This window comes from Phragmites australis, chromosome 11, assembly GCF_958298935.1.
Source record: "Phragmites australis chromosome 11, lpPhrAust1.1, whole genome shotgun sequence".
Taxonomy (NCBI): Eukaryota; Viridiplantae; Streptophyta; class Magnoliopsida; order Poales; family Poaceae; genus Phragmites; species Phragmites australis.
The window spans coordinates 8152205-8223978 of record NC_084931.1 but is presented as its reverse complement, the minus strand read 5'-3'; the positions used below and the strand labels follow the sequence as shown (position 1 = coordinate 8223978).

At 44.0% G+C, this 71774-nt stretch overlaps 3 protein-coding genes across 11 annotated transcripts; 2 read left to right on the top strand and 1 right to left on the bottom strand.

The window, feature by feature from the left end:
* The first annotated feature begins 19048 nt into the window (after nt 1-19048).
* On the top strand, nt 19049-27871 carry LOC133884627 (rac-like GTP-binding protein 1). Of its 4 annotated transcripts, none has more exons than XM_062324106.1 (9): nt 19049-19933; nt 20185-20399; nt 20640-20727; nt 20850-20959; nt 25248-25311; nt 25429-25493; nt 25615-25680; nt 25820-25926; nt 27428-27871. In XM_062324106.1, the coding sequence occupies exons 2-9, from the start codon at nt 20280-20282 to the stop codon at nt 27459-27461; spliced, it is 654 nt and encodes a 217-aa protein (XP_062180090.1). In that variant the 5' UTR covers nt 19049-19933; nt 20185-20279; the 3' UTR covers nt 27462-27871. The 4 variants fall into 4 exon arrangements, with proteins under 4 accessions (XP_062180090.1, XP_062180088.1, XP_062180087.1 ...); XM_062324104.1 differs by having other exon boundaries at nt 20140-20399; XM_062324103.1 differs by having other exon boundaries at nt 19049-19950.
* A 517-nt stretch (nt 27872-28388) lies between these two features.
* On the bottom strand, nt 28389-33202 carry LOC133884629 (protein PEROXIN-4-like). The gene is made up of 6 exons (XM_062324107.1): nt 32911-33202; nt 31271-31331; nt 30486-30605; nt 30283-30411; nt 29974-30103; nt 28389-28665 (listed from the first exon to the last, which is right to left on the bottom strand). Exons 2-6 carry the CDS (start codon nt 31274-31276, stop codon nt 28577-28579), a joined length of 474 nt encoding a protein of 157 aa, XP_062180091.1. The 5' UTR covers nt 31277-31331; nt 32911-33202; the 3' UTR covers nt 28389-28576.
* A 12971-nt stretch (nt 33203-46173) lies between these two features.
* Nucleotides 46174-67350, top strand: LOC133883872 (DNA (cytosine-5)-methyltransferase CMT2-like). Of its 6 annotated transcripts, none has more exons than XM_062323259.1 (21): nt 46175-47855; nt 49168-49199; nt 49298-49391; nt 50660-50767; nt 50953-51072; nt 51169-51262; nt 58867-59030; nt 59113-59178; nt 59275-59511; nt 59854-59912; nt 59989-60055; nt 63866-64195; nt 64270-64338; nt 64587-64673; nt 65145-65232; nt 65875-65993; nt 66069-66173; nt 66274-66317; nt 66402-66471; nt 66549-66652; nt 66855-67350. In XM_062323259.1, exons 1-21 carry the CDS (start codon nt 46197-46199, stop codon nt 67051-67053), a joined length of 3915 nt encoding a protein of 1304 aa, XP_062179243.1. In that variant the 5' UTR covers nt 46175-46196; the 3' UTR covers nt 67054-67350. The 6 variants fall into 6 exon arrangements, 4 of the variants coding, with proteins under 4 accessions (XP_062179245.1, XP_062179244.1, XP_062179243.1 ...); XM_062323258.1 differs by having other exon boundaries at nt 66852-67350; XR_009903022.1 differs by lacking the exons at nt 65145-65232; nt 66274-66317; nt 66402-66471; nt 66549-66652; nt 66855-67350 and having other exon boundaries at nt 46174-47855.
* The last annotated feature ends 4424 nt before the right edge of the window (nt 67351-71774 follow it).

The following is a 71774-nucleotide window of genomic DNA, read 5'->3' as shown; positions in this document are numbered from 1 at the left end:
CGACCCAATCCAAGCCCAATTCGGCCTAACCAGTTACTATTCATATGGGTCCCATAAAGTCACTGTTCATGTGGGCTCAGGCTACTGTTCAGTGGGCCCCACATGTGGGCCCTACCTATGAACAATACCATTTCGTAATTTCCTAATTTAATTTCTGATTAAATCTTTTGGGAGCGATAACTTCTTCGTTCTGGCTCCGATTTTGGCGATTCTTTCGCTGAAATTCATCTAAAATCAAGATTTACTCATCTATCACATTGTGATATCTACTAGGGATCATTTGAATTTCTATTTGGTGTTATTTGATTCTTCTCTAGTATAGCTGTTATTGATCGTAGTCGCAATTACAGAGCAACAAGAGTTCTGCAAGTGCTGCGCAGGAAGTGTTAGGAGCGAGGACGATCCTGACTACAACCAAGAACTCGAAGAGAACTTCGAATTAGTCAAGTCCTATCCCCTTGATCATATTGAACCTATGTTTTCAAATAATCTACATGATAAACTTAAAACTGGACTTATATCGTATGTGCTATATTAGTTAATTCTATCAACACTTGCAATGCCATAAATACTATCATCCAAAACACATATCACCCTAGGATTACCTGTTGTTATCTATATTAATGACAGACGACCTCTTGATATCTAGCATGCTTATGATTGAATACGTCTCCTCGAAGACATTGCTTTTAAAACACTTCTCCTCGGAGATAAGACTTACTATTACCAATGATAACTCATATACCATGAATCCTTGATGGTTATGAATTCCGTGATGGTTGTGAAATCCTTAATGTCGTGTGGGATGGTGGGAGATGTGTAAAAATGGGGGAAAACTGCTTTGGCAGGGGTAGGTAGAGTAGTACTCTAGACGAGAATGCTCTTAGGGGCTTGAGTTACCTTTGTGGTATTCATTGCTGGAAGATATCTGGCCTGGCTGTTTATGGACCGAGTCATTTCGTAGCCATGCCTTAGCAACCCCCGTGCAACCATGCTTCATGAATGGGTAGGACTTGACTTCTCCTTCACCAGACTGGGTTGGGCATCATACTAGGAGGCTGGGAGCAGCGAGCAGTCAAGTAGCCATCTGTTCCTCTGTTTGGAGGTTGCTAGTACCGGCCTAAGCTTAAAAAGGGGACTGGCCTTTAGTACATGGACTCTGGTGCTTGGGGGTAAATCTCGTAGAAAAGCCTAGCAGGAAGGGTGTTTGGAGAGTCTCGGTATGATTTGCTCCTTGCTTACAACAATTGGAGGTTGAGCATATCGCTTGGGTAAAGCTGTACAACCTCTGCAGAGTGTAAATCTATTTGAATAGCCGTGTCCATAGTCATGGACATGCGAAGGCAGAACCTTTTTGACTAGACTCTGGTGCGTGTGTCTTGATGAGTGAGTGTGTGGACTAGATATCCGTGTGATGACGTTGCTAGCTGAATCTGCCAGGATCTGTGTGGTACTAGAGGTACACCAGATGTGATGAAAGGTACTACGGAGTGAGGTGTAGCCCCTCCCAGGACCGAGAAAACTCCAGATATAGTTTGTTACCTAGTTTTGAAATATTTAAACTATTTTAAAGTTAATCGTAGATGATACAATTGGATACTTACATAAACTACTTTACGCTTAAAACTAAACAATAAAGAGTTATCCTTGAATCACCCCTTTATGCATCTATCAAACACCTTGAAGTAGTATAGAACTTTCTGAGTACCTTCCGTACTCATTGTTGCTGTCATTCAGATGAGGAAGCCAATGATGACTTCGCCGGAGGTGAAGGAAAGAATGAAGAATAGTCTTAGAAGTCACGCCCGCACCCTAAGCTGCTTGTGGCTTGGGATTTTGCTTTCTGCTGTATTTTGTTGGCCTCTCAGCCAGGTTTATAATATACATTATGGTTTGTAAACCTTTGTACTCTGTAACCTTAATAATTATGTTCAAAGTTTGACTGTGATACTACAATTGTTATACTATGTGTATCAGCTAGTTAATCTAGTGGCTGATATTGGAGGCACAAAAGAACTCGGGTTTGGGGTCTTACATTTGCACTCTCCAACATTCGAGCACGAATCACCTCATTCTTAATTACCGATGTCGTCTCTTTGAAAGGCGGGTTCTATTGTAGGGAGGAAGGGCTTCAACTTATGTAATTTGTGGTTGCACTTTCAACTTATGTAATTTGTAACTATCTTAATGTGGACTTGTGCCATTGTACGTTTCAAGGACTTCTGATTATGTAATTTGTGGTTGCATATCTCGTGACTTGGTCCCTACAATGTGGGTATGGCATGAATGTGATGTGTCTTATTTGCAGGAGAAGACGGCTGTTGTCGGAGGATTAACTCCAGTCGCAGGGATCCCGAGGGACCCCTTTCCGGTACTGTTCATCTTGGGTCGTCGGGGGACTCGGGTGCTCGGGGGCTACTGTTCCCGGCCCCGAGCACCTTCTCCCGGTACTGTTGGCTTCGTGTCTTCGGGGAGCTCGGGTACCCGGGGGCCACACATCCGTGGCCCCGAGCACGCTGCCGCCCAGAACTGTCTTCCTCAGGTCCTCGGGGAACCGAGTGCTCGGGGGCCACTGCTCTTGGCCCCGAGCACTCTCTGCCAGTATTGTTCATGCCGGGTCGTCGGGGGACTCCGAGCACTCGGAGGCCGCTGACCCGGGCCCCGAGCACTCCTTCCCGGAACTTGGCTTCTCTTGCCATCGGGGAACCTGGGTGCTCGGGGGCCACTGTTCACAGCCCCGAGCACCATCTCCCGGAGCTTGTCTTCCTTGGGCCCTCAGGGACCTCCCGGGGAGGTGACCCGTAAGGCATGGCGCCACGTAGCACTGCTGCTGACCTGGCCCCGGGAATCGGGGAACCCCCGATCCTATTTCACCGACAGCTGTCAAATCCTGACATTGCTTCAGGATGCAGCCAAGAAACAGGTAAATCCCTTCGGGGGATGAGAATATTAGTGACTGATGGTAAATTCACCGGTCACAGATGACCGAGTCCCAGTGACGGGTAGCTTTCCAACCCGTCTCTGGAACAGTCATTAGAGACGGGTTGGAAAGATACCCATCACTAATGACTCATAACACGTCGCGGATGACTCAGTCTCCAGTGACGGGTTGTAGCTACCGTCACTGGTTCTAGATAATTAGTGATGGGTGGTAAATACACCCGTCATTAATGACCGAGTCCTAGAGACAGATTGGAAAGCTACTCATCACTGGGGATTAATAATTAGTGACGGGTGGTACATATACCCGTCACTAATGACGGTCATAGTGACGGGCAACAAGTCTGCTCAGGTCATAGGAGACGCATTTAGTGACGGGTCTCAATTATGATCTGTTACTGGTGATTGTCATTAGTAACGAGTCCCATCCTGTCACTAATGTTTTATCATTAGTAACACAATAAGAGTGACAGGTGTGGTAATCGTCACTAATGACGTTTATCACCCGTCACTAATATGTTGTTCTAGCGTAGTGATTGTGCATATCTCTCAGTTGATTTTTCTATATTGCAATAGGTATTATTGTACGTGCAACAGGTTTTTTATGTTGCAATAGTTCTTTATATTTTTGTATCTACTGTAATAGATTTTTTTTATGTTGCAATAGCTATTGTTGTATGTTGCAATAGTTATTTTTTAATGTTGCAATAGTTTTTCGTTTTTTATCTGCTGCAGTAGGTATTATTGTATGTTACAATAGCTATTTTTGTATCTTGCAAGAGTTCTTCTATTTTGTTGCACTAGTTATTTATATTTGTTACAATTTCTTCATCTTTGTTTCAATATTAGAGAAATGGATATATTTTATTATGTGTTGCAATAAGTATTTTTTTTATTTGTTGCAGTAGTTCTTCATAGATGTTGCAGCTTCTAAGAGAAGTGGCTGAGACAAGCAAAATCTTAGTCACCCCATGTGGAGATAGATCCTTACTTCATTGGACGTAACAGATCACCGGCTTGTACTACCTCACGTACAAGATCCATCCTTAAAAAAAAAAAAATCCATTTTACTACCCAAACAATTCAGTTTGTCCATCTAACCTCAAACAAAAAGTTGACCGATTTAATATCCCCATCTGTATACCAATCATTCATTTTACCCCATGATCCGGTTTTGCATGGCCGTTTGCCAACAAATTCAACCTGACTTTTTACCAACTCAGTGCCATGTCACACGGTTTAGAGCTGCATGGAAGCTGACATCATCTTTCTTCCTCCTCAAACCCCTCCCTCTCTCTTTTTCTCGCCTCTTCCTCTCTCTACTCTCGAGCCCGCCCCATCCAGTCGTGGCCCCTTTGCAGTGAGCCGCACCCCCGCCATCAGTGCTCTAGGCACGCGACACGCCCTCGTGCTACCGCTAGAAGGACCCACTCTTCGACCCTACCCAGCCATTGTCCTACGCCACCATGATGCTGACCAGACGCACGGAAAAAAGCAACTGCGAGCTTGGACGCGGGTGTCGCGTTGCAGCACCGACGTGCTGAGGCGAGTGAGTGCTCCTACTAGCCCAAGACGAGGGACGGCGAGGCTCCAGGCCAAATCGTCGTCGCATGGGAGGACAATGCAAGGGTGTCGGAGGAGCAGGTCTCCGGGCACTGGGCAACGCATGGCTTGCCACTGTTGGGACTCTTGGCAGTCCTCCGGGCTCCTCCCGATGGCGGCACCATCCATCGAGCACCTGCCTGTGGTGGATTCTATCTGGATCTCGATTTGTTGGATTTTGGGCTGCTTTGAGACTATTCGGGGATGAACTAATTCCATTTGGGCTGCATAAGTTTGATTTTGTTGGCTTTTCACCGGGATCGACACAATCAAAAGAACGTAAGAACGCCAAAAACGCGCTGCTTTTTTATTTTCTAACGGATACACACGTTATAACTCACAAACAAGATTCTTTTCTCCATGGCATATTTTGGGTACTTCCTACCTTTTATTATATATAGACTAAATACTAGACTCTAAATTCTACTCCGATACAATCCTATTTCTACTCAGACTTAGACTCTTACTCCTACTCTGACTCTCTACGTATTAAACTCTTATTAGGATACTACTTCAACTTTAACATAGACTCTTGTGCATGCCAAATCTAAACCTACTATAAAATAAGATTAACCCTAACAATCACCTCTTTAAACTTGTTTTCTTCACACTCTAATCTTCTGATTTATCTCGTACTTATTGACATAGCCGAGCAATCTATGACTTGTCTACCTCGCACTTTATTCAGGATAATGAACCGTTCTTCATCACCCCACACGTATTTGCACTTAGTTTAACATGGAGAACATATCTCTTCCACCTTGCACTCACTTGATTCAAGATAGCGAGAACACCTCTTCCACCCTGCACTTACTTGATTTAGGACGACTAACACTACTTCATCATTCTACACGCACTTGATTCAGGATGACGAACATTAGTTCATCATCCTGCACTCACACACATCTTGGATATGCATGGGCCCATCTATATGCATGACCATGACATCCACACGCACATATACGTATCACACCTACTCTGTGTCTGCCGCCATGACATCTCGCCATCACCACCTCACCATGGAGTCACATGCTCCACAACCGCTCCGCATCATAGCACAATCACGAAGAACACAAGAACACCAAACACACGCTGCTCTTTTATTTTCTCACACATGCACACATTACAACTCACGAACACGTCTTTTTTCTTCACGACATATTGTAGGGTGCGCCCACCCTTGATTATACATGGATCAAATATTAGATTCTGAATCATACTCTGATGTAATCCTGTTCTACTCAGACTGTTACTTCTACTCTGACTCTCTACACATTAAACTTCTATTAAGACACTACTTCGACTTTGATATAGACTCTCGTGCCTGTTAAACCTAAACCTACTATAAAATAAAATTAATTCTAACATATTTGAGGACTTTGAAAGGACTTGGTGCTTGATTAGATGGGGAGGAGGGGATGATGGGGAAACGAGAAAGGGCCTCGCCATGAGCGGCCTCGCCATGCTCATGATATGCTTCGTGGAGGGAAAAAGAAGAGCCATTAAAAGGAGAGAGGAGTGGAGGATGGAGAAATGAGGTGGCATGGACTGCACACATCAGTGAATACTGATTTGTGAGCCATGCTTTTCCCATTCCACGTCGTGCGAGCATTCATGGCAAAACCACTTCACGTCAGAAAAAAATGTCCACATCGGTAAAATAGCCATGCATAACCGGGTCCGCGGGTAAAATGTTCGGTATTGAATAGTTTGGACATTAAATGAGTCAAGTTTTTGTTTGAGTTAGATGGACAAACTAATTTGTTTGGTTAGTAAAATGGATTTTTTCTTTAAAATATTTAGTTAGGAAACATGAAATAAAATCAGATGAGCGCATTTCTCCTTCAAAATACTTTTATAATCTCATAAATTTATTGGATTTTGTAAATGTATTATTGTCAAAAATAGTAACTAAATGTAGACCGTGTCATGTTTAAAACGTCAAGTATTTTTTACTGAGCCAATAATGAGTTTTATTAATACCTCTTTTATGTGGATATGGAAAAGTGAATATTTTAAACTCAAATTTTAATATGGACCCACATGAAAAGTGTCAGTAGTGGAATTATCGTCCCATTGTTATTACGGATTCTACCTAAAAGCCGAAGCTAAAACAAACCACCTGATTGGAGCAATGTTTCCATGCATAACCGGGTCCGTGGGTACAATGTTCGATATTGAATAGTTTGGGCATTAAATGAATCAAGTTTTTGTTTGGGTTAGATGGACAAACTAATTTGTTTGGTTATTAAAATGGATTTTTTTCTTTAAAATATTTAGTTTGGAAAGATGAAAATCATATGAGCGCATTTCTCCTTGGAAAATACTTTTATAATCTCATAAATTTATTGGATTTTGTAAATATATTATTTTCAAAATAGTAGCTAAATGTAGACCGTGTCATGTTCAAAACGTCAAGTATTTTTTACTGGAGTGAATAATGAGTTTTATTAATGCCTCTTTTATGTGGATATGGAAAAGTGAATATTTTTTAATTCAAATTTTAATATGGACCCACATGAAAAATGTCCGTAGTGGAATTATTGACCCACTTGTTATTACGGATTCTACCCAAAAGCTGAAGCTAAAACAAACCACCTGATTTGAGCAATGGTTCTTAGAATCCAAAACCACCTCTACCATCAGAATCCAAAATGTGGCCTGATAGAGCTTATTCTAAGAGAACCTTTACAGTACACCATGATACTAAATGGTGGAGAGTATCATTGTTGTGATCCAACCGTCCATTTTAGTAGGTATTATTGTAATTATCTTGGTACCCTTAGGGGTAATTACGTCATTGACTGACCGAACTTCGGACCTTCGTCACCCATACCAGCCGACGGAGGGTGAAAACCCTAATAAATGAAATGAACAGAACAAGTGAAAGCTTATTCGAGGAATAAACTAATATTTTGACATTCCCTAATTAAACATATAATTTACAAGTTTATTATGGGTTTTTTTTTCCAATCCTACCCTTATGATACCCATGATACTCTTTAACGATACTCATAATACTAGTGAGCGATAGAGTATCATTGGGTCAATCTAAACCACCAGATGAAGAAAATAGACGGCATGCACTCATTTAGGTGTACCGTAAAAGTCTTCTATTCTAATGGATGATGTTTTGAGATTGCCACCAGTGGTATCACAAATATTAGGCACTACCTTCTCACTGAAATCCAATCCAAAAACTACCATGCCAAAGAGGCGTGTATTTGGAGAATTTGTTACAATCAGCTTGTTAATGAAGAATCAGCTTTTGGGGAATCCAAAGAAACAAAAAATCCATTAATAAAGAAGTTGTTACTAGTTATGAACTCCTCAATATATACAACGCAATCGAGCATTTAGCCACTAGGGTTAATGGTATCCATATGTAACGATGAATTGTTGTATGACCGAGTAGGTGATTGAAGATGATTGAATATGAGCTGATAGAAATTTAACCTAACATGCCTCTCTTTTAACTTGGTTATAGTCATAATGGACCAAAGCGGAAGCAAAGGAAACCCAAGCTAGGAAACCCAAGAACCAAAGCGGAAGCAACGAGCGAAAGAATGGAAGCAAATGGCACCAAAAGCTACTGACTGGACCACCCACCGAATCAACTATTGGAACCAGTGAAAAACCATGCACACACCGGAGCAACAACCGAACCAGCCATCGGACCATAATATTGGAACTAGGAAACTATTTCAACCATACCGGACCGATGAATTGAACTTACCATCCACTGGACGAACTATCGGAACTAGAGAGCACAAGAGCTGCACGAATAAAAAAAATGGAACAAAAATTTCAAATTGGAGTAGCTCAACCTCTGCAGTTGACCTTGTTGCAGCGTCAGGGAGCATGGCAGCCAGCTAGTATGACAGCCGGGAGGCCATCGGCAGGCGGAAAGTGCAAGGGGAGAGATGCGCCGAGCCGACGCCACAATGGGGACTTGCGGCGGTGCCAGGGAGTGCCTCTGTCGACGTGCCGGCAAGTGAGCACAACGAAGAGGCGACCAGGCTGGGTGCCGGGCGGTCCGGCGGAGGGCGCCGATTCTGCGGTCCCTTCCGCCACTGCTCTGTATTTCTGGGAAGCGCTCGCGTCGAGCCGCCGTGTGGTATTGGACTTGGTCGTCACTCGTGGCTTGCGAATTCGCGATGGACGATGTGGGTAGGTTTTGCTTTCTAGTTGCAGCGGCCTATAGATTGTAAGCTTTGGGCTTTGCCCTTTTACTGCTTTCGTGCTTCGGTCTTCACCTCTTGGGCTAGTCAGCTAAAGCTCTATGTAGGTTGCCTAGTACAGCTGGGGGCGAACCTAGGATTTTGGAATAGGAGGGGGCAAGTAGACGGACATAGAAGATTTTTTTCGAATGACCCAAACATAGAAGAAAGTTACATGTGAATTAATTTAAATTTACTCACTCCTTTCAGTTGTATCAGTATGTAAACACATTTGTTAGATAGAATTTTTAGCAGTAGGCTTGTAGCTTGAAACAACCATCTTCAAAAAACGATCAATAACTATTTTATTCCTCGCTGGATGCCTCTTGGAGTCCTGCTCGATGGGCAACTAAAAATAGGCCCACATGGTTGGGCTTCAACTTCTTGGGCCTACGTATTAGCCAGGAATTCTTGAGGGAGGTCAAAATACAGTTAATACAAAGTGATTATGGGTGATTAAAGGGTCAACCGAATTGTTATGGGGGCCAGGCCCATTCCCACCCCTGCTTGGGTTCTCATAAATTTTTATTGGGCAAAGCGGGGCCGGAGACCACTTCGGTCTCCACTTGGCTCCGCCCTAGCTCATGAGATGGATTGACACTAAGATGGTGTTTGGTTCGGCTGTTTTATGGCGTGATGGGATTATGCTGTGACTTTATTATGTACGTTAGTTTATGTTTGGTTAAAGTGGTACGTAATCGCATAACACGGGACTTGATACCGGATCAGTACAAGGCCCATACAGCTCAAAATCTCCCGTATCGTCGTAATGATCAATCCTAAAATCTTCTCCCATGCCACATGCGAGCTCTCCATTGCTGTCGTAGCTGTCTCCATGGGTCCTAGTGTTTGGTAGAACTCGTCGCTGAAATTGTGGCACCAAGATCCGAGGGAAGGCAGCGACAAATGACCTCGGACAACCTCGGCGAGCTCGGTGATGGCAGGTGACCTAAGCATGGACGGCCTCGACAAGCTCGACGATGGTGGGTGACCTCCGCACGGGACTCGACGAGGTCGGCAGTGGTGAGCGACCTCGTACAGCATCGGTGAGCTTGGTGACAGTGGGTGACCTCAGCATAAACGGTCTCGGCGAGCTTGGCGACAGTGGGTGATCTCAACATAGATGGCCTCAACAAGCTTGGTGACGGCGGGCGACCTCTGCACGAGACTCGGTGAGCTCAGCAGTGACGCACGGGAAGCTACACTGGCATCGCAGTGCAGTGTTGCGGATCGTGCTCGTAGGGTCAGCGTGCTTGCTTGCTCGCTCTTAGCGTGGAAACTAACTGCAATGGATTCTCATTCCAATCCATGAATCGAACCAAATAAAGTCTGCGTTGGCCCATTCCATTTTCATTATAGGTAATTTGATATCGTTCCTATTTGCTTTTACAATTGTTTAAACAAATAGCACCTTAAGTCTTTCGGGATGTATTATTAAATGTCACAGCACCCTAATCCACAACAAGTTCACCACCAAACATATGAAGGAATCAAGAGATTCAAGAGTTCTAGTAAAACCCAAGAAACTGGGCAAAATCACCATGAACTTGTCCTACGCGCATGGAGCTTGTGGGAAACACAAACAACTTCAAGATACCATCACCCACTTCCTAGCTCAACCAGAAGAACGCACCAAATGACAAGAGAAGTGCAACAATAAGGGAACCAACTCACATACACATAGAGGGCAAGTGAGGCAGGGGATTTGACTACATTGCCAAGACTTGAACTTCACAAATCTGTTCATTGAGTCAAGAGGAACATCACCATTGGATCAAATTGTGTGGATCACAAGCTCTCCTCTCATTCTCCACTACTATAAAACAGGTGTTCAATACTGCCTCGTAATTGGCTTTACGGTCGGTTATCGAGCTGACAATGATAGTCCTTATCACCGTTGGTTCATAACTGTAACTGGCAGTGATACTCAATGTATCATTGCTAGTTCTTGGTGTGAACCGGTAGTGATATATACAAAGCACTGACCTGATCATTCCTGCTTCCATATGTCACCCTGAAACATAAAGCAACAGTTCATTATCACATACATGCATCAATATCATTCGCATACACATAGTCTCATCTCGACACATATCACTAAAAAAGGATCCATATACACAATCACATGTCATCACAGATCATTCACAAAACATATATACACAAATCGCATTTCATTCACAAAACTTATATGCACAAATCATATGTCATTCAACACAGTTTTGCAACAAGTTTGCAATAAAGATCTACAAGACTACGAATCAGTAGGAATTACAAGACATACATATTCCATATGTACCAAAAAGTTGATTTGGACAAAGAAATCCTTCGTGCATGACAGGTATCGAACACTCTTCTTACAGTATCATCGGTATGCCATGTGCGTGATTATGATTAGTAACCAGACTTTGATTCAATCGAATGGAAGATTACCAGAGCAATAAGTAAATAATCACCAAGATCACCTATTTAGCATTTATATGATGGGTTGTATTGTTTTTCGTCTCTCCTTTTGAGTCCATGACAACGATCTTCACTACTACAGAAAATGTCATCACTGCAGGTTCAAAAACGTCATTACTGCCGGTTTTTGAACTAGCAATGATTAGCGGCAGTGATAATCAATGATTATCACTGTCAGTTATAGAACCGTCAGTGGTTGTACATATTATTGTCGGTTCACGTAATTAACTAATAGTGCTAGTTGGATTATCTCTATCGGTCCATTACATGAATCGATAGTGATAACCCCCCACCTAGTACAGCTGTTGTCAGCAACAACATATTAAGAAAACATCACTGTTAGAATAAGAGTTCGTCTTGCCCCAACAAGTACGACGAGAGTTTCTTCTAAGGAGGAGACTCAACCTTGGAGACAAAGTTCAAGAGAAAGGAACACCACAAATATATTGATAATAAAAATATAGATCAGACTACGGGGAGTATCACAGGAAGACTTGTGATTGTGCTCCTCCGTGCTGTATTGTGCGTGCCCTTTGCTCAGATGACCATGGCCCCTTATTTATAGGGTTGGGCGTAGCTTAGCGTATAAGTTATCGCTATGCGCAAAATATCCAGGATCTGGCCGAGTTACATGGCCTTATCCTGGATAACTACTTTTTACCCAACATAAAAGATAAATATCTACTATGATAACTATTGGGGTGCCTGTACCTATAGGGGTGATCGGTTGCCAATTGCGCCCTAGCGCCGTGATGTCAAGGGTGTCAGGATAATCTCCATTATACCGGGGTGTCAGGACGGCGCCCACTAGCCTAGGTAATTAATGCCCATCACTTCCTTGCAGGCAAAGGATGATCAGTGTTCCTCTCCTGGCAGATCTTTCTTGAGGCCTGATGGCTTACCCCGTAGCCTTCGGGAAGCCTGCACGAGCCCCGGAGACGGGGGCTCCGGGAAGAGGCATGGCTCCGGGAGATGAAGGCTTCGGGGGTCATGGCTTCAAGAGGTGGTTACTCCGAAGCCTGGAAGTTAGAAAGCGGCCTTCAGGAGGTGTGGGCCCATAGGCATGGGCTAGCGAAGCCAAGGGGCTGTTGGGGGTCTTTAACAATGACCCCCAATAGTAGCCCCTCACGCGGGTGGTTAGCGAAGCTGTTCGGCCTGTGGTTCTTTCAGAGCAGGGCCTCCGGTGATCCCTGGCTTGCTGTTGATGGCTCATGATCCCTAATATCGCTTGGCTTGCCTGGGAAGATTCGACCCACTTGATTTGAACGGTCTGTTCGATGACGCTAGTGACAAGGGGCATTGAATGCGCCCCGTGAGAAAGGCGTGATTATGCCTTGTTAGGCGGACGTGGGACGCGTGGCGTCCAGTGGTTAGGGGGTTGTGGGGGGCAATTCTGCTTCCCCATGATCGTGGCCTGGCAGGCGAAGGGATAGGGCATATGCTCGTTTCTCTAGGTGGGGGGGGTAATCTCTCCCTTACCTTTATAAGGGGAGGAATTACCCTGAGTGGCATTTTCTCTTGTGCCTTGTTCTCGTATGCCCTTTGTCACCAGTTGTCCTTGCTTTGCGCGTGTGTCTGTCGATTGCTCCTCTTCTTTCTTCTTCGTCATCCAGCGCCTTTCGCCATCTTCCTATGATTCGTATGGCTGGCTTGGGTGCCCTGGGTGGAGCAGGAACTCAGGCGGCAAGCAAAACCGCCAGTGCAGTCGCGGCGAGGGGCCCTCAGGTGGCACCGGTTCACTCGTTGGGGGGCCGCCTCCTGGAGTGAAGCTCTGTCGTGCCAGCAAGAGTCATTCCTAGCAGACCACCGTGCTGGGAGTGTCTGCCATCGATGATGAGGAGCTTGACCAGATGGTTAGGGAGGGGAAGATTCCCTCTAGAGCCGTCGTTCGACCTCCATTGGACGAGGAGTTCCCGAAGCTTCTAGCCCACGAATCTGTGGTGTTCGAGGCTTTCTTTGAAGCGGGCCTGAGCTTTCCGTTGGGTCACTGCTCGAGGAGGTGCTCCGTCACTACTATGTGGAGCTTCTGCAGCTCCATGCCAATGCCATCGCCCACCTGGCCACCTTTGAGTGGGCCATGCGGACAGAGGGGTGTGAAGGGAGGGCAGACTTCTTCACGGCCCTCCACTTCGCTAGCTGTCAGCTGAAGATGATCAAGGGCAAGGGGACGAAGAGGCCCCTCATCTTTGGCAGTGTTAATTTCCAGATACTGCCGCAGTACCGCGATGCCTTCTCGGCGAAGGCTATTAATGGTTTGTGGTATAACGGTTGGTTGCAGTGATGGTTTTACTACAACGTTGGCCTCGCATCCCCCCTTCGCTCCATAAACTGAGATATTGCGTATGTCCCAGAGCCGGAGCTGGGGATCACAGACGACCAGTTTGCTGCGCGGTTGGCCCTTCTCTGGAGGGTGGCTAAAAGGATGATCATGTGTGATCTCGTGGAGGAGTTCACCGTTTTACGCATTCAGCCCCTTCAAATGGGCTAGGACTACGCCTTCGAGCATGGTGCAGAAGAGTGGCCGAGGGTGTACTTCCCCCTGTCAGCTCCGGTGAGTCCTCTTTATTGTCTGGTTTTTTATTCGTAGATGTGAGCTACCTTTTTCTCAGTCAGCACGTCTTCGAGATGATGTTGCGTGACAAAGGCGGACTGGGTATCGGAAGGTAGAAAATTACAATGGAATGCATGTTGTGGCCAGCGAACAACAAGTGCATTTGCACTTGCAACAAGCCATCACTGATGCATTTGCCTTTCTCTCATGTGCTAGCTTGTTGCATGAAGGGCAGCATAGAGTCGGAGTATTTCAGGTCACCGTACTACTGCAAGGAAGCCGTCAAAAGTACTTGGTCCAGCGAGTTGCTTGGATGGTGGGCGGTGAAGGACTTCACAAAGCCACCTGAAAATGATCAGTATTGGATTCTAGATCCAAATTGCAAGGTCGACACAAAGGGGTGACGCAAGACTCGGTGTATCAGGAAAGATATGGACAATGTTGATGGAGCATAAGCCCGCAAGGAGTGTCTGGTATGCAAAGGTCTGCAATTGAGGGAGCAGTGTGATCAGTATCCGGTGGACATTCTGGCATCAAGCGAGAAGGTTAGGTGTCCCGATACGCTAGCTGAAGAAGAAGTAAAATCCTTTGAACAAAACTATTATTTGAAGAAAGGCGTGATTGTTTCCATGTTGTATCACTAATTGGATGGTGCCCTATGTTTGTAATATTCATCTGACTATGTGTTCCTTGTAATATTAGCACATTATTGTATTATCTACTATTTGGAGTTACTGGACAACCTGAGTATGTGATGTTATATTTGTACCCTGTAATATTTGGACCATATTGTACTTATGTTTTATTAGGAGTACCCGATAACCTTTGTATTTAGTGTAATATTTGGACCACGTTGTAATATCTGGACCGTTTGGGTTATGTTATATTCGGACTACCTGACTCTTTGTTGTATTATTGCGAACTTCTGTATGTACTCATAATTCATTGCACATAATTTGTTGTACTATATGATGTTTGAACAACCTGCTACGTTTCTCCTCATATTGTGTTAATTTATGCATTACTCTTTATGTTTTATTTCTCTCGAGTTCAATTATTATTTTATATACTGTGTGTTGCATTACTATATGCTTGTTGTATTCATTATTTTATGTAGTACAATCTTTTTTCCTTCTAGGTATGGAGCTCATCGACCTGGTGATCGATGCGACGGATCGAACACACTTGGACAACACTGAGCCATACCCGGCCTTGTGGTTACGTACTCCGAACCACTTCTGGAGGTTTGACCACCGATGGATCCCGAGGTAATAAATTTGTACATTCTATGTTTGTTGTTGTAAATCACTCGATATTTCACTCTCATTCTTTATTTTCCGTAGGTTAAGGGCATTGAGTCTCCTTCCATTATCGCGTCTCCTCGACCTGACTAGGGACTGGGCCCCCAGTTTCCCCTTGACCGAGCACTACTGATACCACTGGTGGACTGCTGGAGGCTGGGGACACACACTTTTCACATGCCCATAGGTGAGATGACTGTCACACTACAGGATGTCCCCATGCTACTAGGATTGCCCTTAGAGGGGCCTACAGTGTTCGAGCCGAACTTGCACGCCGGGTGGAGGGATGAGCTCCTTGCTAGGTTCAACGGAGTCATCCCTGAGGGTCAGCAGCCTGAGCAGGTGGGCTTCGACTCGCCCCACGGTCCATCAAAGGCCTAGGTCTAGCAGTTCCGGGCGGACTGTCTGATGCTAGAGTCAGAGGACTGGAGAGTGCAATGGCACCTGGAGGCGTACCTGCTGTGGCTATTCGGGTGATTCCTCTTCATCAGCACGCACACGGACACCGTCGACAAACGGTTCATCTTCTTTGTGCAGTAGATTGCGGATACCCCCTAGAGCACCTTCAATTCAGTTGGGGCTCTGCGGTCCTAGCGCAGATGTACCATGTGTTATCCATTAAGCATTGTATGAGTAGAGAATTGATTGTGTTTTGTTTATATACAAGAAGTCTCGGAGGTAGTGGATAGATGCAGCAGCACTGAAAATCCTATTGGCTATACTGCACCTGCCTATTAGGGGTACCAGTGAAAAGTCCTCGTCTTTGATGTCAATGTCGATCCACATTATGAAGTCACAAATCCTAATGGACGGCTGTATGCACGAGCTAGTTACTATTCGGAACAAAAGTTGATAAATCATGCGAAATATTACATAAATTAAATACCCCATGACGCACGGATGAAGGATCAATGTTTGAACACTGGAAGAATCTCCTCCCATAGGTTTTGAGCTCATGGGATACCTTCATTTAGCATGTAGTACCGCACTTGCACAACGGCGGTGGTATAGCAAATGTAGGCATACCAGAGCTCGCCACCTCTTTACTTCTTCTTGTATTTGGGACAGGGATAACATACGCAATTCAGCATTGTCTTTTATAGTTGTTCGCAGCATCAATTGTGAACACACACTAGTGCAACCACACCCTATTGCCTGCACATTGACTATGTCATGAGTCCAGTTTTAGACATGAAGTGACCACACGACTCATCTTTTAGCATGAATGACAACAAGTTGTTGCAACACAACATCTCTTTCGTGAAATGACAACACATCTGTAGTGAATCAGGCTTTGGACACGAAGTGACCTACGACTCATCTTTAACGATGAAATGACAACACATTTGTCCTGACTTAGGCTTAAGACACGAAGTGACCACATGACAGAGCTTTAATAAAAAATTAAATGATAGCACCTCTTTCCTGACTCAAGCTTTAGACGCAAAGTGACCACACGATAGAGCTTTAACCATGAAATGACAACTCAGGGGTTCATTTGCTGGAAAAAGGAACTACTCCATGTTGTCAGAGAAGAGGGAGTTTGAGTTGGAGATAGAAGCACATGAGTCACGCATGCCACGATATGACTACTTTATAGTAGCAAGTCATGCCCATGCAAAATCAAATGACCACACCAAGTAACAGCTTTTATAGTGAATCTTTACCAAACATCAATGTCACAACTTTTTCAGCTTTCACAGGGAATCCCATACTCCAGATCCCAGCCATGCCCATGCACTAGCCCCCAACCACCATAAATAACCCCACCCTCAACCATACATACACCACTCATTCATCAGCTCTCTCAACTACAATGTGTTCCTCAGCTCTACCAAGCCTCAATATGGACCATACGAGTACTCACTAGTATAGATATGGCGATATGGACCATACGAGTACCCACTAGTATAGACATCTCCTACACATATGGCCTACGATTCTTCATGTGTGCGAATTACCAGTACAACAAGCCTCGATATGGACCATACGAGTACCCACTAGTATAGATATAGCGATATATATCACTCATGTGGCACTTTTCATATGATTTCATGCACTGTCTTACTAATCTTTCCTCTTTTTTCATTTGTCAAATCTCCTCCACCTATATGTGACTTCATGGAATGGCTCGACATAGAGAAAAATGAGCACCAGAAGCAGTGGGTCGACATGAGCATACGGTGGAGGAGGGAAGTGTACGAACATCGGGAGTACGAGCAATAGCAGGAGAAACTACGACTGAAGTGTTAGGAGGAGGAGCGCACGAGGAAGGTAGTGAAGGAGCGTGCCGCGGCTGAGGCATGCGAAGCAGAGAGGGAAAGAAAGCGGGAGAGGGCCCATCACGCTAAGGCGGACTCATTGGAGAGCATCTATTATAACCCGACCTATTTTTATTCCCTAAGATATTTTAGGTTTAGTAGCGGCACACTACTAGGTTAGTCTTTATGCTTACCGTATATACACGTCAACATTTATTGTGATCATCTCTTTATGGTTATCAGCGTATGTAACCTCCATGCAGGGTTCTATGATAATTGTGCTTCCCAACTACTATTGTTCGTAAAATTATATTTTGTATCCTCTCAATGTTACTTCACTCAAAAATTACTCATACAATTTTAGATCAACTAAATCAAGATATATCGACAAAACCACATCGAACCAAAAATAGGAATAAATAATCACTCCGTGATACCGTTAGCCTCAACCTTATTAGGAAACATGCATCCATGTGCTTCATTGCCTTAGCTTTCGTGTAGTCATATTTGATATTTTCGAAAGAGTGTGGATTCTTCTATAGGATGTACACTGAGTTCTGGTGGTGTCTCATTGATATTTTACAAATTATTATTAAAAACCAAATAAAAGAGATGTAACCTGTCGGCACGTGGAATACCGACATGACTGTTAGTATTCCAATCACTGACATTCTTGTCGGTATTCCACATACCGATAGGCCTGTCGGCTAGCAGCTAGACCGACATCCATATCGGTGTATACCTGGGGGCATGTAGGCATGCGGAATACCGATAGGCCTTTTCTCTGCATTCCGCGTGTCTGCAGGCCACTGGACCCAATACCATGTAGGTTGTTGGCATTCGGAGTATAAACATACCCCTTGTCGGTACTTCGCATGCCGACAGGTACATATTCATACAATTTAATAAATTTTACTATTATTTCTACAATTTTTTTAATAAAATAATATTATTAAAAAATTCCACTCGGCTGGAGGGTAGGAGGGGTGCAGTAGTTGGATGGGCTTTGGGTATTTTTCAAATATTAAATATATTTATCTATCAAACTATACGTCTATTTGAAAATCATCTTTATGGTGTTGTACACAATTAATACAGCAAAAACAAGTTCCAATATGAATATTTTGAAAAATTAATTATTCGAATGTGCAATTTTAATAATTCAACTACATTGTTTCTATAAATCATATAAAAATATCTAATATGATATTGCGAATTGTTGAAATAGGTTTCACAAATTGTTGAGCATGGCTTCTTGAAATGTTGAATCAGGTTTTTTGAATTGTCTACAAATATAAATCATAGGTAATAAATTCTAATATTGCTAGCTCGCGGAAGAACACGGTTGATTAACTAGTATAGATAAAGTTTTTGTAGCTTAGCTGAAAAATGTAGTTTCGTCACTAACCTTACTTTGGTTTAGCGATAATTTAAGCCAAAGTGTAGTTCTTCGACTTTGTTTTCCTTCCTCGTTAACATGCAGTGACAAACAAAACAAATGAACACCACTAATATAGTCGCATGCGCATGTGCGTTCACGAGGCCCGGGGCCAGGAAGGATACAAAAGCTAGGGATCTGCCACGAGAGGAGCCAAAGAGGAACGGATTCTCGTGTCCAAAGACAGAACAAAACATGGCAGCAGCTTCTCTAGTTAACAACAGTGACTCGTTAGTACCATTTTGCATTTGATTTAGGGCGTGCCAACCAAAATGCAAGACTTGGGAGCACTCGTACGTGGTCATGCAATGCTGAGAAAAAAACCTTCTACAACAATCAGTAATGGATTCAGAGCTAAATTAAAACTAGAGAGGCTCTTCCTCCTCCCTTCCTCCTTTTCTCTTCTTCCTCCTCTTCTTGTTCATCTTCTTCCCTTTCTATGCCCAAAAATTGAAAGAGGGTTTAGAGGCTTCCAAGCACGCTCAGGGGCTCAGGGATATGGGGACTTGAGCCCACTGGATCCGCCATAACAAGCTATAGTTCTAGAGATAAGTTTCATTATACTTGTCACTTGCGACCAAATATTTCTTCTCAAAATACCGGCACTACACGCATACTAATATATCTTTTTCGATTTTACCCCTCATAATTTGTGCTATTCAACCACACATTTAGTTATGCAATATTCAACACTTGTTTTTTGGTAATTGTTAAAGGGGTATTTTTGTCCTAATCTATTCAACAAATGATTGCCTAAATTTGCGTGTATTAAGTAAAAAGTGCAAGTATTACGAAATCTGGGCGCAGTAAGAGTTGTTTGGTTTGCCTTAGAAGTCAAGCCAAAATTTAGTCACGCTCAGGAAATTTAGCTTGTGTTTGGTTCAAGACCAAAATTTGGTCGCGTCCTGAAAAATTAAGCCAACCAAAAAATTTTCTATAGCAAAGCTACTTAAGATTTTGACGTTCGCTCGATTTTTAGCTGGCCAAAATTTTAACTTTATCACAAATCAAACACTACAACCAAACAAACCCTATGTGTTGAGTTTGAAGTCCAGGGACTCTTCTTGTAGCAAAGCCCCTCAGTTCAAAGTTCAAACTGAAGGCAGGAACAACGGCGAGGCAGAGTTCAAACCTGAAACAATAAAAAATTGCAGCAAGAGGTGAGCAAGTTGGCAAGGTATATCTCTGTTTTATTTACTTTCACTGATAATTTACTACAGTAAATTTGATTGAGCATTTTTTACAAATAATTTACGAATACTTAAAAGCATATAATATTAATGAAGTATATTTTATAATAAATCTAATGATACGAAAAGAGAGGTAATGAAAATAAAGATTTGCCACGCTTCTCTCACTCTCCCAGGTGGCATATAAAATAAATGAAGCATTGACACAGGCATCGCTGCAGAGAGCCAAGCAAGCTGGGAGGGAAGGGTAGTGAAACCAGGTGTTGCTGGCTGGTGAGGTGAGGGCGGCTGAGAAGGCAGGCAGGGAGGGAGGGAGATGAGTGCGGCGGCGGCAGCGAGTTCGGTGACCAAGTTCATCAAGTGCGTCACCGTCGGGGATGGGGCCGTAGGGAAGACCTGCATGCTCATCTGCTACACCTGCAACAAGTTCCCCACCGTTGAGTGTTCCGTTCACTAGTCATTCACTCCTTGATTTTCTCTCGCTTTCTTTCTGTTAATTTCTGCTTTCTCACCCACCTGGGTATTATTTGGTCTTGGTCGCTTCCCTCTCCCTTTGCCATTTCCCCCTCTTTTTTTCTTTTTCAAAAAAGGTAGATTTAGTACCAATCTTGATTTGAGGAATGTGGGTTGTTTCCCTCTGATGTTTGAACTTACTATTTTGTTTCTATTTTGGCAGGATTATATCCCCACTGTGTTTGACAACTTCAGTGCCAATGTCTCTGTGGATGGGAGCATTGTGAACTTGGGCCTCTGGGACACAGCAGGTGGGAAAGATTAGATTGGAGACCTGGAAATTTTTTCTCATGTATTCTGTTTTCTTTCTGCTGTGAATGTTTAATTTAGTTTTGCCTATTTCAATGCTATGACCTTGACAACTTGTGTGCAGGTCAGGAGGATTACAGCAGATTGAGGCCTCTTAGCTACAGAGGGGCTGATGTATTTATCCTGTCCTTCTCTCTGGTGAGCAGAGCAAGCTATGAGAATGTATTGAAGAAGGTACTTTAGATAACTCAACTTCCAGCTGCAAATATAATTAATCTCCCTCAAACGATGCAAATTTAATTTGAACCTATCTAGGCACTTCTTGAAAAACTTAACTGAGAGTTGTCGATTTATCGATAACATATTCTAACGGGCCTGGGATCGGCGGCATCCCAGCCCCTCTCCCCTACTGTAGCTACTGTAGCTGACATGTGGGCCTACAAGAAAACGATGGTTGTCGGATCGCGATGAGGCGGTTATGGACTGTCCTTTCGCTAGCGTTCTCCTCTCCCGTGCGTTCTGGAAAGCTCCCATGCGCTGAGCCGTCATAGCCGGTTAGCTCAAATCACACCCACGTTGTCGCCACATTGCGTTCTCTCCGACTAGATCCCCACGTCCCTCGCGTGGCTCGACCCAAACCCGCCTCCTCTGTCGCCAAGACCATGCGCCGCCTCTTGCATTCGGTTCGGCGATTACTGGCTAGAAGCCGAGCCGCTACTCCTCATCCGTGCGGGAGGGTCAGCAAGAATCCTTCCTACTCCTCCTCCGCGACGGCGACCACCACCTCGCCCTCCTCGCAATGTCCGCGGTCGCCAGCCTCGTCGCCTCGGCTGGGACCACGCGGCTGCTTTGGGGGCGCCAACAACTGCGCCGCTCCCCGGCGTCTGAGTCCATGCAGTGGTGGTAGCCATGGCGGAGCTCAAGCGGCTGTCAGAGAGCCGTAACCTAACACGTATCGAGCGCATCGACACGCATTCCGACATTCGAGGGCAGGGGCTGGACTCCTCTCTAAAGGCCTGTGACGAATCAGAGGGCATGGTCGGGCAGCTCCATGGTCGGGCAGCTCCCTGCCCGCCGCGCTGCCGACCTCATCCTCCAGCTCATTCGCCAGGACAAAACCGGCAGTCACGTCGTTCTCCTTGTGGGCCACGAGGGTCCCATGATTTCTTGGTAATTCTTTTCTTACATGGTTCTCCTTCTCAATTCCATTTATGTGCAGTACAAGGAAAATGAGTTGATTATGAGGAAGATGATGGCAAAACACTGCTTCAGTCTATCTGTTTTCACACATACTATCCTAGGGCACGTTCTCTCCGGCTAGATCCCCGCCTCCCTCGTGCAGCTCCCCACATCTGCCTCCTCCTCCGTCGCCAAGACCGTGTAGCACCTCTCACATTCAGTCCGGCGATGGCCGGCTAAAAGCCAAGCCGCTACTCCTCATCCGTGCAGGAGGGTCGGCAAGAAGCCTTCCTACTCCTGCTTCGCGGCGGCGACCACCACCTCGCCCTCCTCGCGACGTTGACGGCGGCCGTGCTTGGTGCCCCGGCTGGGGTCGCACGGTTACTCTAGTTGCGCCAACAGTTGCGCCGCTCCTTGAGGTCCGGGTCTATGCAGTGGTGGTAGCCATGGTGGAGCTCAAGCGGTTGTTAGAGCCGCAACTTGACGCGTATCGAGCGCATCGGCGTGCACTCCCACATTCGAGGGCTGGGGCTGGACTCCTCGCTAACGCAACGCATCAGAGGGCATGGCTGCGCAGCTCCCCGCTGGTCGCGCTGCCGACCTCATCCTCCAGCTCATCTGCCAGGGCAAAACCAGCAGTCACACTGTTCTCCTTGCAGGCCACGAGGGTCTTAGGATTTCTTGGTAATTCTTTTCCTACGTGGTTCTCCTTCTCGACTCCGTTTGTGTGCAACACAAGGAAAAGGAGTTGATTCGGAGGAAAATGATGGCAAAACACTGCTTCAATTGCTATCTGTTTTCTTACATACTATCCTAGGACGCGTTCTCTCCGCCTAGATCCCCGCCTCCCTCGTGCGGCTCGACCCACATCTACCTCCTCCTCCGTCGCCAAGACCGTGTGCTGCCTCTCGCATTCAATCCGACAACGGCTGCCTAAATGTTGAGCCGCTACTTCTCATCCATGCAGGAGGGTTGGCAAGAAGCCTTCCTACTCCTGCTCTGCAATGGCGACCACCACCTCGCCCTCCTCGCAACGGCGGCGGAGGCCACGCTCGGCACCAGGGCTGGGGCCGCACGGCTACTCTAGGGGCGCCAACGGCTGCGCTGCTCCCCGAGGTCCGGGTCCGTGCAATGGTGGTAGCCATGAGGAGCTCAAGCGGCTGTCAAAGAGCCGCAACCTGACACGTAACAAGCGCATCAGCGCGCACTCCCACATTCGAGGGCTGGGGCTGGACTCCTCCCTAAAGGCCCGCGACGCTTCAGAGGGCATGGTGGGGAGCTCCTCGCCCGCTGCACTGCCGACCTCATCCTCCAGCTCATCCGCCAGGGCAAAACCGGCGGTCACGCCGTTCTCCTTTCCGGCCACGAGGGTCCCAGGATTTCTCGGTAATTCTTTTTCTATGTGGTTCTCCTTCTCGATTCCATTTGTGTGCAGCACATGGAAAAGGAGTTGATTCTGAGGAAAATGATGGCAAAACGCTGCTTCAGTTGCTATCTGTTTTCATATATACTATCCTAGGGTGGAATTCATGGTTATTCCTGATGTGTATTTTCTCCCCCCTAGATTCTGTTAATCCACTGTTTTCTGTATTGTTTACCATTGTTATTTATAGTACATCAGTCATTGTTTCAGACCTCTTAGTGCAAAATATTTATTTCGGAAGTCAGCTTTCTCCTTTTACATGAGTTGTAAAGTTCTATCACCACTATATTTTGTTAAGCTGATCTTGCATGACCAGTATTTGCCACGTTTTTTTACATTACAATAAAAAAGTTAGGATTGTGCTCAAATACCTATTCATAAACAAATTGGCGAAATTAAGAAGCTGCGGAAAATGTTGTTTTCCTGCAGATCCAAAGGTAAAATCATTCTTTTACAATATGCTTCCTTCCATAAATTTTAGTTTACTTGGCTATTCTGAAGTACTTAAGTTTCATCAAGGCTAGGGCTCCATTAATCAAATGAAAATAATGAAGATCTTGGAGCTTTCAGTGTAGTACATGATCTAATGCGATCATGTTTTGGTTCCTTTTTCATGCTACTAAATATCTGTATGTGCAATGACAGATGAGTTTGTTATCAGAATAAGGTTTGTTAGGATCTAGCAGTAGACTACGTATACAATCTCCAGTTATTTTATATGTTATCACGAATCCTGCAAGTATATTTTGGTTTCAAAAGAATGTCGTTCTTCTGTTTTGCAAATTCTAGATTATTTACATTCAGCTACATAGTAGTATTCTCCTCTCCTTTTGCTTTGTTCTGTACATTTCCTATTACACAACTTGGTTAATCCAGTAGCTAATTAGTTGGTTCAATAGAGTTATAAATGACTTGTGATGATGTAAAGGAAGGTAACACTTAAGTTCATTTTGATGAATATTCCTGCAATTTCGCCTCCCTCTCAGAATATTAATGTCTAGAGAATGGATGCCCAGTTCACTTAGATGTTACAGTTATTCTTGAATTCCATGAGATATCTACACTTACATGCATATCAGTGCTCAGTTCTTTTTTATTTCTTCCATGTTTCTTTTTGTGATTGTATTTCCTTCCATAGGCCGCTGTTCGTTCCATGAAAGTAATCCTTTTCAAGTGAAATTAAGTTGCAGCTTTTGACTTCTCATAGTATTGTTGTGTTATCTCAAGATCCATGCATTTCTGGTCTTCACTCAATGAGAATTTTTAGAAATGCAAACTACAATGATTTATATGTTATGCATTTTTTCAACTAAACTATTAAACATTGCTTCTTTCCTGTCTGATCAAACAAAGTCCCATGGGCATGCATAGGCATGCCAATCAGCTAGTTGGATTCTAGTACCACAAAAATTGGTGTATAGCTCCAGTGACTTATAGTGTGCACTTTGATTGAATGTTTATGCCTTGAACAAATATCAGGAAGTTTTTTTTTAAAACCCAAATATCAGAAAATTGAATGTTGTAGAAAGACAATGGTAACTTGGATCCATCTAGGACAAATAACAATGGTAATTTGGGTTTGAGGTGTGGAGAAGCTGAGAAAATATGCACAATTTTGATTTAATATGCAATTATATGCTTTGTCAAAACAAAAGATGCCATTATATACAAGGACATCCAAATTGTATCGGAGTAGCAATATAATGTAATTTGCCATCGTTGGATGACATTTCCTCTTTATTTATCACATTTATTGTTGATCTATATTATTGAATTTCAAAGGAAAATTTCAACAACAGATGAACATAAAGTTCGCAATGATATATAACTTCTTCGATGGTTCCATGTATGTATTTTTTTAGTTCATCGAAGAAAGCAACTTAGTAGTTAGTACTGATCATCCACTCTTCTTTTGAACAGTGGATGCCAGAGCTTCGCCGGTTTTCACCTAGTGTTCCTGTAGTTCTTGTAGGAACCAAACTAGGTAAGGCTGAAACACTATGATCCAGTTTGACCAATTATCTTGAACACAAGAGTTATGTATTTTCCCAGTACAAGTTTCAGTGCATATCTTCTTGGTTCAATCTTTCTGGCAATGCAGATCTCCGTGAAGACAGATCTTATCTTGCTGACCATTCCGCTGCTTCCATCATCACAACTGAACAGGTGATATTCCTCACTTCGAAATCATCAATATTAGATCAATGTAGGCACATGTTTCATAAGAAGTAAAAGGATAGCTGCCCATCAGACGCTCCAACTCATAAGAGTATTCTCTGAATGTTAGGGGGAGGAGCTCAGAAAGCAGATAGGTGCTGTGGCCTACATAGAATGCAGCTCAAAGACGCAGAGGGTATGTTTCTGCTCATTGCACTCATCGGTGTAAAGCCTAACGATTTCTAGTTCTCCCTTATGATATCTTCTGTATGCCAACATTACACTGTCAAGAACTTCAGATAAGATGAACACAGTTTTCTGATGATCTCGAACAGAACATAAAGGCTGTTTTTGATACTGCGATCAAAGTAGTGCTTCAACCACCAAGGCGAAGAGAAGTTACCAGAAAGAAAATGAAGACGAGCTCAAACCAATCTGTGAGGTATTTGGTGATCATGGATTTTACTTCTGTCAAACTTGGTGGTTCCATTGTAAGTGCTAAGAACGTGGTGGGTTTGTGTTGAATATTCTATTGCTGAGCTGATTGAGGATAGAATATTTTAAAACCAAACCCGCGTGATCTCAGAATTTTACTGTATGGCATAGTACATCTCATGTTTATTGTATTGAACGTGGCATCATTGCGCCTCAATGTTTTTACTAGACAACTGAGCATTCAATTTCCACCAAGTGGTTGTTTCATACTACTCATCACTTGTTAACTGCAAACAAAATCTGTAAGGCTATCCACATAAGACAAACTTAGGTACAGGAAATTTCCAGATCCGCTTTTTGTGTTTGGACAAGGACACTAGAATATTTGTTTAAGCACTTACACTGTGCCATAGAGAACTGTATCATTTAACTTATATAACTCTATCCGTGTTATCTTTTTCTCATGAAATCAATGATTATGCAAATATGTCTAGATAAGCAATAATACTAGACATGTTTTTATCATACCTTACATCCTGACAAATCACTCTCAACAACAACAATAACAACAAAATCTTTGTTCCAAGCAAGTTAGGGTAGGCTATAGATGAAACCCACAAGATGCAATTAAAAAGATGATGATAAAACAAATAATAAATAAAGATACTAGTAATAGTAAAAAAAGTAAAAATAATAATAGTATAAGGAGACTGATGCATAAGTTATGGTTCTGGCACGTGGATTGCTAACTTCCATGTGCTTCATTCCCGACAAATCACTCTCGTGCTTCTGAAATGCAGGTGCAAATGTCTTTGCTCTAGAACTATTATCACTTCTCAATTCCTCTCTTAAATCCCTCATTATTTAAACTATATATTATCTGCACAGTTATCAAGTATGTTGAAGAAACCCCAATCCCTCTACACTACATATATTTTGCTTTTGGTTTTATTACAGTATCCATTTAGGACTTTTACCATGAATTCCGGTTACAATAAATATGATAGAAATAATTATTTTATATTTAAGTATTTTCCAAGAAAAATCAAGTGATACTATTTTCACATGGTCCATGAATATTTTTCTACAAACATTAGATCTACATATGTTTACAACTCCAGATCATGCGGTCACCTATATTTAAGTAAACAAGGGTTTTTCGCTTCATTACTCAATTCATTTATGATATTTTATGTCTGGTTACCTGTGTGATATGCCCAAAAGAAGACATGCAAGCAATTTCTCATCGACTGTCTGAGGATGAATACAAACAAATTTGGAGGAAAGTTGAGTTGATCGATATACATCGAGAGATTTCTCGTAAAACTGAAACTGGATGAGGTGAAATTATATGATAAAATGAGGGGGCACTAAAGTGAAACCTACACATCCACACTGTATTTCAGATCATAGCACATTGACTGAATAGGGAAAACTTTCCAATTCATAAATCATGATGTTGTTATAATGTATTACAATGTTTTAACACCACTTGAATGGTCGTGCAGGAGGTACCTCTGTGGAAGTGCTTGTTTCACGTAATAAGGAAGAGCGCTTTCACAATCTTTTACTGGATGTACTGGACAGCAGCAGCTCTGTGGAAGAACGGTACCCTTGTAGCCACTGGGAACTTCTGGTTCTCTTGTACCCTGTGATAGGGAGCTGTTTTGCTTTCTTTCAGCTGTGAAATATGAAAGAAGTTTTTGCCATTAAGTTTGTAGTTTCTACTTCCCCAGAGCTGTACCTCCATTTACTATGAACAACGACGGATTATGTAGTAGTAGTAGTAGTAGTAATAGTAGTAAGTATGAAGTAACCCTTCTGTACTTGTTTTATTACCCAATCGATATCGTGAGAAAATCTTTGAATCCTAATGGACAGACCCGAAGGAACAGACTTAATGTCGATCATAGATCTTCCATTGTCATTGTCTATCATCAGAAATGTCCTCACATTACAACATCTTCGACCAGCAAATTATATTGTCACCAAAGAAGAATTCAGTAAACAGCTGGAATGCAGCTCGAACTGCTTTCTATGAAGGCGGTGTAGCTGGTTTGTTTAAATTAGGTAGGGAATGGATAATTTCCTAGTGCAATTAGTGACTGGAAGATAGCTAATTACCCCCTATGGAATTGTGATTGGAAGATAGTAGTACTGCAGCACCTCTGCATTTGTTCACTGCAGATGATCTCTTTCCAACTGTTGGCTTCCGAACTTGTAACACCACAAACTAGAGGAATTTTTTTATGTGCTCAAAGTTATAGTTGGTGTTTTGACTAATAGTATTTCTGGAATGTGATTCTGCACCTTTACTTCTACCACTGAACAAAAGGTTGCAAATTTCATTGAGGGACGCAGCCGTAAGAGCTACCGGTGGTGCGAGACAACGGAGTCTCCAACAACACAGCAAATCAATTTTAAAAGAAGTGAAGAGAGAGGATGCCAAATGTAGAACACAGCTGCTCGGATACAGATTGATTTTGTTATATTGAGTCGAGCACCCCCGGGGCAAATGCATTCTCTAGAATCAAATGTAACGAAGTTAAGCAATAAACAGATACATTACAAGTCCAGGCACAGTTTGAAAATCACGTCACAGATTTAATGAAGGCATGCCCCATGCATCCTACATGATCCATTTACACCCTGTGAACTTAGCTTTTCTTTGGCATTGCAGCGAGCCTTGTATACATTCTTGCCATTGATTGGTAGCCTCTGATGTCACCGGATCGTAGAAGATTACCTATAACGGTGAGGAAAAATAAAAGTGTAAGAAGCCAGCGCAAGATTTTTAGAAGATGCTGTGCATGGTCACTTGGGGTACTCTAGGAATTAGTCAATTTTGAATGGGATATAGAGCCTGTTGTCTTGAGTCAGAAATCTCAAGGCCATCTATATTTCAATGAGCACTGATGTAGTCTCCCTATAAATGCATTTCTTAACAGTTTTCTTTTATGTAACCACTGTAAGTTGATTATGACTGTCTTATTCAAGATACGGAGACAGCTAATGGTTGTTTCAGTGTTGCAGTTTTCGGAAACCACAGTTTTTGGACTCGTATTCATGAAATATATTTTACAGTTTTGGCAAAAAAACATGACCTGTTCTGTGCCTACAGTATTTGCTAAAGTATTAGTGTGTTATGTGAACTAGCCATATTTAATTAGAATGGAACTAATCGATGTGCACATGAAAACTCACGTGTGTCATCTATTAATAAGGTGCCAATCTAAAAGCTGATGTTTGGAGATATTTAGAACAACCATATCTACATGATGGGAACTGAAATATGTATAGTCCTTTATCCACCTGTTGCCAATTTAAATACGTACAGGCCAAGCCCCAAGACACCTGTACAGGCCACCCGACCACACACAGCTCGTAGTGTGAACGGAAAAGAGCCTGCACATATTTGGTGGAGGCGTGCCGTCTGCTCCGCAGAAAAAAAGAGCTCCCAGGTGGAGTTTCTAAAACTCCAAAAAAACGTAGTTTTGAGGTTACTATGGTTTTCAACCACATAATTTGCTGTATCCAAACAGGTCCTAATTTATTAAAACCATGGTATTTTCTAAAACCATAGGACTCTTCCAAAACAATAAATGAATTGCATCCAAACAGTGCCCAAGCAAGGATCACTTGTTTTCATTGCTGTGAATTTTAACAGATATCAAATGTACACGCTTTTGTACATCTGTAGTCCTAACCTGATGTGTGATATCAGTTCAGTAGTTCCTAGCTACCCTCAAATTTAAACTTTATTACGAAAGGGATTCCATGACCATAAGAAACAGTCGACACTCCATGTACATAGATAAAGTCAATTTACTTCAATAATAAAGTTCTTGAATAAGCAAAATGTACATTTAATAACTATGTCAAAAAATCATATGTTTAAAATTTTCAACTTATCATATGTTTACAACTATGTCAAAAGGTAAATAGTGAATTAGTAACAATGTTGAATAAAGGTATCAACTTAACCAGTATGAAATTATACCAAAAGTATATGTGGATGCAAGATTTGAAAAGTAGGAGATGAAACCAAAGTTACCTGAGTCACAGTTAAGTGGGCTGTCTGCCTCTGGATGAGCCATCAATGCAATTATGGCTCTACAAACGGATTGGAGGGTCCATGCAGGGCTCCATGCATTCTTCAAGATATCCAAGCAAATTTCACCAGTCTAGTCCAGCAAATCATGACAAATAAGAAAAAAGGGATTATAATAGAAATGATCATCGTTCGCATCTGAACAATATGTTATTGATCACAAAGATGAGAAAAGCACAGAGCAACTAAGGAATGGTGAAAAGAAATGATTTTCACAACTTAATAGGTGTTACCAAATGTAAGAGAAATAACCTTGAAATGCACGTTTGGGTGGAAAATTTTAGTCAGGAACCGAACTTGGGGAGGTAGTAGAGGGTATTGCTCTGGGATAGCAAAGGCAAGCTGGAAGACACCACCTTCATAAGGAGTCTCTGAGGGTCCCTGATTACATAAGAGATACAGTTGGTAGAAAATGTTCTTGCTTGGGGTTGTGTCGATGTGACAAGAAAAACTACCTTGATGAGAGCAGTCCATTTGAATATGTTTGAATCATCACATATCAATTGGATATCAGGGTCAGCAGATTTCTCCCGCTGCACCTCCTTGTACTCCTTAAAAAGCCTAGCTCTAGATGCCTATTAATTAATAGATTAGTCATAGTCAAAGTTGCATGTTAGAGACTCTGAGTGTTCGGTGTTCCTAAAAACAAGAACATCTATTCGAATAAAGAATAAATGCAGAACAAGATGGTGAAATTGTGCAATTAGATGTGCAAATGCTACTATGCTATTTTATTGATCCCCATCTACTAACAATTGCTGCTGAATTTCAAAATAAGAATGCAATTGCAAGAAATAATAATCAATGTTCAAGGAGAATAGATAGATTTTGACATGACATAACTAGTTCATGAGGCCCTATCAATCCTTTCCATTCACAACTATTATTACCAGCACTATATTCTCAGGGGCAAATTTTGAAACCAACAGTGAAACACATACATCTGTGAATGCAATATGATAATTATGCAGTTCTCCATAAAGAAATTTCACAGCTGTAGGTCAATTTGAACTAGAACATATTACTACAACAAGAGCAAACAAGAAGAGTTACCAGTCAGATGTACATATACATCTGGTATTGCAGTTAGATATCATATTTCTACAGTGCTCAACAAGGAAAACTATTATCTATCAATATTCATTTTGAGATGATAAGCAAATATTCTATTCGTGAACTATGACATTGCTATGGAAATCAAATGGACAAAAAAGAGTTGTTAAAGCCAATTGCAGCAGACCTGCATACTTTCTCTTCTAGAATAACAACAAACTTGGTACCCCAAAGATGCTTACTGAAAACTGCAACCAACAACATAGCATTGTGTCAGAACCAGCTATAAAATCTGGAAAGAAAACTCAATAGGTACTAAAGGAAAGAACAGAACTTGATAGATCATAGGGTCAAAATGAAGAACTAAATCGAAAAGAAGTGAATAGTGAAGTCAGCTATCTACTATCATCTTAAACTCTTTCACAGTTTCACCCTTCCTAGCAGTTGATGATGCCAAAAGATGTGAAATGGTTAAAGCAAAAGAAAACTTGAAATGTAATTTTCCCATGTCTTTCCATGCAATCAGTGGTTTTCTAGCTTAAGCATAACAGAAAACCATATATAACTGCAAACCATTATTGTTCAACAGCGTCCTCAAAATTTATCCCCAAAATGCGTGATTTATATTATTTTAAACTATCAGCAACCAAGTAAACCTGTTCATGTGATGGAATCATAATTTCCGGTAACGAGACAAACTCATTGTGCTGGTGGGTCAGAAGAGCCAACTACTTTGCATAGCCTTCTAATACCATGTGGTTATGAACACATGTTGGGGATCTGTCTAACATATGTATAAAACCGCACAGGATCAAGAATCCATGTGGATTTAACAAATTTTACACAAGGTAAACCCCGTCATATTTATTAAGTCTGCTACAAAACGAACCAAGGACCAGTTTACAACAAGGATTAGTAAGCTCCGTGTTGAATTGAAATGATTTGAAGATCATCGAATACCCGTATAAGCGTTCTTTCCACTGCAGCTATTTATAGGAACGAACAGAACCTAATATTTGATCTAGTTTGAAACTGCCCATTGGAAACTAATATTTACATCTTCATTTTAACTTCAACTAAAGCATTGCAAAAATTAACACTGTTAGTGCAAGTAGATCCTAGTCCCCAGAAAAGAATGAAAAGGATATTGGACAAACAGGAAAAGAGAATGCAAAATTACTTTAATGCGACTGAGGACCGAACTTCATTTTAGTAAGGACATGGGGACCTAGAAGGCTATGCATAGCCTTCATTTTAGTAATGAACAATGAGAAATTTTCCTTGAGTTTGGCATAATTGCAGCAGTTACCGGCTACCACTAGCAGCAACAATACTCCAAAGTTATTCTTTCATATACTTGTACCATGCATCGCTAATCTGCTACTTTATGCATATTAACCATTCTTTTTCTTAACAGTGTGCTATTGAAACATCATATATGACTCGATAGGTTTCAAAATTTTGAACTTGTGCAAACAGCAAACTTACAACAACAATTTTCAAGGCGCAAGGTAGAAAATGAATACAATCGAACAAGGGCAGTTTTTTTTCATCAAACAAACCCCCAGTTCTTACACCCTTCACCTAGGATACGATCAGCTGTATATTCTTGAGCGATTGGGATACTATTACTCATTCTAATCAACAGCGTCGATGCATCAGGAAGTGAAACCATATCTACCGCAGCGTCGTTCCAAACTCCAACTGAGAACTATACGTGAGAGTCGAAGGCCGCGATCAGGCCCCCGGATCCCCAACCCTGACCAAGAGCCCTCGCCAAGCTGGGGCCCAAATCCCTCACCATGCTGCAGAGAGGAGGAGACGCACCTGATGGACGGAATCAGGGTGCGACGTCCCTGGGGACTACCCCGCTGCTCTGATCTGGCGGGGGCAGAAGCTGGACGGCGGATCAGGCGAGGCGGATGCGCGGAGTGGGGCGGGCGCTGGAAGGATTCCGCTGGCGCGGGTGGGGCGGGCAGATCAAGATGGAGACGACGAAGGTTCGTACCGTTGTTGTCGATTTCGGTAGGACTCTTGCAGGAGCAGAATGGGACGGGAAGGGTGACGATGAGTCCCCGGGAGAAAGAAAAAAGAAACAAAGAAAGAAAAATGAAGGGAAAATTGACACGGGAAATGGTGCTTCGCAGCTTGTTCCAGATAACTCCGAGGATGTTTGGAAAAGAATATTAGTGAAATTAGTGGGAGCCGTTCAATGATAGTTTATAATTTATAGTTTTTAATTTTTAAAGTGATTTTATAAAAATAATTTCTTGAAATGATCTGAGATGATAGAGCTGAAAAACCAGTTTTCTATTATTTATTTTCCCTATATAATCATTTCTTCTATAGATTTTACCCTATAGAATTACTTTCTCCAGATAATTTAATTTAATTCAGATAAGCTCTACCAAACATATCCTTAACCGTCCATCTTTTATATTAGGTACAACATAGGCTCACCACTCGAGCATTCCATACTTATGTGTGCAATTTCAAACGACTTACATTCGGAATCAGAGAGAGTAGATAGTGCGGTGTTGGTTTACCCATTAATGATGAAGACGAGATCGGGCGTCATCTTTATTGGCAAGGTTGCTGGCATATGATTAAGCTCGCCTGCGTTCATCTAGGATTAAATCCTAGTCGTGTTCACACTTGAGATTAGATTCCGAGCAGGTTATGAATACATACGTGTGTGTTCAGTAGTACTATATGTTTTCCAAACGCTGAGGGTTTATAGCCTTCCAATTTATTCCTAGCGTGTGTAAGGGACACACATGTGTAGGGGTATAATAGGATCAGATACAAATAGATATTGCTAATCCTATATCATGTCTCATTTTTTTAATCAGAATCATAGCCGAATATGAATGGTGTCGGATACATATATGAATGCGGATAGTCTCGATTATGAATAAAGATCGAATATGTGAAGTCATGTGCAGATAATATCGATCATGAATATTTATTAGGATATTAAGTAAAAGCAACAACCATATACATCATATATGTTATAATTGTTTGACTATTTCACGTATCCAAAACTCAACTACATTAGAGGTCTAACAAGCAAATCAACAATATACTCTAATGGAAGGAATTATGTTAAAGCGAAATTAGAGAAGTTATGAGTGCCCAATATGATAGTTGAAACTTCTATTAATTATTTAAACATATTAATATCTTCAAATGAAAAGTTTAACTACAAACTTGTAGATCTCGTCAAGAGCTATAATTTTCATATAAAGATCATCTCCATCTGTCACACCCAGTTTTAATAGACAAAACCAGATATGACTTATGTGTGCCCAGAATGTTGGTGAAGTAACAAAAGCAATACTTTAAAGAAATAAACATCGAACTCTTACAGCAATTGACATATATTGTCTTCTATATAGATATCTGCAGTGGAACAGAAGCACTGGTGCCCAACAACACCGCAAGCAACCGACCGGGAGACACGCGTATAGAACATCACAACCTTATCCTGATAGTCTTCAACAACTTCACTGATAACTCTATAGGCAATCGACAGAGATCATCTCACTAGAATGCATCTTTCATGAGGTCTTCGAATTCTTTCTCAACAGAGTATTTGGTTATAGCAAGTGTGAGCACATATCGTACTCAGCAAGTTGTGAAGGAAATATTATGCATATGAAGGCTTTGATAAGGTAAGACTAGTTTGGCTCTTTTGCATAAAACTACATTTAAGTAAAAATATTTGAAAAGCAGTAGTAATTAAGTATATAACTGTAAACAACCAACCACCTCAAGATTCCACCCATCTTGACTTAACCAACTGACCATCTCAACCAAGGTTCTAACCACCAAGGTTGAACACCCAACACCTCAACCATGGCTCCCACCACCAAAGTTGAACTACTAACCACCTCAACCACGATTCCCACCATCGTGACTGACCCACACCTCAACTATAGTCCCCACCACCACAATTGACCACACTGACCAAACCATCAAGTTATAATCATGGTAAGTTTTCTGTGCCGCTCGTGACCGTGAGCATGGCTAAATATTCAATTTTAACTCTGCAGAGGTTGTACTACCCACAAGGCATGATCAAACTCTTTTTTCGATACCCGTCGGCACCTTACACACTTCCGAGGTGTGCGCCAAGTTAACCACTTCAAAGCCTTTACAATATCACTCTCAGCACATGTCTACTCACTAAGATTTCACCGCCGTGTGATTCCACCTCAACAACGAAAGCCCCCTCTTACGCCTTTCGGATCCCAAGACATCGTCCATTCACCGCTCTTCTGTCTGGTCTACGCTATGCTGAGAGTAAGCAAATTAATTAGCTAGACCCACCCCATAATAGGCTTGTGGTTGTACTGTAAATACAGAAAGGTCACCCCATGAATCGGTCCTTAGATTTGAGCAAGCCTACCACTTTCTCATCCATACATCTCATCATACCACCTGCTCAAATCCCTATACCATGTTGCTATAAAAATTATTCCATCATATTTTATCACTGTTGCATAGGACCATTAACAAGTTCGTGGAACAATTATCATGATTACCATCCCAGAACAAGGTGAAGCATCATCTACCATTCTATAACCCAAAACCATACTATGGTGACAAGGATGATAAGGGAAAAACTAGGGTATAGCCTAACTCTTGAGATTCCCAACAAATTATTAGCATGCTTGTCTATAGAATAAAATATTTAAAAATTGGGATAAGTATGTTCAATAACACAACTTGCCTTCACTCGACTCAGTTGGGTCTTCAGAGAAGTCTTGGTCTTAAAGTCCTTCTAACTCCTCTGGGACATTGACTAATCGCGAAAACTACCGACAAACAACACAAAGGAAAATACTAAGAACAACATACCAAATATAATCAAAACACTATGGTTGGATGGGTATGATTTTAGAGAGGAAATTTAGATGCAAGAATCGCCTAAGTCAGAGTTAGGATGAAAGATGACGGCTTTCGGAAGATGGATTAGGCTGAAAAGTATAGTATGGTTTACCAGAGTTATCTTCCTGTAGGAAAAGGTTTATTACGCAATCATTGTGTCAGACTTGACAACATTATTGTGAAAGGTTCAAGAGGTATAGGGCTAACTAGACTTCACTGACTAGGCTAAAGAGGAGGATGTGGTGTTGACTTGGCATACCATGCAAGCATCGTCTTGGATTAAAGAAGAGGTGAGCTGAGGTCTAGCCTAAACCATCCATGATGGATCAAATGGCTGGAGGTTGTGCTTCTGGGTTAAGGATACTGCCAGTGACTCTGCGTAGTGACGGCAACTCGGGTTTCGTCGGAGACGACAATCGAGCGCGTGGCCACTGACATCGATGCTAGGCTTCGGTGGCGTTTCAGTGAAACAAAGCATAGCGTAGAATGTGAAAAGGCTAACTCAAAGGTATGGTCAGTTTTGGATGGGGTTATTCGAGGTAGTGGCAAAATAGCGATAAACATTCACAGCTTCGATCGTGGCTGCGTCCAGATGCAGTGAAGAAGATGCACGTGTTCCCAGATATTGGCTATGAAATTTGAGAAACCGTTTGAATAGAGACGTTCATATATCCGAGAACACAATGTTATAGCACGTATTTGGGAAGATCATCCACTGAGAGGAAGAACAAACATCAGAGATGAGATGGGTGGTGGTTGCGATATGCTGTGGTTGGCAAACATGTTCTGGTGGAGTCGCTACACAACATGTGAAAAGCTCCTAGGTTCACGTAGAAGACTTCATGGGACATGTTATTACGTAGATGGAACATCCATATGGTTTCCAGATTTACGAGGAACGAGACAGCAAACTCGGTGCTAGGGGCGGCTGGTTGAGGTGGAGTCCAAGCCGGACATAATTCGGATTCGAGTTCAAGTTAGTTAGGATTTTCTTTTTCGTAGCTCTCTATTTCAAGGACGATATCTCCACTTTTAGGACTCCAAATTGGACGATTCTGGACTCTAAATTATAGTATTCAAAAGATTTACAACTTCGGTATTCATTGGAACTTCTGAAAATACTATATTGATTTCCAAAAATACATCACAAGATAAATTGTTTGAACCGAGTTTTATCTGCGCAACATTGATTTCGGGATCTATAACTCCTAGATCCATTATCCAAAAGCTGACTTCCATAGGTTCAAATCGAAGCTCTAGACGACTACAACTATGGTATTGTTAAGATTTGCATTTGATGCCGTCTTGAGCTCCGAAACTGTATCGGCAGATGAGGCTGTCCAGGACTCCGCGAATATCCACAGATTTCGTGGATCCTTTGTGTTGGGCCTCCTAGATGACTTGTGTGTCGGTCAAGAGCTTGGGCTTGGATAGGATTGGGTCTAATGGAACCTTAGGCATATTTAGGGTTTTAGAAAAGAATTTTTTGTAGAGAAATTTAAATATAGTTTAAATTTAAATTGAGCTTGGAGTGAATTTAAGATAAATGAAAAATAAGGTTGAACAAGAATGGGAGTAGATATGGAATTTGAATTTTGATTTGGGTAGAATTTGAGAAAGATGAGAGATTATATTTAAACAAGGATTTGGATAAAATTTAAATTGAACTAGAGAAGAATCAGGTATGATCAAGGATAGAATAGATGATTAATTCAAGAATTTTAAATTCCATTAAGATCCTTAACCTACCCACTATAGAATTTTGTAAAAACATTTTCAAAACCTTTTTCACTCCAAAACACCAAAGAGAAGAAAAGGAAAAAGAACTCTAATACATTTACCAAGCTCCTAGCAAAACTCAATATGTAATGCACAAGAAATAATAACCTAGGTTGCTTGGTTGTTTATGAAAATAGGTTTTAAACTGCTCTACTGGTGAAGCTACTCACTAAAGTTGGAAAATTTTAAAAAGTTATAAAATCTTGGAAAATAGGGTGTTACACCATCCAACTATGTATGAAAAAGTTATAAGCTACAGAAGATAAACTCAAATAGTTGTCAGACAGTCTTAGGATATATCTGATTTTATTCTTAGATATTCAATATTCGACGGATATCTGGCCCTACATCCGAATCTAATATTCGATACAACTATCCAAGATTCGATCCAATATTTGAGATTTCTTTCAGATATTCGATATCCGAGATCCAATTAACATCTAAAACGGTTCGGACGATTGGACGGCAAAAAAAATCTGACCTATTTTCACCCCTCCGCATGTGTACATACGTATAGTGTGAATAGGGTGTGTGTCGATTATGTGCATCTTGTATGTACTCTCCCAAAGAAAAATGATGAAGAGAGAAAGGAGATAAAAAAACGCAAAATAGATAATGTTAAACATTATGTTAGAAAAATGAAAAAACTATATTTATTTTATATCTTGAAGCAGATGAAGTATTAGATAGTACAATGGAAAGTCTGTCGCACGACCCCCTCGCGGCGTAGGATGCGCCTCTTGCTGGGCTAAGCGGAGCGGATTTTATTCACATGGGCTAAGAACCAACAAATCACTCGCGTGGATGCGGTTTTAGCGACCGAAGGGGTGGGTTTTGACGTTGGCATGTAGGGGTCCAAGTCTATTATACTAGTTCATTGTGGTCACTTTAAATGATCATTACTCTCTCATTAGGTGTCAGTTTTAATTTTGATTGAACCATTATGTTTTAGAGTCGTTTTATGTTTACTAGCAAATTATGTTTAATGTGACTGGCAATTTACATGTAAACTTGGTAATAGAGCTAACAATGAGTAATATAAGACTACCATGTACAATACGTATACAAATCCCTAGGGTACCCAATACCCGGAACATACAGTCATATTTAGGAAGGGAATTTCTGTACGTATAGAAACCTTCTGCATGTATCAAAATATCTCTTAAACAAGGAAATATATCTCTAGGTTTAAAGATAACATAATCCCACTCGGAAAGGAGTTCAGATGCTACATGGCAAACCCCATATATATAGAGCTGGGGGACCCTACGGAGAAGGACAAGCGATCGGCAATCACAACCACAATTGCGATCTACATCGATAACTCATCAGACAACGCGCAAGGAGCCTTTGACTAGTTTTAGATCTAATCTAGGCTAGCCACAAACCTCTTTGTACTATGTCTCGAAGATCAATACAAGAACACAAGATATAGGGTTATTATCTTTCGATTGGCTTGGATCTATATAAAATCTTTTTCTTTGGTGCTTGATTCAGCAAGAGGGTGTCGGTGACACAGGAACCAGGGGTCCCTGAGTCCCGATGCCAGATCAGCAGGTTGCCATGTGGCGACCTCCCGCGGGGATGATCTCCCCGAAGCGCGAGAAGACTAAGTCCCGGGAGAGGGTGCTCGGGGCCATGAATAGTGGTTCCCGGGTACCCGAGTTCCCTGATGGCCCGAGAAGACCAAGTGCTGGGAAGAGAGTGCTCGGGGCTACGAGCAGTGACCCTCGAGCACTCAAGTCTCCCGACGACCAAAAGAACCGAGTACCGGGAAGGGGGTGCTCGGGGCCGCGAGTAGCGACCCCCGAGCACCCGAGTACCCCGAAGACCCAAAGGAAATCAGTCTCGGAAGAGAGTGCTCGGGGTCACGAGCAGTGGCCCCCGAGCACTTGGTTCCCTGAGGACCCGATCAGTCAGATTTCGGGAGAGAGTGCTCGGGGTCATGAACAGTGGCCCCCCGGGCACTCGGTTCCCCGAGGACCAAGAGAGGGCATATCCGGGAGAGAGTACTCGGGGCCGTGAACAGTGACCCCCGAGCACTCGGTTCCCCGACGGCCTAAGAAGTCCTTCGCCGGTGGCCCCCACAGAGGGCCAGCGGTGAGGTGTCAACCAGTGACAGGCCCGATGCCGCATTTATGAGGGCGCGTGGCCTGTCACTTCCAACTGCTCCTGCCACGCTCTGTGTCAGCCCCTGTTATGGCTTGGCAGAGAGGCGTCGAGACATTTAATGCACGGGTCCCATCCCGCGTCATCCGGCGCGCCTCAGGATAACATCGCGAAGCCCAAAGCGCCCCGCCTGCCGCCCTGCTGTGTCAGACCCGCTCTGACCGGACGGGCACGCCGGGCTGCTCGATGGCTGCCCGGTGGGCCCTCTTCGCGGCGCCCGTTGCAGAATGACATCATGACGACCAAGATCGGACGGGGGCGCGTTTTCAACTCCCCCCAATGCTTCGCGCAGCAGCCCATGATGGTTGCTTTCCATTTATGGCGCCTTGGAACTCATGCCCTCCCTTTCTGGGCATGCTACCGTCGGCGAGTATTTAAGGAGAAGCCGGTGGAAACGGAAAGAGATCCAGACCCGAGGACGGACAATTGGGACAAAGATCGAAGACAGAAGAACACTCCAGTACAAGCACAGAAGTTGAGATCACCGAAGAACAAGGAGCCCGAAGCTCTAGGATAGACAAATATTCTTGTAACCAGTGACATCCCTGAGAGACATTCTCAGTGCATTTATAGCATCCACACAGGAGTAGGGTATTACGCTCAGTGCGGCCTGAACCTGTCTAAAAACCTCCATTGCATTTACTGCATTCTGCATTAGATCACTCCATTCCACCTGTCATCGCATTTACGCCCATTTATTTCTCCCGCAAAACAGATTCAGAATCATCCCTCGGCCGAATCTCAAAGGGGGTCCCTCCGGATCCCTGCTTGAGGAGTTCACCCTCCGACAGCTGACACGCTAGGTAGGGGAGTTGCATCCCTGAATTTATTTTGTTTTCCTGCAGAAAAAATAGCAGGTGACCATCGTCTCCGACGCACCGGCTCCAGCTCCAGTGAGGAAATGGAGCCCCTCGCACAAGAGGCCCCAGCCGCTGCTGCTCCTCAACAGCAGACACGGTCCGCCCGCAAGGCGCTCCCCTTTCATGAGGACCATGGCGCTGGGCCCAGCAGGGCCGTCGCCGCCGTCGCAAGCGCACCGCCTAACCCTCAGCAAGTGGCAGAAACTCCTATCGCGAAGTCTACGTCTGGGCAGCACCGGGCGCCGCTGCGGCGCAGGCTCGCCTTCGACGATGCCAGTCCTGGGAGCGCGCTCCTTGCGGCGCAAGCGCTCCTTAGGCACCCGCCTGTCCAGGCGGTGGGGGAAACCCAGAAGGCCGCTGGCTCCAGGAGGTGGCCGCTCTGGTGGGCACGGCTCATCGTCAGGTGCTGGCCGAGAGCTCCCGCGCCACCTCCCACCGCGGCGCAACCAAGGCCGGTCCATCCTCGGGTGGCGGCCGAACTGGCCGGGGGGCCTCCAGGCGGAGTGCTGCCCCCCTGGCCACAACCGGAGCCCAGGACCTCCGCTTGCATCTCAATGAGCGGAGGGCCGTGGAGGATGCGCGCGTCACCCTCGAGCGCCAGCGAGAGTCCCGGCATGAGACCGAAGCTGAGGACCAGGCCTCCTCCATGCCGACCCATGACCGTCGGGGCTCCCTGACTCGCCGGCGTTCACCACCCAAGGGCACCGCCCGCGTAACAGGGTACGGCACAGGCTACCGCGCCTTCACCACCGAGCTCCGCCGGGTCTACTGGCCTACCAAGTTCCGGCCATAACTGCAGGAGAAGTACGACGGGTCTATCGACCCTGTCGAGTTCCTCCAAATCTACACCACCGCTGTCTGCCCGTTCTTGACTTATGAACTTACCCCTAAGATCCATCGGCTCCTGGGATGACCTCTGCCACCAGTTTGTGGCTAACTTTCAGGGCATGTTCACGCGCCCCGGCCTGAAAATTGCTACTCATTTAAACATATATGAAAATGACAATCTTCTAAGATATTCCTATGAAATCTAAATTTTAAAATATTAGAAAGAAATTCCTTTATTGTATGCATTTGCCTTTATTTTAGATCTTAGAGTTAAAATCACAAGTTTTTTTAGAGTTCTCATAATTCTAGATAATGCTCTTGGCCATGATTATTCTACTTTTTATACTAATGTTCATTCTAAGTTATTCGATATTTATAGTAAATATGAAATAAAATATGCCGGAGTTCGCTTGCAATAACCTCCACTAGTACCTACAACCAGTAAGAAGATGACAACGTGGAAAAAAAATATTTGGTGGAGGTTTTTCATCAAGAAGTTTAGAATCTTCGTCATGATCGTCTACGACTACGAGTGCTAAAATTCTAATATCTGGAGGGGAGCTAACTACCTTCATTGACAGCGACGTTATCAGCCATTAACAAAAAAATTTCAAACATACTGCAATGATGGTATGAGCACAAGACGAATTATCCAGTGCTTTCACTGTTAGCACGAGATTTGTTAACGGTTCCAGTATCTACAGTTTCTTCTGAGGTTGCCTTCAGTCTTACTGGAAGGATAATCAAAGAGAGAAGAATAAATCTCACAAGTGAGATGGTGGAAATACTCACCATAGTAAAAGACTGAGAACAAAGTTAAAGCGCAAATGCAACACACTACAGAGAACACTGAGTTTGAAGCTTCATTCGAAAATTTGTATCCGGATATTGTTGACACTTGAGAACGTGTAATTTTCAATTTTTTAAGCTAGGTTGTACTCTTTTTTCCTTTGCTAGAAAAGTTTTTAACGAGGTAACCTATCAATAAAGCTTATTTTTTAAATTAATTATGTCTTCCTATTATTTGTGAATTTTTTATGATTTTTTTTATTTTTTTTTCTATTTTTCTATTTTCAAAGTGCTGCTGGGCCGACATAGCCCAACCGTGCCGTTCAGCTGCCCATGCCTCCATCAGGCCTCTTGTGCCTCTGAGCCCGTCGGGCCGGCCGTACCGTCAAATCGCAATCATGCCTGGATCAGCTCGACATGATATAGTGACCGACGGACCGTACCGTAGACCGAGAGAAGACACACAGACCGACATGGCGCGTTCCATTGCAGTAGTCGAGCCGATCGAACTGTGCCGAACCGGTTCGAACGGTCCAACTAGCCATCTCTCGATCTCGCTGCCTGTAAGTTCTTCTTAATCTGTGTAGCATCCTGTATGCCATCAAACCTGGATTAGCTTAGTCCGCATAGTGCTAGCATCCGCCGAATTGTGCTAGCTTAATCCGCCGCATGCCCGCATGGCGTGCCATGCTGGAGAGCCATAAATTAGCTGCCAACTCGGGTAAGATTTCATTGCTTGATGTCACACGACAGGAATTCATGAAACGATGGTAACTTATTACAAGATGAGAATAGCAAGGTATCCAATTCTGTGAAAGCAATTTTAACCCTCTGGAGTGTTAACCAAAAGTTGGAACTTTGCTCCAGATAAGCTCTTCTAGTGTCCCTTTCAAATTAAATTCCAGTGTAATATGTGACAGCCATACTCAAAAATATCTTGCTAAATACTGCATGAATTCTTTTTTGTGCCGGATAATTAAAATGCTGCATGTTAATGAGCTATCCAGGTTTTGTGCTAAACAGGCCCAAGCAATAATGCTAAATTTAACTATCTACCATGAATTTAATTTTTTACCACAGCATAATTGCCTGACAAAAATGTTGTACTGTTCCTAGTGATATTAAGTTGATTTATGAACTGTTTGCAAAAGTGTAGTAAATGGAGCGACAACCAAGTCTAGAATGAAGGAATAAGCGTGATGGGAAGAGATCCACGCTGTCATGGACAACCCCATCCCAAAGCCTGTTCACCTCGACTCCGACGGCATGAATCTTCAAAGGTAGCCCCTTCTGCTACCTCCACAGATATGGTAAGTATATGGTGAATTAACATGTTGATTATGCATCGTATCAACATCATGCTAACCTGTAATATTTAAAGATAACAGGGCTTATATCGAGCGTTATTTCTGTAGGTGGTGGAGGATGAGGAAGGGAATAGCTTTGACATGAACGATGATTTATCTGAAAGCATACCATCCCACATGGATTTCAATTTTATTTTATAATTTTTTTCATTCGCCAGTGAAAATATCAAAATTTGTGAAATTACACTAAAACTTCGATCATTTTTCGTCCTCTGCTACGTGGGTCCTATATGCCAATGAAAGAATTTTAAAATTAGATATTTCGTTTTTCTCCGAAATTTCGATGAAATTTTAATCCTTACTTTCACATGTATCAGTTGATAGTTCAAGTCAGGATGGGGAGGTTTCAAAGGATGGTTGTGTGGGCTTGCCTCAAGTTCGGTGTGTCTGTCCCTTGTGATCATGAAGAGAACATCAATCATCTGCTGCTCCAATGCTCCTTGAGCAGGCAGGTTTGGTTCGGCATCCTCAGGCCGCTAGGCCTCCAGCTGCCCACGTCGTCACATTCGGATGATCTAGAGGATTGGTGGCTCGTCTTTACAGGACAATGTACCGGCATGCAAACGCAAAAAGTTTGCAATTCGTTGATAATTCTCTGCCTTCGATCAATCAGGCTTGAACGCAACGCAAGGGTTTTCAGAGCTGAGACTAGCGACTACGCCGCGGTCACTCGGAGCATCAAGGCGCAAGGGCAGCTTTGGTTCGAAGCAGGTGGAAAATGCTTGGGTAGTCTCCTGAGCTGCAACTCTGTAATTAGGGCTTACACTTATCTACCTTCCTAGTTGCGGTTGTAGACCGTGTCGTGTAATCGATGCAACATTCCATCTCCCCTTAATCAAACGACACACAATGTTCAGCGTGTCCCCCCCCCCCCCCCCCCCAAAAAAAAAGATTTCGGTTTGGAAAAAAAAATCGGGACCAGCCGGTATGGCCGAATTTCGGAAATTTTTGGTTTGAAATTCTTTAAATATTTTCTTAAATTTGAGTGAATTTTGATTGAAATTTTCAAATTTGATCAAAATTCGTCCAAATCAAATACCTGTATACCCGATATGTGCTGCTAGCTAGTAGCTAGTATACAGCCCGAGCTTTGACTTAAACTCCCACTACAGGTATCCCTCCTACAATGCCGACAAGGACACTAGAGGAGAGATATCTGCAGTGGAAGTCAAAGTCACCCTTGTATAATTAATCAATCAGACGAAGTCATGTCTTCCAGGATGCCGATGTCGCATAATATAACTCTTGTGCTTGACTATCTTATCGCCTAGATGCTATCGTTTAGTTGCACCTCACCATTGCGTCCTCGCCCTTGAACATGTTGGTCGTACCCATCGCTGTCGCTGTCCAAGTTCCACAGGCTTGAGTCGACCGCCGAGATCCGTCCGCCGTCTTCCGCCATGGGAGCAGCAGAGCTAGGTTCTGAACAAAACAATTCTAGTAATGATATATCTACCGACGAAGGCCGTCTTGGTGGAGCATTTGAGGAGTCTTCTTCTAATCTCACGCAGTCACAAAGCAACACGTGCAGCTTCCACTTAATTGGCTATAACTCCCTGCTTAAAAGTCCAAAAGACGTTCCGTTTGATGCATGTAAGAGTAGATTTCATAATCTTTCTGACGATATGCCATATGCTTGCTGAAACCGTCCGGATTGATGCTGGTATAGCGACGAATAAGAGCAACATCACCACATGTTGTCGTGACTTGCGTAACGTACTGATGATCACGTGCCTAGTTGATGATAGTTTACCTTCCCATATCCGTATCATATGTCTTCAACCAAGTGTATTAGATCCACACTATCTATTAAACCTTGTCAATTCCCGAACTATGAACTTCGGGCTTTTTGGAAGGACCATCCACCAGCGGCGGATCTAGAGTGTATTGATTGGTGTCCTATGACACCAATGACCTTGGTCAAATACTTTAGTAACACCACTGTTTTGTATGAGATGATCATATGACTTTAGCAAGATTTGTTAAGCGATACCAATGGTTTAATTTTTTGGATCCACCCTTGCCGTCCAACTGGCACCCACCACCCAAATTTGTTGGAGCTGCTCACGTTTGTCGGAGAAGAAGGGGCCAGCCAAAGTACAAATCTCGAAACAAAATTTGGGTGTTAGAGAGGCCGAAACACCGGAGTGAATTATAACAATCTTAATTTGAAACACATAAGTTTGGGTGGCATACTACAACTCCTGCATAAATTGGGAAAGATTCTTGCGCAAAAAACAAGGCCTCCATATCCATACTTAGCTAAAGAGATGCTGTATGCCGAAAATGGATCAAATGCAGTACGGAATAAGACGAAGGCATGCGGCATAATATGGAAATCTCCAGTTGCAGAGGGGCTTTGTGAAATTGTGAGCCAGTCGTGTGTGAAAAAAAAGCAAAAAGGTGCATCTGGTGACTGGCGGCATCGATGGACTTACCAAACTTCCTCGAGGGTCGCTCCAGTCGTCCAGTCACTCCTGCTCCCATGGAACCCCCGCCTCCCGACCCCTCCTCGCCGCCGGCGGCCCCCGCCGCCGCAGAGGGCACCCCGGCGGGAGGCGACGACGACGGCGGGCCGGAGGAGGGGGGATTCAGCGCGGGGCTGGAGCCCCTGTGGTCGCTCCTGTTCGGCGACCCCGAGCTGGAGCCCATGTGGTCGCCGCCGAGGGGGTTCGGCGTCGGCGCCGAGTTCGCCGCCCCGGAGGCGGAGGCCGAGGTGGACGACGCGGGAGGGCCCTGGGACGGCGCCCCCTGGCGGTCCACCGGGGTCGTCCCCGGCGAGGGCGCGTCCACGACCCTCGTGCTGCCCACGGCGGCGGCTAGTTTCGAGGAGTTCGAGCCCGCCGCGTCCGATCCCGTGGCCGCGGCGGGGGAGACTTCGTCGGAAGCCGGTCTAGAGGTGAGGCATCTCGAATCCGTCCTTGATTCTTCTTCACCGGTGCCACCATGCTGGCCAACTCCGGTGGCTTTGGAGGTGCGTGCGCCTGAGCCGATGCCTGGCTCAGGACCTGCGCTATCACCAGCAGTGGCTTCCTCGGAACACAATTTAGAGGAGAGGATGCTCGAGTGCACCCTCAACTCGGTGCCGTCGCCGCCGCCTCTGCCTTCTCCGGATGGTGCTGATTTGGAGGCAGAGGACGCTCACAAGGATGGGTACCCGTACCCTCCCGAGAAAACTGCCTCGGGAGCCATTGTAGTTATTAGTTTGGATGCAAGGAGGGGTCCCAAGGCCAATGCCGGTTGTGGCAGTACGCCAGATGTTGTTGGTGGCGATAGCACATCTCTGCGGAGATCCCCGAGGCTTGCCACAATGAAGGCTAAAGCAAATGCCACACCTTCGGAACAGAAAATAGACTCATCTAGAGCTTCCAAGCACCGCTTAGCAAATTCAGGGCAGGGAAGCATCAGTGAAGGGAGCCCAATCCTTGTATCTACTAGTTCATCGAAAGAGACCACCATTACTGCAATAAATCCATTTGACTCGCTCAATGGCGTGGAGCTTCAAGGATTACGAGAGATTATTACAATGCAGAGTTCTTCTAAGAATGAGGGGAAAGGAGGTGGCTTCCACGGTGAGGTTGTGGTGGCTTTACCAGTGGTGAGTAAAAGGTCCTTGATGGACAAAGTAGTTTCTGTTTGTTCTCCAAGGAAGACTAGATCAGCCTCAAAGGTATTGGTGAATTCTGAGAAGTGCTTGCCCAAGAGAGTGGATGGTGATGTTGTGTTACACAACTCTGGGTTAGTGAGTGCAAAATCGCACGTGGTCAGCGAGATGCCCCTAGAGCTAGAAGCAACATCATCCCAACCTCCAAAGGCAAAGAGGGTCAAGATATCCTCAAGGAAATGCTCATCAAATTTGAAGAGGGAGGATAACAATAGTAGCTCAATCTGCGAATTGCCAATGGTCAAAATGACCTCAGATCCAGAGAATCAGCCTAAATTTATATTGGATAAGTACTCTACTGATTCTGAAATGGTGGACAGCGAGGGTGGTTCCTGTTTCTTTATGGGTGAGGCAGTGCTTGACGAGGAGGCTAGGCAGAGGTGGCCTCACCGCTATGGGAATAATCATCACCTTTTGAAGAAGGTAGGCATGTGGCTTCACTGTTTCTGCTCCCTGCATGGCTGCGTCATCATAACTTATTTTAAGATATAAGAATGGTATATGAAGTATAACAGATTGATAATGGAGAAATGGCTCTTTGAAATTTTAATATATTTAGCATTTAGCGAGAGTAGGACTATGAACTGTTTACTAAAACAACATTCATATTTTGATCACATTAGTAAACATATAACGAGAAGTGTTGATTAGTAGCAATGTAATGCATACATAATGTACTCTTAACAGCAATATTCAAGCATTTCATGAAAGCATAGGAATACATTCTTGACGATTGTGCATTACATGTTAGAAATGCATAGTTGATAGGAGTAGCAACAGTGAAGGTACTCAAGAAACACCCAAAAATATCTTCTTGTTTAATTTAATAACTATAGCTGTTGATATTATCAATCCATCTTACATGTTAGAAATGCATAGTTGATAGGAGTAGCAACAGTGAAGGTACTCAAGAAACACCCAAAAATATCTGCTTATTTAATTTAATAACTAAAGCTGTTGATATTATCAATCCATCTTTGGGCTCCAGTATACCTTATGATTGTGTTTGTGTATATTACAGTCAAGACATTATGTCTAATGTACATAAATTGGAAGTCACACTTGGAACCAGAGAATAATTTTAACTTCAACCAGAAAAAAATGATGCCTTAGTCTCAGGTTTGGAAGGCTTCATCACTTATGCAGGAACTTAAAAGTTACTGATACGTCTGGATAATATTTCCAAAAAATGAACAATGATTTTAATGTGACTATATAAGACAAATGAACATAGTTGTAGATTCTATTTTGAGCATTCCACGTGAGGATGAATAGATGATAAATTTAATTGAAGAATGATTGCGAGCCAATTTAAGTTTAATGGGGAAATAGTGAATTGCAAAACAAATTGTATGAAAAAGCTGTAAGAAACTAATATTTTCTCTTTTATGCACAATAATGCAATCTTGAAAATTGAAGAATGATTGATAGTCAATTTACATTTAACAGGAAACAGAAAACTATGAAACAAATTGTATGAACAAACAGGAAGAAATTAGTTATTTCTCTTTTATGTGCAATAAAGCAATCTTGTAATCAGTCTACCCACACACATGGGAGTCACGGTAGCACAAACACGTAGGTTTTACATTTTTTCAACTTGTAGGTCCTCATATGAAATTTATATCTTCTGTATTGCAAGTATTACAACCTTATATGGTTTGCATTATGCTGAACTTGTAACAATTGACTTTATTCAAGTAACCTATTTCACTTGTGACTTCTTTGTTTGAAGGATAAGAGGAGCAATAGCCAAATGTTTTCCAAGTGAGCAAAAAAATGCATTAACTTTTTATGTTCAATAGATACATCTATTGAATCATTGAAGTTACTCATGGTAAAAGTTATATGTCCTTTCTTTACAGTACTGGCGAAGTTATCTTGGATGTCAAATGTCACTATTTGCAAGCCAATGTATGTGGATCTACTTTATGTATTGGAGATTGTGCATTTATTAAGGTGAGTTAAAATTTTGAGGTCCAATTTTCTTCTTTATACCTTTGTGGCCTACGTCTTCTTCATTTCATGGCTTCTTAGCCATAGTTGTTACGGCGGCGTGGCGATGCGCAGCGACCCACTACCTTCACAACTTTACAGCGGCATGGCGCATGGCGTGGCGATGCCATACACATGTGGCGAATACACACATTATAGTCAAGGATATTAGCAAATGGCAATGTAAATGCAGCTCAAAAGTTATAGTGTAGGATATTAGGAAATCAAAATAACCATGTTCTAAAAATGTGTGCTATAATGCTATCAGAATTCTGAATTAGTGCTATACTAGTATACTGCTATCATAAATTCAGAATTCACAATTGCTAGTGTTAGTGCTAACTGAAGTGCCACCAGCCTACCAGAACTAGTGTGACATATTGTTTGAGCAATACTATAAAAGTGCTAAAACAGAGAAGAGAGAACAGAACACAGAACACTTAGTTGAGGTCTTGAGGTGCTGGCATAGTAGCATACAAGCATGCACAGAAGATCGCCATGAAAACAGAGTTCGAGAAGCAGCTCAACCGTCCACCGTGAAAGCAACCCAACTTGGCCCATTCAGTCCCAAACCCTATCTCACCCCCATTCGTTGCAAGCATCTCTCTCTCTCTCCCTCCTAAGCTCGACGTGGCGGCGGCGACAGTGGGCGGGCAGGCGCAAAGCTCGGCCGCCGGGTGGGCACGGAGCTCGACCGGGGGGGGGGGGTGGAGCTTGGGTAGGCGCAAAGCTCGGCCGCCGCCAGGCAGCAGGTGGGCGCAGAGCTCAAGCAGGCGGAGTGGCGGGCGAGTAGGCGCAGAGCTCAGCAGTCGCTGGGCGAGCGGGTGGGCAGGCAAGCGAGCGGCTGGCGAGGCGGACAACGGACAGGTGACGGCGAGGCGGGAGTGGATCCAGTTGGGGGCGGATGCCATACATGCCTCCAAACCATGGCGTCCCCGTGGCGAGATGCGGATTTCAGCCACATCGATATATCGCCGTTATGGTGACGATATCTCGACGCCATGATAACTATGTTCTCAACTAATTATATGGTCCACACAAGTTCTCATGGTGCCCTCATGTAAATTTGTGTATCTTGGCTATCAAGTTCATGTGTACGTATGTTTATCTACATATGATGCTTGATTGCAAACTATAGTTTACATGAGTATTGTGTCTTGTTGTATGAAAAAATATTTATCTTGTTAAAAATGCCTTGTTGTTGCACACCTTTAGTATGGTTAATTTTTCAGGGTCCAGAAGGAAAACCACATTATATCGGCAGGTTATTAGAGTTTTTTGAAACGACTGCCGGTGAATATTACTTCAGTGTGCAGTGGTTTTTCAGAGCTGAAGACACAGTGAGTTTGGTTCTCCTAGCTTTTTGACCAAGAAATTATGCATGCCTTAAGAAAGATGAAATCCCATAAGGATATCTGGATTAATGCACATGTAACGTCATGTTTCAGCTTGCACAAGTAAAATCTGATAATCCAGTTTATGTTAGGTTGCCTAATTATGCTTTCAACATCTTATTTCATCTCAGGTCATGAAAGACCAAGCACAATCTCATGACCAAAGGAGGCTCTTTTACTCAGAGCTAAAGGATGACAATTTACTAGACTGCATTGTTTCGAAAGTGACAATTGTGCAAGTTTCTTCTAGTGTAGGACTCAATCTTACATTTTATATATTTTCTTGTATTAAGGGGTTTGCTGATACTTGTTCTTCTTAGACATATGATTTTCATTTTATGCTACAGGAAAATGGAAAGTCTAAGTTAATTCCTTCATTCCACTATTACTATGACATGAAATACTCTCTGGACTACAGTACATTTTCTACCATGGAAATGGGTGAGTCTTCTCAAAACACAGTGGTCCATATGTTGCTGAATCCTGATGCAAGATATGTGAAATGCGTTGCAACACCAATGAACCAACTAATCATCACTTGAATTTGAAATCTGCTCTCCACATTTTTGCAATTTTGTTTGAAGTACCTTTTTATTTTTATTTTATTTAAGCATGTTGATCACACTTTATTTCTGAAGTGTATTCTCTTGTAGCTTGCAATTGTTGTAGTGTTGTGGACGCTTTTGTCGGACAAATGTACAGACATGAGATTGGGTTGGGGCTTCTTTAGCGTCCGTGCCTTTCCCGCGCCCGCATTGACTTGTTGAGTGGTGTCCGCCTCATGCCTCTGGGTGCCATAGGGACGTCATACTGTGCCTAGGCGACACCACGGATGCCTGGGCGGACGCCATACCTATGGACAGCAAGGCGAGGGCGACGCCTAGGGCTGTAGCCCGCCCGGATGCCAAGGTGACACCTATGCGACGCCTTAAAAAGCATGGTTAGATTCATTAGCTTGGAGATAAGATTTGCTAGTTAGTTCAATTAGAGATAAGATTGTTAGTCGGTTTGTTAGGCATTAGGTTTATATAATGGCTAGGGATGTTCGGCACGAATCAAGCATCAATAAAATTTATAGTTTCCCTAATCGGCTGCTCAGAGCCTCTACGAAGGGCGAGTACGCTTCATACCCCCAGACATGAGGGTGTTCAGAAAACTCTGCATCGACTCCGTGCATCCTTCTTCAACCCGCATGCCACCAAGTTAGTACGTGACTTCGTCCAAGGATGTGATGTATGTCAACGCAACAAGACGGAACACCTTCATCCGACAGGTCTAATGCAGCCTTTGGATGTGCCTCAGGCGGTTTGGGCCAACATCGCCATGGACTTTGTGGAAGGATTTCCAAAAGTGGGCGGCAAATCCGTGGTTTTGACAATGGTGGATCGGTTCTCTAAGTGCACCCATTTCATCGCCTTGGGACATCCATACACAGCCATGTATGTGGCTCAGGCATTCTTCGACCACATCGTGCGACTTAATGGAATTTCTTGTTCCATTGTGAGCGATCGAGATCCCGTGTTCACTAGTACCTGTTGGACGGAGTTATTCAAGCTTACGGGAATAAAGTTGCAGCTCAGTTCAGCCTTTCATCCACAAACGGACGGTCGGTCGGAGGTAGCAAATCGCAGTTTGGGTGTCTACTTACGCTGCCTCGCTGGGGACCGACTGCGTAGTTGGCTTCGTTGGTTGCCTTGGGTGGAATACTGCTTCAACACCTTATTTCAGACCGCCTTGAAGGCCACTCCCTTCCAGGTGGTGTATGGTCATGCATCGCCAAAACTGATCTCCTATTAGCCGGGCGTGGCACAGGTGGCAGCGGTAGACAAGCAGCTCTAGGATAGGGACATTTTCCTCAATGATATTTAGGAATGGCTGCGTCAAGCTCAAGACTCTATATAGCTGCAATATGATGATTGCCATCGTGACTTGTAGTTCGCGATGGGCGATTGGGTGTGGCTGCGGCTGCAACATCGGACAGTAGTGGCGATCACGGATAAAATAGTCGACAAGCTTAATACCATGAAGTGGTAGAGCACATTGGTCAGGTGGCGTATCGTTTGCTTCTGCCGCCTCGTGCTCGGATTCATGATGTGTTCCATGTTGTCTTCTTGAAGAAATTCCATGGAGATCCTCCCACAGACATTGTTCGCAAGCATGGCCGTGTCCTTCCGAAACCAGCGAAGATAGTCCGCTCTCAGCTTAATCGGGGTACGTGAGAGATTTTGGTGTAGTGGGTTGGCAGGAGCTCGGCTGATGCGATTTGGAAGTCTCTGGATAATTTTACTCAGCAATACCTGGAGTTTCGGCTCAAGGATGAGCTTTTTCGCCAGGAGGGCGGAAATGTTGTGGACGCTTTTGTCAGACAAACGTATAGGCGCGGGAACAAAGAGATGTTTAGTGTAATCCTTGTGTCTCGGTTAGAGGTTAGTTTAATCTTTTTGCTATGTCGGTTTGTAACAATATGGCAATTACTGTTAGAGGTCGGTTATTGTTGCAACAGTATATGTCGGTTACTGTTACAACATTAAGTCGATTTTTGTAGCTATATATTGGGCGGAACACCTCCTGGTTGTAAAGTAAGCCTTGGATGTTCTAAAAACATCAGAAGCTGCTAGCAGCTAGAAAACTCTTATGCTCGGTGTGTGCTCTCGTGTGTGTTCCTCTAACCCACCTTCCGTAGGATCAAATCCAACAATTGGTACCAGAGCTAGGGTTGATCGATCCTGACGATGTCGGCTCCTACAAGTGGTGCGGCTCTCAGTCCCAGACGGTACTTCAACGTTGTCACTCCCCATCGCCGCCGCCATGACGATTGCGACATCGAGACGTCGGTGGATGCGATGTGCGCCCAACATGTGGTCAAGGTGGTTAGCGTTGCGTCGTGCCTGATCCTTACATGGAGCAACTATGCTGACTAGAGCCTGCTCATGAAGGTCATAATGCAGGCTCGCGGCCTTTGGGACGCAGTAGAGTTTGGCGATGTGGATTTCCAGGAAGACCGCATGACGCTGGAGGCCATCCTTCGTGCCGTGCCCCAAGAGATGATTAGCATGCTCGCTGTCAAAACGAGTGCTAAGCAGGCCTAGGACGCCATCATATCGATGCGCGTCGGCGACAACCTCATCCGCAAGGCCTCGACGCAACAGCCAAGGAAGGAATTCGAAGCAATCTCGTTCTGTGAAGAGGAGACGATCGACGATTTCGCGATGCGTCTCCGGCCTCGTCACCAACCTCGCCACACTCGGAGAAACGATTGAAGAACAGAAGGTGGTAGAAAAATATTTGCGTGTAGTCCCTAAGAAATTTTCGCAGATTGCTCCATCCATTGAGACTCTTCTCGATTTCAACGCTCATGTTGGAGGAAGCGACTGGGAGGCTAAAGGCGGTGGAGGATCATTTTGATCTTGAAGAATCCCCTGCCATCGGTGCGCATGAAGGAGCAGAAGCAGGGCGAAGGGTCCTCGGGTAGCATCAATGGCCGTTACCGTGCACGCGCATCGCTGAAGAAACGGGGAGGCGGCGGCTCCGATAGCAATTGCGGCCGCTAAGGCTACTGGGCCAAGCACTGCCGATCGCTCAAGGATGAGCATGTTCATTTGGTCCAGGGCGATGAAAAGAAGACGAGCTTGCACTCCTGTTGGCGCAGGTCTGTGCTCTCAGTGATGCGCAGTAGCCACCGCCAAGCCATGTCCACCTCGACAAGCCGCACGCGCAAGTGCACCTTGGTGCTAGTGACAACGACGACGACCTAGAGGGCTAGTACTTCGACACCGGTGCCACCAACCACATGACAGATCACCATGATGTCTTCGCGAAGCTTGATCAAGATGTGGTGAGCTCTGTCTATTTCGGAGATGGCTCAGTGGTGAACATCCGTGGTTGTGGCACCATCCTGTTCGCCAGGAAGAACGCTCTCCGACGTTTACTTCATCCCACGGCTGAAGAACAACATCATTAGTGTGGGCTAGCTGGACAAGGGCAGCTCCAAGGTGCTGATCAAGGACGACATCTTGTGGATCTAGAACTGTCAGTGCCGCCTCCTCGCCAAAGTTCGTCGCGAGGGCAACCGGCTGTACATCTTGAGCCTCGACGTTGCCCGTCCCATTTGTCTCACGGCGCGCCACGACGAGAACGCCTAGCGGTGGAACGTGCACTATGGCCACATAAGCTTCGACGCACTTCGGTGGCTGGCGCTCCATGAGATGATGCGAGGCCTGCCGCAGCTAGAGCGCATCCAGCAGCTGTGCTACACGTGTCACCACCAAGCACCGCCGACCTTCGCTCCCGTCACAGGCCAAGTATTGGGCGAAAGAGCATCTCGATCTCGTCCATGGAGATCTTTGCGGTCCCATCATGCCAGCGACACCAGGTGGACACCACGCCAGCCACTATATGTGGCCGATGCTCCTGGCTGCGAAGAGCGACACAGCAGTGGCTATCAAGGCGATCCAAGCGTTAGCGGAGGTGAAGAGCGGTCGGAAGCTTCACGTCCTCCGCACCGACAACAGCGGTGAATTCATGTCCATTGAATTCACGCGCCACTGCGGGGATCGCGGTGTCCAGTTGATCGTCTCGAACGGCGTGTGGAGAGGCGCAATCAGTCGATCATCTCGATGGCGCGCGCACTCCAGAAACAGAGGGGCATGCCGGCGAAGTTTTGGGGAGAGGTGGTGAGCACCGACAAAGAGCTTGGATGGCATGACGCCGTTCGAGGCGTGGCACGGCCGGAAGCCGACGGTGAACTTCTTGCGCACCTTTGGCTGTCTGGCGTACATCAAGGAGGCGCGACCGCATCTGCGGAAGCTTGATGACAGGAGCACGCCTTGTGTTTTCATTGGCTATGAGTGTGGTGTGAAGGCATACCACCTCTATGACCTGAGCACCAGTGGCGGAGTGTGGGGCCACATCGAGGGAGGGCCAACTGCTACAGTAGGACGACGTGGGAAACAAGTCTGAGGACGACGCGGCGGCGAGCGCGAAGGCCAGAGGACTTTGGGCACCGGCAGGCCACGAGCGCCGGAGTGGCTGAGTTGGCACTGGGGTCCGGGGAGCCACGAGATCTGGGCGGGCCACGAGCGCCGGATGGCCGGAGTGGGGACTGGGGAAGTGAGGAGCCGGCGGCACGGTCGGTCGCCGGTCTGTGCCTTCGTGGAGTGTGGAGGCTGGAGTGCAGAGTGCAGCCGTGCAGGCCAGCGCCGGATCCAGGCGGGCTTGCGGCGGTGCGGGGCCGGTGCCTCGCGCGGTCGCGCCCAGGAAGCACGGCGAGCCGGCGAGCGAACACAGCCAAGATGCTAGGCCGCGAGCTCTCGCATCGCCCATGCAGTGGTCTGGACTCTCGAATTCTCGATCTGGACAAGAAGGCAAGGCGCATGGTGGACTGGTTGATCCGTTGATTTACATTCTTTGTTGTTGCTCTCAGCCTCTCACGTGGGCTGATTTGCTAGTGGGCAGCATGGAGCTGGGCTGGGGATGCCTGAGTCCTGAAAATTTTGTTTTGAGCAAGGGGGGGCCGGAGCCCAGTTTGGTCTCCACTGGGCTCCGCCCCTGCTGAGCACCAAGCGTGTTTGCATGTCGTGAGATGTGATCTTCGACGAGGACGATGGATGGAGCTGGGAGGCGGATGCAGCTGGGAGCATGGCTCTGTTGAGCAACTTCGCAATGGAGTTCATAGTGAATCAAGTCCATCTCCCAGCTGTTAACGGGCCCACCTCAGCCGGAGGAGGAACACCAACATCTGAACCGCCTGCACCAAGTCTAGCACTGGACGATGCATCGCCCAGAACGCCGAGCGGTGAATCTACCAGGGAGGTGGACTTCGTCAAGCCACCGCCAAATGAGAGCGCTAGGCTCGACGCACACCATGGCTACAACCCAGTACGCTACCGCATCGTCGACAAGCTGCTCGGCAACAGGAGAGCTCCGGCGGGATACGTGTCCTAGACGATGCCGAGCTACACCTAGCAAGCATAGGAGAGCTGAGCTCGTTCGTCGAGGCAGAACGTGACGCGGCGTGGCGCGCAGCGATGCTGGAAGAGATGAAGTCCATCGAGGAGAATGAGACATGAACGCTGGTGGAGTTGCCTCGTGGACACCGTCCATTCAAGCTCAAGAAAGACGAAGCCGGGGTTGTAATCAAGCACAAAGCCCACCTCGTCGCCAAAGGCTATGTGCAGCAGCCGAGCGTGGCCTTCGACGAGGTATTCACACTTGTTTGCCCGTCTAAAGTCCGTGCGCCTACTGCTGGCGCTAGCTACCTAAGAAGAATGGCTGGTCCATCACATGGATGTGAAATCGACCTTTCTCAACGGGGAATTGAAGGAGGAAGTGTATGTTGCGTAGTCATCGGGGTTCGTTGTCGTTGGAGAAGAGCACAAGGTCTTGCGGTTGTGGAAGGTGCTCTACGGCTTACGACAAGCACTGTGCGCATAGAGCGCGAAGCTTGATAGCGCATTGAGGGTTATCGGCTTCGAGCAAAGTGTGCACGAACATGCGATGTACTGGCGCAGCCATGGAAACACGTTGCTACTCCTTGGGGTCTATGTGAATTATCTGATCATCATGGGATTGGTAAAGGGGGAGATCTATCGATTCAAGGCAGAGATGAGCACTCAATCCCGTCACACCCTAATGGAGGAACGGCTCATGCTTAGTCGCGAGAGCACGGTGGCAGAAGTGGATATGACGGAGTATAGGAGACTTGTCGATAGCCTCTGCTACCTCGTCCTCACGCGGCCGGATCTTGCCTTCAGCGTCGAGTTCGTGAGCCGCTTCATGTAGCGGCCAACTCAGGAGCATTTGGCGACCATGAAGAGGATCCTGCGCTATGTTGCCAGGATGATCAACTACAGCTGCCGTTATAGGAAAGCAGAGAAGGAACGGCTGGTTGGCTACATCGACATTGACCTCACCAGTGACATTGATACGCGGAAGAGCACTTTTGGCGCTCTGTTCTTCTATGGCGATAGCCTAATGAGTTGGCATTCTCTCAAACAGCGGGTGGTGGCCCTGTCGTCCTGTGAAGCAGAGTATGTCGCCGCCACCACTACAACTACACAAGGTGTGTGGTTGGCTCGATTGCTCGGCGACTTCAAGGGGAAGCTTGCTGATGCCGTCGAGCTCAAAGTTTACAACAAATCAGCTCTACCACTGAGAAAAAATCATTTGTTCCATGAGCACAACAAGTACATCGATGTGTGCTACCACTTCATCAGGGAGTGCTTAGATAACATGAGTGTCAGTGCAGATTTCATTGGCACCAAAGATCAACTCGCAGACATCTTAACAAAGGTATTAGGGTGAGTTCGGTTCCAGGAGCTTAGAGCTAGGATTGAAATGTCTAAATTAAACTTAAGCAAACACACAAGGCTTAGGGGGAGTAATATTAGTGTAATCCTTGTGTGTCGGTTTAATCTTTTTGCTACGCCGGTTTGCAACAATATGGTGGTTACTGTTGGAATAGTATATGTCGGTTTGCAACAGTATGTGGATCACTGTTGCAACAGTAAGTAGTTTTTTTAGTTATATATTGGGCTGGACATCTCCTGGTTGTAAAGTAAGCCTTGGATGTTCTAAAAATCTCAGAAACTATTAGCAGCTAGAAAACTTCTGTGCTCAGTGTGTGCTCGCGTGTGTGTTTTTCCAACCCACCTCTCGTAAGATCGAACCCAAGAGGAGAAGGAAGGACCGGCGTCCACATAAGATTAGGTTGGGGCTTGTTTAGCGTAGGGATAAAGATGTGTTAGTTTAGAGATAAAGTCAGTTTTGTTAGATTCATTAGCTTGAAGATAAGATTTAGCTAGTTAGTTCAATTAGAGATAAGATTGTTAGTTGGTTTCTTAGGTGCCAGCTTTATATAATGGCTGGGGATGTTCGGCATGAACCAAGCATCAATAAAACTTATAGTTTCCCTAATCGGCTGCTCAGAGCCTCTATGGAGGGCGAGTACGCTTCATACCCCCAGCCATATCATCTAGCTTCTGTTCTATTATCTATTCTCATATTGTTATGTGTTTATTAGTCTCTCTTTGGTTCACAAAATTCAGGAGATACAAACGGAACATTGCAGTTATATTACACAAGTAAGAAGCAAAAGTCTCCCGCACCAGAGACGAGGGAGCTCTCTCTGTTAGATCTGTACTGTGGATGTGGTGGAATGTCGACTGGACTTTGTCTTGGGGCTCGTGCTGGTGGTGTGAATCTTGCAGCGGTACTTGTACACAAACATCTTGGATGTGCTACAGCTTAGCAGTAATCTGTGCCTTTTCTAATGTTATCCTTATCATTAATAGAGATGGGCTGTTGATGGTGATAAAGTTGCATGCGAAAGTTTCAGGATGAATCATCCAGAAACTCGGGTACTGACCTTCATGCTTTAGATTCTTCCCGTGTAACTCTAAAATCCAAATGTCATTTCTGGCTCATTTATATACATAAATATACTCCTTGCATAGGTCCGGAATGAAACTACCGATGATTTCCTTGAGTTGTTGAAGGAATGGGAAAAGTTATGCAAAACCTATGTGAAGCTTCGCAGTAAAGTAAAGGGCCATTCCGACGTTTCAACACAATCCAGTAATGAAACTCCAGATGGTTCTACAGTCCCACCTGAAGAGTTTGAAGTCTGGAAGCTTGTTGATATTTGCTTTGGTGATCCAAATAATGTCAGAAAGCGTGGCCTATACTTTAAGGTTTGTAATGATTTGTTTGCTCCAGCCTTGCAGCTACATAGGTCAACTTAATTACTTGTTAGAATCATCAGTTGCAAATTAAAATTTGCCCTTCTACTCTTCAGTTTAATAATGTGAACTCAATGCTTTTTAAATATGTAAATAATTTCCTTGTATTTTGCATTTGTGTCATCCAATAAATAAATTTCATTCTATTGCCTCAACCGTGCTGCAAAATATTTGTTCTGTGGTGTACCTTAAATTACATGCATATATCATTGGTTTTCATAATTTTCCATTTATCGTTATATTCGTATAGATGATTTGTGTTGAAACAAATGTGCTATCTTATCATATGTGCAGGTCCGTTGGAAAGGTTATGGCCCTAATGATGACACATGGGAGCCAATTGAAGGGTTAAAGTAAGAATAAAATGATTTAAATCTTACCAACACTCCCTTTACCATGATATGAACAATTTGGCTTTAAATATTGCAGGAACTGCAAAGAGGCAATTAGGGATTTTGTTATTGAAGGGCATAAGCAAAAAATATTACCACTTCCTGTAAGTGTTATTCAGGCTTAAGATCAAATGAAACTCAGCCTTGATGCGTCTAAGTATATGCTAGTATGACTGAGAAAAGCATATGATGTCAAGTTGTCAATTACACTCTACATCCTCTCCAAGCAAAATAAGACATTATCTACTCTAAATGTAAAATTTTAGTCTATTTTCAATTTGTGACATGCAAAAATTGTCGCATACGATTTTAACGGGCAAAACCAAGTATGACTTATGTGTACAAAGGAAGTTCAACACATATAAGGGCATCATAGGTGAAATAACAAAAGTAATATTTTTAACTTACAACTGTTTAACTCTTACATTAAAGATTTCACCATAACAACCTATTAGCTAAACGATAGCAACTAAATGATGGCAGCGGAACAAAAACATTGGCGACCTAGCAACTCCACAGGCACCGACCGGGAGACACGCTCCTAGTACAGTAGGTCGTCGTCGTCTTGAAAGTTGTCAAAGTCTTCCGCTGAGCAACATATGTATCGTGGAAGATAGCAAGTCGTGGTCCGAGCATCTTCGGCATGTCCGTGCGGTGTTCATGGTCCTGCGTGCTCACCAACTGGTCCTGAAGTGCTCCAAGTGCCACTTCGGCGAGCAAAGCGTAGCATACCTCAGCCATGTGATCACCGGCGACGATGTGGCAATGGATCAGGCCAAGATCGAGGCGGTTCAGGCGTGGTTGTTGCCGCGAACACTCAAGGCGCTGCGCGGGTTTCTCGGTTTAACTAGGTACTACCGCAAATTCATCAACAACTACGGCGTGATCGCGACACCATTGACGGCCCTCTTGAAGAAAGAGGCATTCTGATGTAATTAGGCGGCCACTGACGCCTTCATCGACCTTAAGATGACGCTTACCACCGCCCCCGTCCTCCAACTCCTAGATTTCGACAAGCAATTTGTGGTCGACTGCGACGCCTCCGGCTCTGGCTTCGGTGTGGTTCTTCACCAAGGCCACGGTCCCATTGCGTTCTTCAGCAGAGCGGTGGCGCCACAGCACACCAAGCTGGCCGCCTATGAGCGCGAACTCATCGGGCTCGTGTAGGTGGTGCGCCATTGCCGTCCGTACTTATGGGTGCACGACTTCACCATCCGCACTGACCACTGCAGCTTGAAGTACATCCTCGACCAGCGCCTCTCCACCATTCCGCAGCACACATGGGTGAGCAAGTTGTTCGGGTACACCTTCAAGGTGGAGTTTCGGCCGGGTCGCCAGAACGTGGCGGCAGATGCTTTGTCCCGCCGCGACGAGGAAGCAATATCCACACGAGTGTATGCCATCTCGCGCCCCGAGTTCACCCTCTTCGACGAGTTCAGACGCGAGGCGGAGCCCTTGCCTGAGATCATCGCCAAGCGTCACGACATCACCGAGGGCATCGCGAGAGCTGCATGGACGCTGGTGGACGGATTCGTTCTGCACCGCGGTCGTATCTTTGTCCCAGAGTCGTCCGCACTGTGGCCGCAGATCCTGGAAACGGCACACGACACCGGACACGAGGGCGTCCAGAAGACGCTCCATCGACTTCGAGCTTCCTTCTACAACCCGCACGCCAATCGGCTTGTCCACGATTTCGTGCAAGGCTGCTCGGTGTGTCAACGCAACAGGACCGAGCATCTACATCCTCTGGTCTGCTGCAACCGCTCGTTGTCCCGCGCGCCATTTGGGAAGACATTGCCCTCGACTTTGTAGAAGAATTCCCGAAGGTCGGTGGCAAGTCGGTTGTGCTCACCGTCGTCGATCACTTCTCTAAGTACGCCCATTTCATCGCCCTTGGTCACCCCTACACATCACTGACTGTGGCGCAAGCCTTCTTCGATCAAATCGTGCGGCTGCACGGCCTTCCCTGCCCCATGGTGAGCGACAGGGACCCAGTGTTCACCAGTATGCTGTGGACCGAGCTGTTCACCTTGGCCGGCATCAAGCTTCGCCTCAGCTCCGTGTTCCATCCGCAAATAGACGGGCAGGCAGAGGTGACGAACAGGGTGCTCGGAGTGTATCTGCGCTGCCTGGCGGGGGACCGTCTTCGAAGCTGGCTCCGATGGCTTTCGTGGGTGGAATTCTGCTACAATTCCTCTTATTAGACGGCGCTGCAGACGTCCCCTTTCCGTGTCGTGTATGGGCGCGAGCCGCCGTCTGTCACGTCGTATCAGCCAGGCATGGCGAAAGTGGTAGCATTGGACAGCAGCTGCAGGATAGGGACAAGTTCCTGGCGGATATTAGAGAACGCCTCCTGCAGGCACAAGACCATATGGAAACCCGCCATGACAAGTCACACCACAGGTTGGAGTTCAATGTTGGCGACTGGGTGTGGCTCCGCCTACACCAACGTCCCGTGGTGACCAACACCAACAAGACATGCGCCAAACTCTCTCTACGATACTACGACCCTTTCCAAGTGGAGGAACGTGTGGGCTCTGATGCCTATCGTTTCCGACTTCCACCCAAGGCACGCATCTACAACGCCTTCCACGTGATGTTCCTCAAGAAGCACCATGGCGACGCACCTGCCGATGTCGTGCCCCTACCGGCGATTGTCCACGGTCGCGTGGTGCCATCGCCTTCAGCGATTGTGCGTGCGCGCCTCAACCGCGGTTCCTGGGAGCTGCTCGTGCAATGGATGGGATAGAGCCCAGCGGATGCAACGTGGGAACGCCTTGATGAGTTCACAGCGTGCTATCCGGAGTTCCAGCTCGAGGACTTGCTGTTTCGTAAGGAGGGCGGAAGTGTTGTGGACGCATTTGTCGACAAGACCTACGCTGACGGAAGAAGCAGCAGACGGCACCCACAACGTAAAGCCAGCTAGAGCACGCCGGCCAGAGCACACAAGAGCACACCAACGACATCCAGTCCGTTTCAGTTGAAGATAGATTGAGTTAGTTTGAGTGAGATTGAGTTGCGGTTGTTAGTTATTTATTAGGAGATTCATTTGAGTTTGTTAGCTTGGTTTGTTAGAGCCGCCTCTATATAAAGAGCACGGCAGAACTCTTATGGGCAACAAGGAATTTATCTAGCCACCAAAATTGGTTGTTTAGAGCCTCATCTCGAGGGCGAACACGCCTCCACTTCCTTGTCCCTGACTCCCACCGAATTAACCATATCATCCTTGTTAATCACATGTAAATTTCTTTGACAAAAAGTCATGACAAATAACATGTTTATGGTGGAAAACTTGTATTAGCGAACAAAAGTTATATGTGGGAAATTGTAAATTGCCTCCACGCATATTGAAAATAGATGAAAGAAAATATAAAACAGAAGCTGCTAACGCACTAGATTGCAGTGCTTCTTCCCTTCCTCAACGGGAGCCCCCCTTCTTTCACCTTGCCGGCACCACCTCCACCGCCAGAGACCTCCATGCCCCCATCGCTTCCTTCCTGCCTGCTCCTAACCTCTCTGTCAGTAGCACCCCTGCTGCCACCACCCGCTGCTGGGCTTCCCTCCCTCCCAATTTTTATAGCAGGGGGAGGGGAGAGGAAACCCCAATCCACTCAACCCCTAAACCCTAATATCCCCAGTGCCAACATTATCAAGCTGGTATTGTTGCCAGCTGCAATCAAGCAATACTCATTAAATAAATATGCTTCTTTTTTTTCTTGAAAGATTACATTTACATCACATTCCAGCTCCTCTAATATTTAGAACCTTAGTAGTGAGTCAGCTCAAACATTAACAAAATAGTTTCTTTCTTGTTAATCCTGGTTAGTCAATGTGACAGGTGTAGTATTGTTGTGAGTTGCTACAATCCCATTACTCAAAATTCCTTCTGATATCTTGTATATCTATGTATTCAGGGTGATGCCGATGTCATATGTGGGGGCCCACCATGCCAAGGCATTAGTGGCTACAACCGCAATAGAGAATTTGAGGCGCCATTCAAGTGTGAGAGAAACAAGCAGATTATTGTATTCATGGATGTAATGCAATTTTTGAAGCCCAAATACATTTATATGGAAAATGTCCTCGATATATTGAAGTTTGCTGATGCAACACTTGCAAGATACGCTTTAAGTCGGCTAGTTGCTATGTATTATCAAGCAAAACTTGGGATCATGGCTGCTGGATGTTATGGCCTACCACAATTCCGAATGCGTGTATTTTTAGTGGGCTGTCATCCTATGGAGGCAAGTAATAATTTCCCTGTATTGGGCAGTTACTGTCTTCTCTTTTTTCTTATTATTATACTTCTACCCTGTAGAAATTACCCCCATTTCCTCTGCCTACTCATATGGCGATTGTGAAGAATGGTTGCCCCTTGGCTTTTGAGGTAAATATGATCTTACTGAATTTGTTTGATCTGATAATAGGCTTATTTGTACTTTGGATATCCATTTGTATAGAAAATTTCAGTTCATACTTAATGCAACATACCAACCTTACATAGTAACACACTATTCTGCTTATTTTATTTGTAGTTATTATGTTTGCCTACTTTTTTATGTGCCTTTTTTCCCCCTTATACTGAGAATTATCTGATGTGTGGTGAAATAAAAATAATTTCCTTTTCTCTTGTAGCATAATTTGGTCGGATGGCCCGATGGCATGCCAATGCAATTAGAAAAACCAATTGTCCTTGAAGATATTCTGTCTGATCTTCCAGAAGTAAGTAACAATCTTAGAGATTGCAAACACCTCCCTACAAGTCAGTTAGAGTTTACTCCCCTACAAGTCACATTGTTGAAAATACACCCCATAAGTACCTAATGGTTTGATATTGCGTCCCAGCGACCGCAATATCGTGGATTAGGAGAGCATGCACCTTGTTCCTACTCAGGTTGAGTAGAATGGGCATGCTAACAGTATGACTGGCAAGTCGGATTCAGATGGAATCAGTTGGAGGTAAACCCATTCGGACACATCATACATTGTCCATAGTTGAAGCGTTGAACTAGCACTTCCCCTAGTCCATGTCGCAAAAAGATAATCCAAGTTAGTAAGATTGGGGGCATCAGGGTCCAATATGAAACGACCTTTACTTGCGAGGGTGCATTTGCTGACTTTGGGGAGGTATTTACAATTTTCCCTTAATTTGGCAACCCTTGATTCACAAGCTATCGTGTACACCTTTGTTAGGTGGCGAATGGAGAAAGTCGTGACGAAATGCTACATGTAAAGGGTCCTCAGACAGAATTCCAAAGATACATTCGGACATTTAAATCTGGTGTGTTGACTGCCTACATTCATGTAGAAGAAACTTAAATGTTCTTTTATGTTGTGTCGTTTATTTCTATGTTCCCATACATAGAAATATTCATTTTGTAACAATCGAATAGTAAGATGAGCGATTCCTGGGAGACAATTAAAAATTAACTTGTATGATTTTTTTAATGGTGTTGTGCATTTTACATGAAGTTAATGTTAAGACAATTTATTTATTATAAATGATGGCAAATTGTTTGATAAAATAAGTATAAAGTCAGCTTAAAAAAATATACTGAAAACATGTATGGAATGTGCTCCCTGCCTCCCTCCATTTCTAAATACTTGTCACTTTTAACCAGATACCAAGGAAATCAACTTTTTGCAAAGGTGTGACCAAAATTTCCTTCATTAATATCTCAGACATGCACAACGAGATAGCAGAGTGGTTGTGATGGTAGAGTCAGCTCAGGCGTTTTGGGAAATTTGGTCAAAAGTGTCAAGAATTTGGAAACGAGGGGAGTAATAAGTAGTAATAACACTTTGTTTCTGTTTTTTGAGACCACAGCTATGTCTAGCTTTCGGTAACCATGTTTGTTGGTATTACTTCATGATAGCTGTGCCAGAAAACTCTCACATGAAATTCTCTCTCATACGTGTACAGAAATGCTTGGATCTGGAGCTCATGCCATAAAAGATTCCAAATCAAAATTGTATGACCATCGACCGAGGGCACTGGATAATGATAACTACATAAGGGTGTTGCAGATTCCCAAGAAAAAGGTTGGCTGAGATGCTTGTATATACAGATTTCATTAGGTTAAAGCAATCCCTGCAATCTCATCAATCCTGTTTCAGGGAGCTAATTTTAGAGACCTTCCAGGAATCATAGTAGGTCCTAACAATGTAGCTAGATTAGATCCAACAAAGGAGAGAATACTTTTGCCATCTGGTAATCCTCTGGTAAGATGTTCGACACAAACACCTCCGAGATGCCCTACATTTTGCTGTACGAGCAAATTTTGATAAATTTGCCAATTTGTGATTTCTTATTTTATGTCAGGTGCTTGATTGCATACTATCCTACGAGAATGGTAAATCCTTGAGGTTAGTTTTAACTGAATTCATTTTATAGCATGTGCACATTTTCTTATTCATGTTTTAGCAGTTCCTTTTCGTAATATGTTGTAGGCCATACGGTCGACTATGGTGGGACGAGGTAGTGGGTACCGTACTGACATGTCCAAATGTTCATATGCAGGTGAACTGTAACTCTTTGACTTTTTTTCTTCGTTTTGCTTCCGATTTTAATATATATCCTTACATGCTACCTTTCAGGCCTTGATACATCCTGCACAAGACAGACTGCTCACTATTCGTGAAAGCGCACGTTTGCAAGGTTTTCCTGACAGCTTCAGGTTTCGTGGAACAGTCAAAGACAGGTATGTTTTTTTTAAAGATGACGATCTCACCTACAAAGAGATTTCTGAACTTTAATTTTACCTGTAAATTGGCATATATGAAGGTTTAAACTGTTCAATGCTGCAATTGAGCACTAGTGCAAAGAAGGTTTTATAATATATAGCCAATGACAGTGATCCAGTCTGTACATTAAAGGTTCTTATGTGACGAACCTGTCTGCAGGTATCGCCAGATTGGAAATGCTGTGGCCATACCCGTTGGCCGTGCACTTGGGTATGCCTTGGCCATGGCCTATCTGAATAAGACGGGAGATGACCCTCTCATGGTGCTACCACCCAAGTTTGCATTCTCTCATGATGTACAGGACATAGTCATTTACCTGCGGGAATCAGATAGAAGGGATCTGGGTTCTCCAGCCTGATGATTTCACCTGTTTGTTGTACACGTAGTATTCATTCATTTTATTATCATGTTGTAAGTTGTGGCATCCCTTGTACTAATTTATCAGAAGCTTCGGTCGGGAGGTGAAGTGACGCAGAAAAAAAGTGGTCAGAGAGCCATTGTTGTGTAAAAGATTGTACATACAAGCTAGGTATACGTGTATCAGGGGAACAAAATGTTTGCACATCATCTGATTTGTTGTATTAGGCAGTGAGTGAACATGAATATAACAGCTTCAATAAATCTATCTTGAGTTTTAGAGTTAGAATGCAATAAACTCGTTGAATTGATTCCGAGTTTGCAGACTTGCAGTGTTAATCTGATCTTTCAAATAAAGTAGGAATTAAACTTGATACTAGCTAAGTGATATTGTGTTGCAACGAAAATGTAAATATTGGATATGGTAAAATTAATCATAAATTTAAGGTATGGAGATATAAATGTGTTATGAAGTGTTATCAAACAAATACGTTCAGAGTAATGTCATAGTTTAATTTAAGATGGGATAAAATAAGATGAGATTACCTGCTAATTTTTATGTTAATTTTTATTAGTAAAATAGATTAATAAGGTAAGAAGATTGAAGGACGAGGATAGATAATAAAAGTAGATAAGTTATTTAAATTTTAAAAGTGTTTTATTAGAATAGAAGAAAAGGTGATATGAAAACTAACTAGTGTTTTATACATGAGATTTCGCAGAGAAACGTACCAAACAAGCTACGGTTCCGTTTGCACAGAGAAAGGTGTCTAACCGGTCGTATCAGAAACGAAGTATTCACGGGATTTTATGGGAAGCCCGCCTTCCAACAGATATGAAACCATGGTTAAAAAACAAACAGTAACCACTTAAAAACCGTGATAACCGATCTTCTCGGTCCGGTCCGGTTTCTGAAACTGAACGGTAACCGAATTTGAATTCAAAAAATTTAAAAACAAATTCAAAAAAATCTTTAAAAAAACTAGACACAATTCTAAGGCATTCTGTGAAAAAAATTTTCAAAAATAATATCGTTTGCATCATATTCTATAGGGAGGAAGTTTGAAAAAGATGAAAAAAATTGAAACGTACGGCTCAGTTATTAACTCATGTTAAGAAAAAGTTTAACATGCAAACACATATTTTTCTTGTGTAAAACGTATTTTAAGAGAATCTTTAAAATTAATTTTATTTTATTTAGATTTTTATTAATTGCTCTATGATTTTTACCAAGTTCACAAGCATAAAGTGAATATGTTAAGAAACAGTATTGTAATTAATTTTTTCATGTCTACTATTATTTTTCCTACGTAAATCATAGTATAAATAAGCTAATGAAAGTGGTTTCACTAATTTTTGAGGTGTGATGGGTCAGTTATGAATTAATCTAGTTGCAACACATTTACACAATCATGCATGTTACAATAACTAATTCATGAGTTCATGTATTTTTAAAAGACATAGGATCATGTAAGAAGACTAACAAAATTAGTTTCATGATTTTTGGATTAGCAAAGATTAAAATATGCATTTAACTTGGTTTAACAAATACAATTTCTCACAGAAAATTTTGAACTTTTTTATAAGTATAAATACTTTTATCATGTAGATCATGTTACAAGGAAACCAACAAAATTTATTTCACTTGATTTGAAGCTCAGATGAATTAGTTACTGATTTTATTGAGATAATTTTTGGGTTTTGGTTGAACCTCACTGAAAATCGAGAAAACCGCTCGATAAATCGAGAAAACCGAGCGGTTATCGAGAAAACCGAGCGGTTACCGATAATGCGAAAAATTCGAGAAAACTGCTCGATAAATCGTAAAACCGCTCGGTACCGGTCCAAACCAACCGGTTACCGAGCGGCTAAAATCGTTATTTTTTTTTTCAAATTTCAAATTTTTTAAAATAAATTTTGTCCGAATTTTTTTAAATTTTTTACCGGTTACCGCGGTAACTGCGAATTTTCAGTGAACCTTGTATGAAACCGGAAATGTTATTTTGAAACTAAGAGTATGTTACTTAAAACGGTAAGAGATAAAAGAGACCATCGAATAAAAAACAGAAACATCGCAATGGATCCATCGGAGAGTACGCAGGCCCAGATCTGGATGGGTAGTGCACGGCTCCTCTGCTGCGTGGGGCAGCTCGGCGTCGGCATAGGGCTGGTGGATGTCACGTTCGTCATCTAAGGAGGGGAGCTCGGGGGCGTCGGCTTCCTCGGCGGCGTGGGGAGGTCAGGCTCGTCGGTGACTGGGCAGCGTGGGGGAGCTCAGGGGCGACGTGGGCAAAGGAGGCCGCGGCCACCGGCGGCATTGCAACGACGTGGGCGAAGGAGGCCGTGGCTGTTTCGCCTGTCTCGCCTCGTCGCTCGGGAGCGGCTGTTTCGGAGGGAACAGTCATTTCCTCAAACCGTAAAAGCCACAGAAGCAGCCCTGGACGCGCTTCGGGACCCAAAAGCCGCCAGTTTGTTTGGCTTCAGACCCCAAACATCTAGGGCCACAGCCTCGGCTCGAGCTTGAGATGCCAGGCTTGCTCTCGCGCTCCCAACTAGACACGAGAAATGTTTTGACCGTACTAAAAAAATTAACCAGAAAAATGAATCCCTGCCCCTGGTGTACTTGTCAAACGGTGTGCACACATCCATGGAGCTGTCCGATGCTCTGATCATATCTATTAGAACATCTTCAATGGTTAGAGCTAGTGTGATGATCCAAGCAAGAATAGCAACCGAGATAGCAACCGAGATAGGAGAAGATCGGAGGAAATCAGAGAAGAATGGAGGAAGAACAACTAGATTTAGGTTTAGCGAAATAATAGTAGTTATATTATATGAGATCTAGGGTTTAGAAAGGGATATGTTGTCTTTATAGTATATTGTAAAGATCAATTTTGATACGGTAGTATAGCCATTAGATACATAGTAGTATTTAGAGTATGGTAGTTTTGATTATCTATATTTTACAGAATAATGATGTAAGTAATATTATAGTTAATTAGAAACTTTATTAAATAGATGGATGATTAATTAGTTTAAATTTGTTAGTTTGCTTAGGAGTAATATTAAATAAACGTATTGTTAGGTGATCATAGGTGTCGGTAATTTTGTTAGAGTTTCGATAATCAGAAGTATAGTTTTTTGGTATTAATATTGGATATATTTTTAGATGTTTCCAGGGATGTCCAATAAATTATATTTTTAGATATATTATGGTGAATATCAAATTAGTTATGGTTCTAACGGTGTAGATCTCTTTAGATTTTAGTATGTTGTCAAGGGACTTAGTAGAGCCAATAAGAGGACTATAATGGGCTTGTGTAAGTGGCTGATGCATCATTTTCAACTAGATCCCCAGCAACATAAGCTTAAGCTAAGAGCTGTGCTAAGCCATGCTACTCAGAGATACTTTGGAGAGCTCGTCCCGATTAATACAAGATCTACTTGGAGGCAGTATATAGATATGTCATGTGAACGTGGTCTCCTCTTGTGCTGCTAGCCGAGGTGCACTAGAAGTATCCAACAGAGATAAACTTTACGGAAGCAGTAGTAGGAACAAGTCAGGCAGTGGTGGATGAAGTAGACCCGGCAACTGTGGGGGACGAGCAAGATGTTGGGGTTGTTGTGTGAGATGCAACTGAGGGGTGTAGCTAATGAGACGGATCATGTCCCTAGCATAAATGAAGAGATGGAGATGGATGATCAAGAACTGGAGGAAGCCATTACCAATGAGGATTCATCCGACGAGGAGGGAAATGCTCCTGTTTCTGCAAAGTGGAGGAATCAAGAATTTTCAAAGCTAGTGGTCAGTGAGGGCCATCGAACACCATAGGAATATCATGAGAACGAGGTGTCCTAGGGTGCTATGTACCATAGTAAGGAGATTGTTATTGATGCAGTGAAATTCTAGTCGTTGTCTCTTTGGAGGCAGTTCAAGGTTGTAAAGTCGAGCAAAAGGGAGTACGATGTCAAGTGTTTGGTGCCTGATTGTCCATGACGGATGCACGTATTTTGGGGGAGTGGATTGACTACTGAGAGTGCTCAATAGTTAGGAAGCATAATTTTCATATTGGGGAAATAGAGTTTTCCCATCGGAACCTGTCATCTGCTTTTGTTACCAATATTATGTACGGAGAGATTATGGATAACCTAAAGTATGAGCCATGATCAATAATCCGTACTATTGAGGAAAGATTCCAGTACATAATAAACTACGCAAAAGACATGGAGGGCGAAACATAAGACTATTGAGATGAGGTTTGGGGCATACGAAGATTCATATGACAACCTACCACATCAACTAGCCACAATATGTGCGAGAAACCCTGGAAGTTACTTTGACATCAAGCATTGCCCCTCCACTGATGTGAAGTATAGCGGAAAGTGAGTATTGCAGTGTGCTTTCTTCGCATTTGCGGCAACCATCAATGCATTTAGGCACTGTTGACCCATCATTTGCTTGGACGGGACATTCCTCGCTGGAAAGTATAAATGACAGATATTGTTTACAATTGAGATAGACGAGAACAACTAAGTCATGCCACTGTGGCTTGCCTTCGTGTAGAGTGAGAACGGGTAGAGCTGGTATTGGTTCCTTGAGCGGGTGAAGTATGCTATTGTTCTGGACTGGCCTGATGTATGTTTGATTCATGATAGACATGCAGGGTTGTTGCAGGCTTTGTTGGATATGCAATACGACAATGTTCGACGGTGTGTAAGAGC

Bases quoted from the DNA above. Each gene is read 5' to 3' on its own strand.
- LOC133884627 (XM_062324106.1), top strand. From the start codon at position 20,280: ATGAGTGCGGCGGCGGCAGCGAGTTCGGTGACCAAGTTCATCAAGTGC. The intron at 25,494-25,614 runs GTGATATTCCTC...TCTGAATGTTAG, and splicing joins CCATCATCACAACTGAACAG to GGGGAGGAGCTCAGAAAGCA. The intron at 25,927-27,427 runs GTATTTGGTGAT...ATGGTCGTGCAG, and splicing joins AGCTCAAACCAATCTGTGAG to GAGGTACCTCTGTGGAAGTG.
- LOC133884629 (XM_062324107.1), bottom strand. The intron at 30,104-30,282 runs GTTATTTCTCTT...TTGCTGGACTAG, and splicing joins ACCCAAACGTGCATTTCAAG to ACTGGTGAAATTTGCTTGGA. The intron at 28,666-29,973 runs GTAACTTTGGTT...TCACCGTTATAG, and splicing joins CCCACTTAACTGTGACTCAG to GTAATCTTCTACGATCCGGT.
- LOC133883872 (XM_062323258.1), top strand. From the start codon at position 46,197: ATGGACTTACCAAACTTCCTCGAGGGTCGCTCCAGTCGTCCAGTCACT. The intron at 65,994-66,068 runs GTTGGCTGAGAT...ATCCTGTTTCAG, and splicing joins TGCAGATTCCCAAGAAAAAG to GGAGCTAATTTTAGAGACCT. The intron at 66,653-66,851 runs GTATGTTTTTTT...CGAACCTGTCTG, and splicing joins CGTGGAACAGTCAAAGACAG to CAGGTATCGCCAGATTGGAA.